This window comes from Phyllostomus hastatus, unplaced genomic scaffold (assembly GCF_019186645.2).
Source record: "Phyllostomus hastatus isolate PE091 unplaced genomic scaffold, TTU_PhHast_1.1 phas_contig_17, whole genome shotgun sequence".
Taxonomy (NCBI): domain Eukaryota; kingdom Metazoa; phylum Chordata; class Mammalia; order Chiroptera; family Phyllostomidae; genus Phyllostomus; species Phyllostomus hastatus.
In genome coordinates, this window is record NW_025333664.1 from 24896403 (window position 1) to 24968262 (window position 71860).

General features: G+C 46.2%; 1 protein-coding gene across 1 annotated transcript; it reads right to left on the reverse strand.

Annotated features, from left to right (window-relative positions):
- Positions 1 to 3412: 3412 nt before the first annotated feature.
- Positions 3413 to 24538, reverse strand: ADRA1D (adrenoceptor alpha 1D). Its single transcript, XM_045833128.1, has 2 exons — positions 22522 to 24538; positions 3413 to 5194 (listed from the first exon to the last, which is right to left on the reverse strand). The coding sequence occupies exons 1-2, from the start codon at positions 23630 to 23632 to the stop codon at positions 4593 to 4595; spliced, it is 1713 nt and encodes a 570-aa protein (XP_045689084.1). The 5' UTR covers positions 23633 to 24538; the 3' UTR covers positions 3413 to 4592.
- Between the last annotated feature and the right edge of the window lie 47322 nt (positions 24539 to 71860).

Below are 71860 nucleotides of genomic sequence, written 5' to 3' on the forward strand. Positions count from 1 at the left end.
CCTAACTCTTTCTTTCCTCACCTTCCACCTCTTCTCTCAGGGACATTACCTTTATGTTCCTTCTCCTGATCTCCAAGGACCCTTCTTTTGTAACTTGTTCCCTGAGTCCACACAGCCCAGCTGGCTCACTTCTTCTACTTCTGTGACTTTCTAAGTAAAGTTTCACTTGCATTTGAGTTCTTGGCTCTGAATTCTTTCTTAGCCCAACTCAAAGACTGAGGTCTAATTTTTACTCCACTGGTAACAGAAAGACTTCCACAAATGGCAGGGGGAGGTCCCTGGAGCTGCCTCCAGTGCACCCCTCTTCCTGGCTTTTGGCTCTGAAAGCTCAGCCTGTCACGGCCCCAGTGTCTAGATTTCTTCTTGATTCTAAGTTCTTCCTGCCATGTCTTATTCATTCTCCCCTGGACCAGAGCAATTTGAGAATGTAGGCCGAGGCCCCTGTTTCCTTGCTTCTGCCAAGGGGTCAGTGGGGAAAGGGAAGAAACGCCAGCCCAGACCAGCAGGAGAATGCAGCACTCCCTTCCCAAAGACCCCACTCCCAGTCCCAGCTGGGTCCATGAGGCTCCCCAGAGAGCTACTCTGAGTGCAGGACCGGTTTAGCCTTTATAAGCATCTGGTTTTGTGCTTCCCAAAGCCAAAGGAATAAAAAAAAAAAAAAAAAAGAAAGAAAAGGAAGGAAAGAGAAATTCTTTCCAAGTGGATGGTGAATATGTAACCCCTGGGGGGGAGCAATAGGATGGGAATAGAAACAGGGTCAGGAGGGCACTGAGGAGTCAGAGCTCTGATAGGTCACTGAGGGGACAGCCACCAAGGTCCCAACCTTTCCTCAGTGCCTGTCAGCACCTGGAGTAGGGGTGGTGGGGAGAGGCGTGCAGGGAGGTGGGGCTCCATGTGGGAGGTTTAGGTGGGCTGGAAGACGCATGGAGCAGGTGTTCCTGCAGAGGTCTAGGGTTCAACTGGCTCTCTGCTTGGGGGAAGACACAGGCTTTAGCTCCTTGAGGATTGACGGGATCAGATGGGGTGAGGGTCTCGCAAAAATCAGCTATCAGGTGCGCAGGGTCACAGGGAAGGGTCAGTGGATCCACAGATCCAACATTTAATGAGCACTCACACCAGTCCTGAGCAGCCCTGGGGACAGCCCACTCCTGAAGGACACAGACATGGATTCTAACATTGGACTGTAGGCCAGGGTGATTTTGGTGTGAGCTACCAGGAAGACTGAGGAATGAGTGCTCGGGGATTAGTTCTGGGCGGGGGATCTGGGAAGGAGATCTTGGGAAGATGATGAAGTGTGGAGAGGACGGTGGGGCAGGCTCAGGGCCACGGGGAGCAGGAAGCCCCAGCACCAGTGGCCTTGTCGTGGCTGCAAGGAATGGACGAGATAGCTTTGCAGAAAGTGAGTGGGCTTGCATTTAAGGTGTTTGGGCGTCATCCAGACACACATCTGAAGCTACAGTCAGACTCTTGGGAGCCATTTATATTTGAGACTGAGATGATTTGGAGTGGATGAGATTGTGTGGAGGGTTGAGAAAAGGAAGAAGAAAACCCTGGGGGGCATTTAAGGACAGAGAAAGGCGCCTGCGCAGGAGTTGGAGAGAGTGTGGTCAGGGGACCAGAAGAGATCCCAGGGGCGTGGCTCAGGCAGGAGGGGAACATTTCAGCAAGCAGGAGTGGCCACAAGTGTGGACTAGTAGAGACAGATTATGGGAGGAGATTAGGGAAATGAAAGGTCCCAGGTGACTTGCAAAAGTGGCTCTGTGGAATGCTGGGGACAGAGGTCCTGAAGAGTGTGGGAAGCCAGGCAAGATGGGTGGCAAGAACCCAGCTTGAGAGGGAGGGTGGACTGGAGCTAGAGGTTTTGGGTGGGAAGCAGGAACGAGGCTTAGTAAAGGGGTGGGGGGGGGCAGTTGGACAAATGCCAATGTCTTTGGAGACTTTCTTTTTTTCCCTGTCACATCTCACAGGCCTATGCCCTTCTCACTAACAAACTTCCCCATTTCTTGAGGATTGTGCAAAGAACTCCTATTCCCATTTTGATGGGTACTGAGTCTCCCCCATTTCCTTAATCACCTTGACATTTCATAGGGGCTGCCTGGAGACAAAGGCCCCATTTTTTAATATGCACTTTAGGGACAGTCTTTAATGAGTCACGTGGGCCAGGCTGGGAGGCCGGGGCACCCAAGTGCCTAGGAAATGGTGCAGTGAATGCACTTCTCCCAAATGCCCCAAATCACTTGCAAGAGGCTCCCTCCTCCAGAAGGGTTGTTGCTATGCTCTCCATTCTTCTTGGCCACTCTACAACTTTTTTGGCAGGTCCTGCAACCAAGCTTAACAGCTTATTGCTTGATTGATGCTTAGAGCTGGGCCCCTGAATGCTTCTGCTGTGGCGTGCCCTCTCTGGGCACTCTGTAGCCCTCTGCCATTTTCTGAAGGCTCGACACCTGGTGTGGGGGTACAGGAAGAGGTAGCTGTGTGCAGAGGGCCTCCGTGCCCAGGAGATGGGGGCTGAAGCTTGAACATCGGACATGTTTTGCTGATTGATCATCATGCCGACAGAAAGTACTGGCTAAACTTCGTGTACCGCCTGCCTCCATGCCTACTGTCATGGGGGCAAGGAGGTCTCCACCCCTACCTAAAAAATTCTCCTGAAGTCTTCCTCCCCACCTTGCTCCCTTGCTCCCACTGTTGACCTCCTCTGGACTCAACTTCCCTGGCATGGGGTCACTAATGTTCACCCTGCTCAGGGACCCTCCCCTGCCATTGACCCCTGCCCAGGAGTCCAATGTTCAGCCCTCTGATACTAGGGTCTGCTCCATTGTTGACCCCTGATTTGACCAACAACCCCACCTCTGGGAGACCACAGGGGCTGTCCCCCAGTGTCTCTGCCTTTAAGGTGGCCAATGTGCTGCATAGAAGGGCCCTCTTGGGGTATGCAACATGCTCCCAGTACCCACCTTAAACTCTCCTTCCTGTGCCTCTGGGGGGGGTGTGTGTGGGGTGGGGGGGGGGGTGGTGGCAATGCCAGGCTCGAAAGTCCAGAAGCTGCTGTTCCACAGGGTGAAATGTCAGTTCCTGAGCCGAGATATTGGTCATGGCTTGTAAATTGGAGTGAGGGGCCTGAAGTTGTGGTGACCTTTCAAACAGACTACCTTCCCGCTACAGAGTGGAAACTTTTGGCTTAAAATGTTGGCTCCAGCAGCTGGATCTTCCACTCTCAGAACACCCCAACTCCAGACTCCCTAGGGGATCATCTAACCAGCTCTTTTTTCAGGGGTCCACTGGACCAAGCCATTACTCCCATGCTGGCTGCGTGTATGTGGTCGATATTATCCAGCTGAAGACTGAATTACTTGCAACCTCTTGGGAATATGGTGTGTTGGACATTTTACTCAGAGCCAACAAGCACGGTTTCTAGGTAGGCGTTCTCTCGCTCACCAGGTACACCTGCCTACTTGGTTTTGCATATTTTTTCTTGTAATGTTTCTCCCGTTTAGCTGGTGGCTGCCTTCCTCACGGAGGCTCCCAGAGTGTCATAGATACATCTGGGGAGACTGACAAAGTGAAAATTTGTGCTTATGGTTACTGTTTGGGTCTAAGACTGATCACGAGAATTTTAAAAGTCAACAACCTCCCCCTCCAGAGTCCTTTGGTCAGACTACAAGTCCCAAAGGACAGTAGCCGTTGGCTTAAAGAGACAGTTAAGTAGAAACTAGAAAGGTGAACAAACCCCCACCTTATCCTGTCGTGGGCCTTTGGTACTTGAAAAATTTTAGAAAAAAAAAAAAAGGAAGTTCTTTATAGACTGTAAGCTAAAGAGGGACAGTTTGCACAGTTTGGACAAAATAGAAGTACTCTTACCAATAAATATGTCTCAAAATGACAAGTAAAGTTCTCCCCATTGGACGGCTCCGGATCCGGCGATAGGTGATGGGCACAGGCACGAGGAGCTATGTACAGAGTGTAAACAGTAAGGCCCTTGGGGGCAGTAGGCGGGGCAGGGCCAGGTGATGCGGGGTGGGGGGGGTGCACATAGAGTTCCGGTAGGGGAGAGTGCGTCCACCGGTAAATACAACAGGCCTGTAAAATGGTCGTCCAATCTGCCACCAAAGCTGTGGATGGCGGGGACAGGTTCTCAAGGTTCCTCCAGTCGGCAGTAAGGAGAAACGGTGTTCATTGAGAAGCCCTGGCCCCAATGACTTCTCTAGGGAGGCGGTGGAGCAGCCGTGCAGGGCCTCTCTGCCCCTTTCTCCCCAAGAGGAGGGGCAGGCCTGCCCGGCCATACTTGGGGCTGTCTACCCAGGGTTCCAGGCATGAACGGGGCAGTGTTTGTCAAAGAGATTGGGAGCAAATGGCTCTATGGACTCCGCAACCCTTCCCTCCGAAAGGAGGAGCTGGGGCAACTGTTCACGTGGGGGCCCATAAAATTCTACACTTCCAGTGCACCACCCCCGCCTCAGTTTCCAGTCCCTGGTCCGCATGGGTCACTTGAACAAAGCCAGACTCCCTCCCTACGCCCTCGTCCTCGCCCTACCTAATCCGCCTCCCCAGCACACCCTCATCCCCAGCCTAGCTGGGTGGGGGGCTGGTCCTTAGATATCAGTCTCCCGGAGGTTGCTGTCGTCTGCCAGTTCACAGGCCTGACAGGTGGCGCCCTCCGAGACATCGTGGGGGACGCCAAGGGACACAGCCTCCACCTCCGAGCGCAGGGCACACGCGGCCTCTGTGCGTTGCGCACTCCCGGAGCGGATCTTGTGCGACAGGCTGGACACCTTGGCACGCAGCTGGGTAGTGGGTCTCCGGAAAGGCCCAGGCAGCCTCCACTCGCGAAAAGCGCGGGGCGGCTTTCCGCAGCCGGTGGCGGCAGCCTGCACCTCAGGCGTGTCTGGGGAGCCCGAGGCTGAGAGCTCCGTGAGGGCCAGGGGCGCTCCGGGGAGCGCGGCACCCGGGCCAAGGGAGCAGTCGGGGCGTGGCCCGCTGGCGGAGGCCCGCCAGTGGTGACCGTAGACGCGCCAGAGGGGGCGCCGGCGCCGGCGACGCCGGCACTGGCAGCGCAGGAGACGGAGGAAGGCGCGCTTGAACTCGCGGCTGGAGCAAGGGTAGATGAGCGGGTTCACGCAGCTGTTGAAGTAGCCGAGCCAGAAGATTACCTTGAAGACGCCTTCCGAGGGCTTCAGCTGCGGGAACAGGGAACCTGCAGGGAGCAGAGACCCAGGCAGGTTAGAGAGATGCTCTGGGAGGAAGGAGGCTCAGGCAGCCCCTGGACGCCAAGGCGCGACCCTCCCCGACCTCCCGGGGCCCTGGCTAAGTGATCAACTAGGGGTTGTCAAGGTATCTCTCCCCAAGGGGTCCCTGATATAATTGGAGGGGGTCCATGAACTTGGATGGGGAAGAAGAGTCATCTTCAGTTTTTTACTCACAACCACCTGAAACTGAGTATTTCTTTCAATGAGGAGCATAGGCAACAAACCGAAGTAGAATTGGGTAAAACTATTTGAAATTACAGTTTTTGTAGCTCAAAACTGGTGCAACACCGGCAGTTTCCTAAGGCTCAATCTAATATTCGCTGGTCCTGCAGATATTTTTCTATCACATTCGGTTGTTGCAGTTGTTTTGAAATGTCAGCCGTGCTCCTCACCATTTGGAGAGGATGGTCATTGGGACGCACCTCTAGACCTTATTTCATGCCTTAACATAGAAGCGCATTGATGACTACTTCACAAATTTCATTTAAAAAATATTCTGGCAAGAGGTTCCATAAAATCAGTTTTACTTGCAGTCCTTTGGATTTTATTTAGTGCATTTGAAAGCGTGGCCCTGAGAAGGGCTGTCAAGTAGCCCCTAGCCCACAAAGGGTAAGAACCCCCGATCCATGCTGAGCCAGGCTTTGCCCCACGCCAGGCACTGCGCTGAGCTCACAGCAAATGTTGCCCTGCTCCCCGAGAGTAACGTGGATCCAATGTCATGGGCACTTAGGTGGGGTGATGGTGGTGCTCAGCCTGTGGGGTGGGGACCTCCCAGGGGTCTCAGAGAATGGCCAGGAGCTGGCCAGGACAGGTAGGTGGAGGGTGTAGGAGTGGAAAGGACAGATGGGCAAGAGAATAACAGGGCTGGGGCCTGGGAGTGTCACATAGGATATGTTCAGAAAACTTCATTGGGACAGAAGGGCTCTGGGAAGTTTAGCTTTTATTTTGTGGTCAGAAGCCCTGGATATTTTTAAGTAGGCGAGAGATAGGACTTAGAATTAAACCTCAGTAAACAATACCCGTGGCTGTGGGGATTCAGAACAGCAGGGCTGTCCCAGGGGGAGTGGTGAAGGAAGGCTTTTGGGGTGGCTTGAGGGAGCAGGGCCAAGTGGGAGGGGGTGAGGTGGGGGCACCCCAGTGCCTGAGCTGTACCAGGAAGACCTTCCTGTAAACCTCTCCCCTGGCATCTCCAGCATGGACCCGAAGGAGTCGTGTCTCCATAAAGTACCTGACAAAATGCAAAGGCATGATCCAGGAAGCGAAGGCCACTCTCTCAGCCTCACTGGTCAGCAGCAGCAGCAGAGGTAGAGGGTAGGTGGCAGGAATGTCCATTTCCGGGCAGAAGCTGCTGGTGCCCAAGAGGCTGAGCAGACCAGGGGTAGGGGTCCTTCACGAATCATGGGACCTGCTCTCTCTTTCCCTTCCCCTCAAAGAAAAGAGAGTAGGCTCCCTGACTGAGGGGGCAGAGGTACCATGCCCTGCTCTTGAACCTGGGGCCCTTGTATATCACCCACCTCTCACCATACAGAGAACTCCAGGTGCTAAGAGACCCCTGGAGGAAGAGAAAGGTCCTGCAGCATTGCATGACCATTGCAGCAAACCATGGTCATGGCACCCTGAGCAAGTTATTTGGCTAGCTAAGTCTCATCTTCGTTTTCCATGAAGTACAGACAATAATAGTTCTCTGGCAGGGATTTTGTGAAGATTCATAAATTTCAGGATCTAGAACTTAAGTTCTTAATAAATATTCCCCTTCTCCCTGTTTCTGTGGCTTTTGAGACAGGAGACCTCAGGCCTGGAAGGGACCCATTTCCCAGCTCTGGGGAGTGGCCAGAAGCAGAAGCCTGGACCCGATAGATTTGGGGGAGGCTGGGACATCAGTCAGGGTGTGTTGAGGAGACGATATCCCCTGGGAGAGGAGTCTGGTAGTTGTCCCTGGAATATGGGGCCCACCAGCATTCACCTCAGCCTCCAGGAAAGCAGCTCCCGAATAGCATCCCTCAGTGGTTGCAAAGTAAGACAGAGTGCTGAAAATAACTCTCTGACTCAGGCCGCAATTTTTTATATTTAGCCCAGGATGACAAATCAGTGGACTATGCTTTCAGCGACAAGCCTGACGCTGGCCAAAGGGCACTGATATTGGTGTGGTTTTGATTTGGATTGGTGGGTGACATGGCACACTGCGTGAGCTGGGCCTTGTTGTAACCATTAATACTCTAATATTCTCAACCAACCTGCGTGGAAGCCTACTGCCAGCTGGGGATTCCTTACACACAGGGAGTTGGGACTCAAACAGGCTTCCAGTCCCCCAGTTTTCCTACTGTGTCCTGCTGATGTTCTGTCTTACTTTGGGCTCCCCCAGAAGCAGATCCTGAGACAAGGATTCAAATGCAAGTTGTTAATTTGGGAGGTAAATGAATACCAGTAGTGGAGTGGGAAAAAAAGACAGGGAAGAGAAGAAAGCCAGTAAAAGGTGTTACGGAATTCCTGGGGCCTCTGGGAGACAATGGAGAACAGGAACCTTGGATTTATTCCCCCACCCCCTCCCACCAATGGGGTGAGGGATGTGGGGTATCTATGCACCCACTTGCAAAAGTCATTGGTTCATTTTCCACACCTCCTACCTGCTGTGTGTGTGGACAAGGAGGATTTTGGTGGGCAGAGAAAGCCCCTGGGCAGAGAGACAAAGGCAGGTGCTTGGACGGAAGTTAGCCCACTAGTGCACCAAAGGTCTGAGGGAGATGGGCGAGGCACCAATAGCATCTGCACAACTTTATTTGCTCTCTGCCCACTGTGCCCAGACATCTTGCCTGGAAAATACAGACATTTGTGCTTTGGGCTCCAGCTTCTACAAGCAGTAGTTCCCAAGGGACATTTCCTGTTCTCTTCATAGTTGGCAGTTCTGAGTCTCACAACTACGTCGGCTGAGAGTGCTACATGCAGTGTCCCCCTGTGCCTCCCTGCCTCTCTTTTTCTCAGTGTACAGCCTCTTGCAAGGATCTCTGGGTCAGAGAGGGCTGTGGGCAGGCACTTCCCTTCCCTTTGCATGTCACAGATGAGATGAGGAACTGTCCTGAGACCCCTGAGGATGGGCACTTGGCTCACAGGCATTGTCCCTGCAATGCTGCCCTGCTGTGGGAGCATCAGTGGACAAGCTCTTTCTTGGCCACTCTCAGCTTTTTCCTTCCCAGCCACTCTTGAGTTATGGCACTTGGGTTGACCAGCTGTCCCACGTATCTTGTCTCTGCATCCCTCTCCAGTTGCCTAGCACACACCTTTGCCAGCACCTGTAGCTCAGATACAGGAAAGCCTCAATCGGAAGCTGTGGGCTCTCTCTTCCAGTACCTGGCAGTCCCCCTTTCTGCCCTGAGTTGGCTCCCACTTTGCCCATATCCTTTTTTGAAAGCATGAAGCCCAATTGTGCTAAGTAATCTTGGCAGCTATTACTGGAACCAGAGGCTCTCATAGGACTCCAGCCCCCCAGTTTTCCTACTGTGTCCTGCTGATGTTCTGTCTTACTTTGGGCTCCCCCAGAAGCAGATCCTGAGACAAGGATTCAAATGCAAGTTGTTAATTTGGGAGGTAAATGAATACCAGTAGTGGAAGTGGGAAAAAAGACAGGGAAGAGAAGAAAGCCAATAAAAGGTGTTACAGAATTCCTGGGGACTCTGGGAGACAGTGGAGAATGGGAAGAATGGGAAGTCGTGTGAAGGCCCTAAGGCCTCTTTACCTGCCCACCTCTCTATCCCGGAGCCCAGAATCACCTCCTTGCTCTCCTTTCTCTTGTGGATCCTGCTTCTCTCTGCCATCTGACTTTTGTCCTTATGGGCATCAGATAAGTGGCCACACTGACTTCTCACTGTCTTCTGGCCACAGCAGGCTCCTTAGTCATGCCTTTTGCACATGCTCATTCTGGATGCCCTTCCACTTTCTTCACCTGGTAGTGCCAGCTTCATGGCACTTCCTCCTGGAAGCCTTCCTCACTCCATCCCTACCCAAGTGAGCAAAGTTAGTTGTACAATGCCCCCCACCACTGCCCTAGCATATCTACCCACTTCTCAGTTTTCTGTCTATCTTAACCTTAAATGGGAAGCTCTCACAGCATGTTTTCACATTATAGGTGCTGCGTACATTCTGACTCCTCTCTTTCTATTGCACCCTGCATCCCACCATCACCAACTCCTACTAGTCCCAGAATTCCCCCATTGTGCACCATCCCCTATTATCACCCTGGTCCCAGCTACCATTCATCCCAGCTCTCCCCTATGCCTGCACTGGCTCCTATACAAGCCTTGTGGCTGCCCCATCACCTTCTCCAGAGCACTTGACCTTACTTCTTGTTTCATGAAGAAAACAGAAGCCAAAGAAGTTGGAGGCTCACTCAAACCTTCCTCCCCAGTAAGAAAGGAGTCTCTGTTCCCCCTGCTCCCCACAAAGCCCATGCCCTACTTGTGTTGTGGTGCTCTTGAGCCATCAGCCACCTGTGAGCTTGCCTCTGTCACAGCTGCGCCCCCAGACTCTCCACCCTTTCCATCCACACCCGCTGTCTCCTCTTCCCTACCTGCTTTTCACTCCACTGCTTTGCCCCACAGCCCCAACCCACACAGGTCCCCAACCTGAAGACACTTTGCTGGTATATTCTGGACACTTGTCACCTCACCACAGCTTCCAGGGTGCCACTCTCTTGGATTTTTGACTCCTTGTCAATTTCCTTTGCTGCCTCTTCCTCACATTCCCACTGCTAGATGTAGGAATGCCCTTATAAGAAGAGTCTTGTGAAGGCAGTAAGGTCCCTCTGACTTCCCATTTAAAATTGCAATGTCCTTCCCCCACCTCCTGTGCCCCCATTCCTCTCAACTGGCTCTACTATTTTTGACAGCACTCATCACCTTCCCCTAAACTATTTGAGTTATTCTATACTGTGGCCATCATTTTCTCCCCACACTCCATGGGCCAGGACTTGCGTCTGTTTTCTTGGCATTGTCCTCCTATCACTTGGAAGACCTCATGGGCACACTGTGCATACAGTAGGTACTCAACATTTGCTGAGTTTGCTGAATGAACCCTTCTTCTCTGCCTTACATGTCCAACTTGTCACCATGTCCAGTGCATTCAACTTTGTCTCCAGTTAGGGTCCCTCTCTTCACATCATTCCTGAAGCCTTTGCTGAGTTTAGCATCTCATTTGGTTTCCAAGACTATGATAGCCCCCAGTGGTCCCCTGTCCTGTCCACTTTGCACACAGATGCTGGGTGCTTTTTCTAAAAGAAAAAAAGTCATAAGGTTTTTCTGTTTCCCCCCTCTGAAAACTGTGAGTGGCTTCCAGTGGCTCTGAGGAATAAGCCCAAACTTTCTTGTGTTGCATCCAAGGCTTTTTAGGACCCAGTGCTGATCTTAACTCTCTCCAAATTAGGCCACATGAAGCCACAAGCAGGTCTTCTCACAGGGTTGGGCCCCTTCGGACTTTCTGCTCAGTCTCTTCTGCTCCCACGGTGCTTTCTGCTTCCTCCCACCTACCCCTCCAGCTTTGGGTCACACATCCTCCTTGACCAAGCCTGGGTTAGGTGCCTTTTCACGAATGCCTCTACTTTAATTAATAAAGTATATGATTGCTCTATTCATTCCACTTGACTTGAGCTTTCTCGAAGGCAGGGATGCGATTAATTATTCCTTTCATCCCAGCCTGACCCAGAGCAGTTGCTGTAAAATATTTGTTGAATGAATGAATAAGTGGTGTTTGGTTAGGTGGCCTCTAAAGTGAGGAGGAAGGAAATGGGAGCTAATGCTTTTCTGAGGGTTCAGTACCTACTAGGCTCCGTGCTGGTCCCTGTAAATACTTCTCATTTCATTTTCATGGCACTGCCATCCTACTGTGCAGAAAGATTTAGTTATCTCCAGAGGGCAAGGGGCAGGGGCAGGTTTTGAACTTGTGTCAGTGTAGCCCTAAAGCCCTTGGCCTTCCTGTATTATCATGCAAAGATAGAAATAGAACTTCCCCTGGTCTTCCAGAGATCTTGGTGGTCAGATCACACACACTTGCTTTATTCCGCTGATAGGTGCCCCAGCCCCAGCTCTGGGCTTTCACATGCTGGCCAGGCCATGATGGCCCTCTTCTCTCCATAGTGGGTGTCTTCCCTGGCTTCAGACTTGGGCCTGGAACTACCTTCTCCAGGAGTGTTTCTGTGATTAACCTCACTCCCCTGGGCATCTGGGGAGGTGGTGGTAGTTTCTGGACTGTATATTCCTTGAGCAAATCTTACTTCTGCTTCCATCAGGCTAGGTGGCATTTGTTAGCCTCCTGTATGACCTCAAGGGTGCCTTGTAGTGCCTGCCACATCGGGTTTGGCTACTGCGTATGCATATCCATCCAGAACACCTACAAGAGCTGGGCTGTTGCCTGTTTGTAGGAGCCACTTCTCAGAAGACAGCATCAAACAGACCCCCACCTCCTAAGAGGAACACCAAGCTTCTTGGCTATGTCCTTCCCCCCTTTCAAGCCTTTGCTCAAAAGTCACCTCTAAGGTTCAAAGTAGATGCTGCTGGTGCCCTGCCTAGGAGTCCCAAGTCCTTAGCTGCTGTGAATGTTGGCTGTTAAGGCTCACAGTATCCTGTTTTCTGGAGAACTGCCCTCACTCAGTGGGAGCTGCTTCAACCGGGAGAAGGTACCTCAATGGGGAGATGGCACCTCCCCACCAAGGGGCAGCTCACAGCCAGGGACCGGCTGATGTGGGATAGAGAAGGCCAGCTTCCTTGCCTCCAGGTGGTACAATTCTGTGCTGCTGATCTTGCTCTGTGGCTCCAGTGGGACCAGATTGAGGCCAGAGTTTGAGACCATATCCTGGGTTAGCTCTTTCCTGCCCTAGCCCACTTCCTTCCCTTCCTCACAGGTGCCTCCTGAGAGCTCCCCTCAGTCCATCACTTGCATAAGGACCCCTGTTCTTATGTAGGCTCTGACTCTAGGCATGGAACCCAAGACACTCAAGGCCATGTTTTTAAGCCATTTTGCTTGCTTCCCAACCTACAATGGTGGGATTACACCTTCATCACTGTACCAATTCTTTCACCTACTGCTAGGAAACACAGGGCACAAGTGTGCACACCTGTGCCCACTTCTCTCTACTCAACAGGCATGTTGGAGCAGGGCAGTGGCTGCATTTACCTGCCAGTGAGGAGAGGTAGTAAGAATGCAGGAAAGAGATGGCTGCTTCAATCTGCTCCTATTCTCTCATGTGCGTTTCCATCAAGCTTGCTCCCACCCGCCTTCCCTATTCCCTATATTGGTATGCCTTTGTTAGGAGTCTAACCTAATGTGCGAGTTGGGCAGGCATTGTTGGTCAGAAGTGGCAGGGCTTCTCCTGTATTAGCAGGTGAGCCTGCTCTCTGGCATGTTGGCTGGGACAGTTTGGCCTACACATTGTTGGGGAAACTGAGGCAGAAGCCTGTGAGGTGGGGGGGGCGAGTATTTGCAGCCTGCTTCCCTTTCATAAGAAACAGGAATGGCCAGGCCTAGGTGGTGATGCTGAGATACCAGTAAGGCTTGTGGTTACCAATGTGGCCAAGTCTCATTGAGGACTGACAGCTCTGACACCAAGGGGTGGACTGTGTGATTAATAGTACTGTTTTGGCCTCACAAGAAGGGTACTTGTTCTTTCTTGGCAAAAGTCAGAATTCACAGCCAGTCTTACTCAAAACTTGCAGCAAACTATGAAATATCAGGCTGCACCAGCCCTCCTCTTCCCTACTCCCTCTGTCATTAGTTGGGGGTGAAGGGCTGGTCCTAGAGCCACAGAGGCTGACTGGTGAATCCCAAGGTAAGAAGATGAGTCTCAGAGTCCTGAGTCCTACTCTGGGTCCCACCCCCTTTCCTTCAGCTCTTTTCCTGCCCTTTCTCTCCCTCCCCACCTTTCCCTTTTCTCTTCCTTCTTTCTATTCATTGTTGTCACTTCTTAACTCATTATTTCCTGATCTGTGGCCTTGGAGTGGCCAAACTCCAAGCTCTGAGTGCCCAAGGCTGACCTCTGCCAAACGGCTCCTGTGCTCAGCTGAACTGGACCCTGATCAGAGCATGAGCCTCTCAGCTCTGGGGCTGCATGGACCAATGACTCATGGGTCTGAGCAGATCAGTGCTTATGCCAGAGGAGAGAAGGTCCCCAAACAGTGGTCACTCTGTCTGGAAGTCCCAGGACTCAGCTGCTAGGCATTGCCCACGAGGACTCAATACCAGCTCTCAGGGGCCCAGGAACCCTGTTGGGCTGGGTTACCACCTGCAAAAGGAGGTCAGACACATCCTCCAACATTGGCAGCAGAACTTTTGGGTGGGGCATGTAGCTCATGAGGCAGGATGAGGCAGGGCCCAGGTGGGGCCAGGCAGAGACTTTCCCTTGAGGGATGGGCTCAAGGGTCTCTGGGGGGTCTTTTGGGGTCTGTGAGAGGTCACACAGAAAGTGACTTTTTCCTATGGCAATGCTCAAGACCCCACTGTGGCCAGGGTCTGGGGCATAAGGGAGCATGAAACTGAGCCTGGTGGATGAGTGCAGGGGTTGAGGGGTTTGGTGAGATTTAAAGCTTAAAATATGGCTGCCAACTGACCTGAACCCTGGCCCAAGCCTGACCTCTGACCCTGGCAGGAGGTAAAAAGGACTCTGGAGCCAGAGGAATTTTATTCCAGTCCCAGTTCTGACATTTAGGATTAAGATTAATATAAAAATAGACTCTGGCCAGGTATCCCAGTTAGAGCATTGTCCTGGTGTGCCAAGGTTGCAGGTTCAATTCCTGGTCAGGGCACATACAAGAATCAACCAATGAATAAATAAGTGGTCCAACAAAAAACAATAAATTGAACATCAATAAATTTATGTTTCTCTCTCTCCCTCTAAAAATCAATAAATTAAAAAAGACTAATATAAAAATACTTTTAAAAGGAGTAAGTAGCACAGGATATTCTTGTAAATATGTAAAAAGGAGGAAAGATCATAGTGCGAAGATGGGGAGGGGTTGAGGGTGAGGGAACCACAGAGTTGAGGGCAAATCATTTTTTACGGGAAGCTTGGGACTCATCTACATGCTGTGTGTGTGGGCAGAGGAGAGGTCAAAAAGAGGGAGAGCTGAGCAGTAACAGATAGAGACCCCTTAGGACAGAAAGGGACTGAGAGAGATTCAGAGCCAAAACGGAACATGTAGGACCTCTGGGGACACCCCAAGGCTGCCCGGAGGAGAAAGTCTGCCTATGGAGAGTGTGATTTTGCTTTAGCAAGTGCTTAGCTAGACACTGGTTTGCACTGGCTCACAAGATCTGATTGTTAAATTTTTAGGACTTTGCAAGCCAGCTCAGGTCTCTTTGGTAGCTTGAAATTGATCACAGTGGGAATATTTTCACCATGGAAATGGGTGCTACAAATTAGCCTCCACTCCAGAGTCAATTGTTAAGTACTTACTAGCACACCAGTGTGTTCCACATGAGAGAATGGTCAGATTCGAGGTTTAGGGCTCACAGAAGTGGGTGGAGGTGAGGGAATTTAAGATGGCAAGAGATGATGAAGTGATGGGTCATGGCAGTAGCTGGGAAGGGAGGCCTAACTAACCATAGGGCAAGGTAAGGGCAGGGAGTTGAAGGTTTGGTCAAGGTTGAGGTTGATCAGCTTTTCCTGTACAGACTCTGTTTCAAGTAACTAAACAGGTAGTGGTGCATTCTTTTTAGAATTTTAGTGAACAAATGTACAAGGGATGGAAAAATTCAGATATCACCACTTTAAGTCCTAGTGATATAAAGAGAGCCATGGTTAATGGCTGCTAAAACCAGCAGGTGAAAGGTTGATGGGACACTTTATAATGGATGGATCAGGCTGGTGGCTCCTAAACCCTTGACCAATCTTAATATTATCCACCCCCCAAGAAAAAAAAAAGAACTTGCCCAAAACACTTAACCTGATTCTGATCAAACCAGTTTACAGGAAGTACAGGGAAAGGAGGGATGCATTAAATGGCACTATGGGGATGCAACCTGCAGACTGTGGGCTAAGGAGAATCTTATCAATTAAAGAGACAGAGGATGCAAATCAACCACATGCAATGGACATACCATTTTTGGACCCTAATTCAAACAAATTAAAAATTTGAGGCAATAGGCAACATTTGCACACCAGGTAGATATTTAACAATTATTTTTCTGTTATAATGGATCATGGTTATTTTTAAAAGTACTTATTTTATGAAATATATATTGAAGAATTTATGGATGAACTGATATGATGTTTGGATGTTCTTCAAGTCTGCGGTGGTGGGAAAATAGGTCAGGGTCAAGGTGAACCGAGACTGGCCTTGGGTTGATAGCTGTTGTAGTTAGGTCACAGGTCCCTGGGAATCATCTTACTGCCCTGTCTACTCAGTATGTGTTTGAAACTGTCCATGATTTAAAAAAAATGGGAAAAACCCTAACCCTAGATCATTTTGTATTCATAGTAACCACTCAGTAAATGTTAGCTGCTTTGTTTTAAAAAAATTTTTTTAGGTTACATAAATGGAGGGCCATCCCCAGTGTATCACTAATAAGGATGGTTGGCTTTACATAGAGAGCTGTTACCCTAAGGGGATTAAGCCAGTCACAGAGGGACTGCTTGGTTCTACTTATATGAGGTATCTAAGATACAGGCATACCTCGGAGACATTGCAGGTTTGGTTCCAGAACACTGCAATAAAGCGAGATGTGATCTTTTTGCTGGTGGAGGGTCTTGCCTTCAATTTGTAAAAGACACAACATCTGTGAAGCACAAAGGCGAAGCACAATAAAATGAGGTATGCCTGCAGTCAAATCATAGAATCTAAGAGGGGCTGGAGGGAGGGGGAAGAGGAGCATTGCTAATCAGCAAGCATAAAGTTTCACTTAAACAAGGACGTTCTAGAGATCCACTGTACAAAACTGTGCCTAGTTAATGCTACTGTGTTGGACACTTAATTTGTTAAGAGAGATGTCATGTATTCTTAACACAATAAAATAAAATAATAAAAAATAAAGAGGGCTGTCTTTGTCATCCAGATTCTTGTCACTGCAGGATGTGAAGAGGCCATGGGTCCTGTCATTTCCTCCCTCTAATGCACGTTGACCCAACACCTACTGCATGCCAGATGCCACAAAGGCACAGATAGCAGATGTAATGTCAACCCCTTTTTCAAGCTTTTGGGACAAGGGACAGAATAGAATAGACATTACTGAGGACCTGAAGCACCCCACATCTCTCCCCGTGTCTGTAGATCCCTATATGAGACCCCTGCATGACCGCAGGGAGCCTATGGAGATGGGTCCTTTGGCACTTGGCCAACACTCTGCAGATGCACGTGCTGAGTCTACCCTCCACAGCTGGCTGCCAAAGTGTGCTTTCCAGCATGGATGCCAGTTCCTCAGTGTGGCTCGAAGCCTCCTCTTGTCTGCTCCCACTTTCCTTCTCTTCATGAAGGCATAAGTTTATGAAGTGCATACATCTTAAGAGTATGGCTTGATGACTTTACATATGCATACAACAATGTGGTTACTGCCCAGATCAAGAGAGAATATTCCTGATCCTTGGAAGGTTTCTGTGCACTCTCTTCTGATTAATACTACCCACCTGGCTCTCTTACATATGTAACCACCATCCTGATTTTTATCACCACTGATTAGCTTTACCTGTTTTTGAATGTCACATACACAAAATCATATAATATGTTAGCTTTTAATTTCAGGTCTGGTTTATTTCACCCAGCATAGTGTCCATGAAGCTCATCCACGTTGCTGTGGGCACCAGGTTTGTTATTTTACTAGGTGCATAGCAGTCCAGTCAATGAATATACCTTGATTTATTTATCTATTGATCGATGACATCTTGCTTCACCTTGTGACCTGTCTTCTCATAGATTCTACATTCCAGGTGTCCCAAACCACAGGGTGACCCTCAAATACCTCCACTCCTCTATGCCTGCATATGCACCATTTTCTCTGCCCTCACACTTGGTGGTATGTGTAAGAACATTGACTACACACTGTGATAAAGGTATGGCAGAGTGTTTGGAACATGAGGGAGCACCTAACTAAATCTGGTGGTGGTCAGGGAGGCAGCAATACCACAGGACCTAGGCTGATCATACGGGAGGGAGCCCTTCGTATGGATCGCACATGGCTGGAGTCCCAGTGTGTCCTAGGACTTCCAATATCAGAGCCTCCCAGTAGTTGACATACCTGGGGGCATATCTGGGCGGGGCCATGGGCTCTGAGCCTCTGAGGCTGCTTTGGGTGACTGACATACTCTACACATTTGGAGGCCAACTAGGAGGCCAGTGAGGCTTGGAGATCTGCGCAACAAAAGGGAGCTGAGTGTGCAAGTTGGGCATCTGTCTGTGGTCACTAGGAATGACAGGGGGCAGGACTCTGTGTGTATGTGTGTAGACAGGTCCACCTCTGGGCATGGCTGCGGGTACTTGCCAGGCAGGCCAAAGCCAGACTCAGTGAGGTGCTGCCTCCATGAGACCATCAAGAGAGATGGGGCCTCTGGAGGTGCCTGGGAGAGGAAGGGAGCTCTCTGCAGATGGGTACTTTCCTGCCTGGGGCAGTGCTCCTACAGTCCCTCTGTCCCCCTCTTGCTTGCAGGGAGGGTGACTGGCATTTCTACACCAAAAGGCTGTGGGTGAGGGGACCCTTGTACTACGTGTCTGGGGCCGAGACTTCCATCAGGTGCACTTCCTGTGTGCCCCACCCCTGCCATGACCCCCTTTTGGGGGCTCCTCCATGGAAGTCTGCAGGCAGCAGGCCCTAACTGCTGCCTGTCCCCACACATGCTCTGCAAGTTTGGGCTCTTCTGGACATTGGGCTAAAGGATTCTCATAAGAAGGGACCTTTTCATAATGTTCTGTGATTTTCTCAGGTGCCCAGTCCTGTTCCAGCTTGCTGTGGCATGGGCAGGAGGCACGTATCTGTCATGGTCAGGGCTGCCAAGAGCCCTTCCCCCCAGGACTGGGGCCATGTACTCTGTCGTCCAGACTGGAACATCTTTGAGGGTGAAAGGGGGCACTACTAGCAGTCATGTGGGTCAACATGCATAACCAGGACTCTCCTGGGCAAACCGGGATGTGCAATCATTCTGCACGGAGCAGACAGCCATGCTGGCCATCAGTACTGACCACCAGGCAGGTGGGTGCCCTCTCATGGGGGTGAGTGGTATTTATCGTGTCCTTATACAGCTCCCCAGGTGTCCTGGAAAGGCAGGTGCTGCCCTCCTTGGGCTTGCTGCCCGAAATTGCAGGGTCAGACATGTGATGTCTCAAGTTCACTGAGCTGACCTTCTGCCTGCCTGTCACATGCCCTTCAGTTGCTCCTTATGGGGAAAGGAGGCAGCTGGAGGTGTGGGGATGACCCCTAGCCCCTCTTCAGGCCCCTCAGGATTTTAGGTGGCTAGTGTCTATGTTCCAGTCTCTCCTGGCCATTGACCTGAGCCCCCAGAGTCCCCATGGTTCAGGACACCCCATTAGTACCTCTCTCTGCTGCTGCTCTGGCCTGACACATAGTGTTTCAGGTTTATAGATGGCAGTCAACTGTCCCCTGTGCCAAGGTCCCTCTGGGACCTCCGGTTCCCTTCTTAAGGTCCTCAGTGACCTCTGGGCAGTTGGGGCCACTCACTGGCTATGTCACTACTGCAGCTGTGCCTGCAGCTTCCACTTGGCTTTAGGTCTGGAGGTTGGGGTAAGGAGCATCCTGGGTCTGTTTGACACCCCCTGGGTTTCGGTCCTACTGGGTGCCTTTGTTTCCATGGCCTATGGCCCTTGCTGGCAACCACTACTCTTTCTTAACCCCTTCATCTCTGCTGCTCTTCACACCTGGTGTCGGGACTGGTGCCCGGGAGCTGAAAGGTGTCACTCCTGGCTCCCTGCTTCTCTGCCTCCTCCTGACTTCTTCAAAGTATGAGCTCCCCCAGGCCCTGTCCCCAAACCTTGTCTTTTCCTTGCTCCCCCATTCTCTTTCTGGGAGACTGTACCCCACATTCCTGCTTCTGCAACCACTCCCATTTGGCCCCCTTACCTAAGTTTCCAATGCTTTCCACCCCCACCACATACTGGCACCTCCTACCACCTTGAATGCCACCCCCCAAAAAAAAGTTGCTGCTCAGAATGTTCCCTGTTCCTTCAGTGGTGCCTTCCTCCTCCCAGGCCTGGGTGCAGTGCTGGGGGTGTCAGGTACTCCCGGCCCCAGTCCCTCCTGCACAGCCCTCAGGCTGCTGTTTCCCCTAACTCAGGCTCTGTCCTGTTCTCTCTGTGATCTGCCCTCTGAGCCACATCATGGCAATTGGAATACTCAGTGTCCCTGCTTGGCCGCTGTCCTGTCTGTTTGCTATTGCCAGAATCCACTCAGCTCAGCTCCACCAGCAGCCACAGGCTCTGCTCTGGGACTCAGAGAGGTGCCCTGGGAGGCTGCGCAGGGCATGGACCAGTAGGAAGGAGGAGACAGGGACACCCGCCCCACCCCCCTGGGGTCCCCAGGCCAGGTCTGAGGAGCAGCCGAGAAAGAGCAGTGTGTACCAGCCGGCGGCAAAGGCCATGGAAATTTAGGAATGACTTGCTGGAAGAGGGGACACGTGATCTAGACCTGAGAAAACAGTAGCCTTTTGCAGTGTTGATTGTGACAGTGAGAAATTAGAGACAGGGAACGCTCGGCGGGAGACGGCGTCAACACGCTGCGGAGGGCTCTCAGACAGCACCGTGCTGCTGCTCACGCGAGCCGGCATGGGTGTGGGCAAAGCTCAGCGGCACAACGTGGGTGAAAAAGACAAACTGAAGATGGATACACAAGGCATGGTGCGATTTACACACACCCTAAAGACACACAAAACAATATATTATTATTATGGTGGGCACTGGTATTTGTGGGAAGAACGTAAACGTGTGGGAGTGATAAATACCAGATTTACCTTTGGGGAGGGAGGGAGTGAAAAAGTAAGGAGAAAGGAACCTAGTGGTGGCCGTGCTCTATTTCTTTGAAAAGAGAGAGAAAAAGGGATCTGAGGAAAATATGGCAAAATGCGAACATCTGTTCTGTATGGGTGATTACAGGTACAAGGGCATTTGCTGTGTTCTTTTCTTGTTATCTCTGTATTATTCTGTAACTAAAAATTTTAAAAGAAGCTAAAAGACCATAAAGGGAGGTGGCATTCTACACACAGGTTGTTTATTTCCTACAGGGGGCTGGCCTGAACCAAGGGGCGGGAGGAGGATGAGGGGACCTGGGATGACAGGGCACAGCTGGGCGAGGCCAGAGCAGGAGCTGGCTGGCAGGGAAAGGAGCCCAGGTACTGGGCCTGGGGGGTTCTAAATACTGAGTAGTGGGAGGTTTCTAAAGGGGGCCACACGGACTTTCTCCTGCCCCTATTTGCCTCCCCCTACTCCCTTCCCTCTCTCTCTCTGCCCCTACAACAGTTCCTGGCTGGGTGATTTTCAAGCCAGTGATTTATCCATTTCTTATCTTGTACTGAGCATATACTAGAAAAGCAATGGCCCACATGGCACTCACCACGTGCCACAGTTACGGTCACACATGATATCTCACTGAAATCTTGTAACCCCCCTGTAAGTCATCATTATAACCATCACCACCACCCCTACTTTATAGATGAGGAAAGAGAGGCACAGAGAAGTTCAGGGGTTTGCTGGAAGTTACACAGCTAGTCAGAAGTGGAGCTGGGATTCGAGCCCAGGCTATCTGGAGCCAGAGCCTGTGGTCCTTGCTACTGGGGTCTATTGCTCTTCATATGCCAGGCACTGTGCTGGGTGCTGTGGATTGGTGACAACAGAGCCAGCATAACCCTGCTCTTGCAGAGCTTCTGAGCCAGTGGGAGAAGTCAGACACCAAACCAAGCGACACACAAATGTGATTACTGAAAAGGGGACATTCATGCCAAGACCTGAAGGATGGGGAGTTAGCCAGGAGGGGTTGAGGAGACCAGGCCAGACAGAGGGAAGAGCAAATGCAAGAGCATGAGGGGTGTGGGCAAAGAGGGGGACCACTCGTCCGGGTTTGTCCCCCCTGTCCTGGTTCATGCCTGTGGTTCAAACACAAATATTCCTAGTGTTTCATTTTGGTTTGGACAATAATAAGTTTGAAGGTCACCCTCTCATAGGCCATGGTAGAGAGTCTGGATTTTTTTCCCCCAGGGCAGTGGGGAAAGCATTGAGGGGTTTTTGTAGATGGTGACACTAATTTATAATTTATAAAGGTCACTCTGTGTGGAGAGAGCCTGCAAGGGAGCAGGAGGGACACCATTGTCCCTTTGCCGACTCAGCTGCACAGTGTGGAAGCAGCAGGACTGGGGAAGGCAGGGGAGGGCCCATCTTGGGCCTGCTGAGGCTGCAGCCAGGGGTGAAATGACTCAGGGCAAATTCGTCTGCGGAAATGCTGTCCTTCTCTTCCCTGTGCTGACCCAGCCTCAAGGCTTCCAGGAAGGCCCTCAGCTGTGAGAGGAAACCCCTGAGAACAGCTGCCCACCTCCCAGAACTGCAGAGACCCTTGTGGAGGGCATAGGAGAGTTTTCCAGAGGAGCTGAAGGACTCAGTAAATGTAAGAGATGACAGTAGAACAACATTAACCTTCCATTTGCTAATTTGCCCCTTTCCCATTTCTTCTTACCCACACACAATTCTAAGAGGAGCCTGCAGCAGTTAGAAGCCCAGGGCATTCACAGACACCGGCTGGGGAGGGTCTCGGCATGGGGCCAGCTTCCACACTGAATGAGTGCTGGGAGAAAGCAGGTGGCTTCTGTGCTGATGCCTGCTGATGTACATGTTGACTGGCCTGGGCTTGCTGCCCATGAATGAGTGTAGGTCCACCCTCTCTGTGAGCCCACCTCTGAGAGTTGACAGATATCTGGGAGTGTGTGTGTGTTAATCTGTGGATAGGCACATACACTATTGATCACATACTATGGGCAAACGCTGGCACAGGTTTCCACTACCTTTTTATATTTAGTGGGGTCCACAGTGTAAAACGAGCCCAGGCTTGTAATGGTTGATGAAGAGGGGTAAGGACAGAAAAGTTAGAAACCCGTAATACAAATCCTATAAGCACGAAGAACCTCTTGTTTGTCCCCCACAAAGGGTAGCCACGCATCTGTCTGAAGACCAGGGAGGTGCTAAGTCCACCTTCCATGTTCAGGTGGAGAGCCACTTGCCACCCCGGGGAGCGCTATCCAAGCCTGGGTGCCAAGAAGGCACAGCCACAGGCTCAGGGAGAAAGGGAACAGGCTGGTGGGAGAGGTGTCACTCACCAAGTGGCAGGACGAAGAAGAACGGGAACCAGCAGAGCACGAAGACTCCCACGACGATGGCCAGCGTCTTGGCCGCCTTCTTCTCGCGGGAGAACTTGAGCAGGCGCACCGACAGCGAGCTGCGAAAGGTGTGGCCCTTGGCGCTGCGCATCCCCCGGCGTGCCCCGTCTGTACCTGAGGTGGCGCCACGACAGTGGATGCGCAGCACCACCTCGGAGGCCTTGCCGCGCTCGCGCTTGACGCCTGCCTCGAGGCTGCGCGTGGTGCTGCGCGCTACGATGTACACGCGGCAGTACATGACTATGATAACGGCCATCGGCAGGTAGAAGGAGCACACAGAGGAGAAGACGGCGTAGCCCACTTCCTCGGTGATGCTGCAGAAGCGCTCATCAGGGGGCACCGGCTCTTTCCAGCCCAGCAGAGGCCCCACGGACACCACGAGAGCTACGGCCCAGAGCATCGCCAGGATGACGGCCGCCTTGCGCTCCGTCATGATGGCGGGGTACTTGAGCGAGTGGCGCACGCCCACGTACCGGTCCACTGAGATGGTGCAGAGGCTGAGGATGGAGGCGGTGCAGCACAGCACGTCCACGGCGGCCCACACGTCGCAGAAGGCCCGGCCGAAGGCCCAGAAGCCTAGAACCTCCATTGTGGCCGAGAAGGGCAGCACTGTGGTGCTCAGCAGCAGGTCGGCCACGGCCAGGTTCACAATGAAATAGTTGGTGACCGTCTGCAGGTGGCGGTTGCAGGCCACCGAGAGGATGACAAGCAGGTTGCCCACCACGGCCAGGAGGATGAAGGCGGCCAGGAAGACGCCCACACCCACGCCCTGAGCGCTCACCACCAGACCCCCGACGGCCGCCGTGCCGTTCACCTCGCCGCCCGCGCCCGCGGCCCCCGGCTCCCCCGCGGAGCTCCGGTTGTCCTCGCCACTGCCCGCGCCTACCACGCCGCCGCCGCCCGCAGCCCCAGGCACGCTGCCCACCGCCGGGCCCTCCGAGGCGGCCGGGCCTCCCGCACCACCCCCGCTGCCGCCCGCGCTGGAACCCGCGGCGCTGCTGTCCGGGCGGGGTCCCTCAAAACTGACGCCCAGGAGATCGCGGAAAGTCATCTCAACGCGCGGCCGTCGGGGGCCGGGCCCCGACGCAGGACAAGTGACTGTCAGGGAGGGGGGTGCCGGGCATAGCCGCAGGGCTCTGGTCCAGTCCGGCGCGCCGGTACCGTCGGAGTCCTGCCCAAGTTCCCTGGACTCCGAGCGCTGCTGGTCGAGAGCGGAGCGAAGCGGCAGGGGCAGCGGCCGGGGCTCTCCGAGGCCGGCGTGGAGTCGGATGGAAGAGCCGGGTCGCCGGTGCGCTTCGCTTTCTGAGTGTGCCTAGGCGAGTGGGAGAAGCGGCGGCTCCCCGCCCGGGTGGTGCAGGCGGCGGCCACTGCAGCGCTCGCTCCTGGGCGCTGGGGGCGGGACGGAGGAGGGGCAGCGCGGGGAAGGAGAGGGGGCGGCCTGCGTCGGGGGTAGGTGACGCCACACTCACCAGGGACAGGGGCTTTGCGCTCTCAGCAAGCAGGCTTTTGGGGGTCCGGAGAATGTGGGGTGCTGCCGCGTACCCCAGCACCGCGGCAGCTACCCCAGCCTCGCCGCGGGTGCCCACGTCCACCCTCTCTGCTTGTGGTCCGCTCTGCGATTCCTCCCGCGCTCCTTCCCCTCAGCTGCGTCCCCCATCCTCCCACCCTTTCCTCAGCCTCTCTGTCACTTGCTGGTGCCCTTGGGTGCTTGCAGTGTGGAAGGCGCGATTCCCGGGTCCCCGGGCTCCCGGCTCCGGCCGCCAGAGAGCAGCAAGCGCCCGGGATCTGCGGACTGCGGACTGGACCGCGCAATGGCATTGCGAGTCGCCTCCTGGGACTGCCTGGATGGATCTGTCGCACCTCCTTCCTTCTCTCAGGCTACTGGCCAGGGGAGGGCCTTAATAGCCTCTGTCCAGTGCGGTGGCCAGGAGAAAGCCCCGGAAGGGGTCAAATGCCTGTCCTGGCTTGGGATGGGCGAAGAAACGAGAGAGTATATGGAGACAGACCTTGGACCCTGGTCACGATACATGGGTTTGCATGTACTAACTTCCGCACTGTTACTTGACTCCATATCAGATGATGGAATAAAACTTTCTCGCCACACTAAATAAGTGGCCTCCTTCCGGGCAGCGAGGGTTTAAGTGCTGGAGGATGGGAAAGGACACTTGGCAGGGTGGTTAAGGGGGAGGGTCAGACAGTCTGGCTCCAAATCTAGGCTCCACCCTGTATTAGCTGTTTGACTTCTTTGTGCCTCAGTTCCTCATTTGTACCATGAGGGTAAGAGTAGTGTCTACTTTACCCGTCAAGGTTAAATGAGTTAATGTGTGTAAGTCTCCAGAGCAGTGTCTGTGTTTGTCAGCTGAATGGGGGGCTTGCTTGGTAGGGCACGATTTGAACAGGGAGGACGGAGGGCACAAGGGGTGTGGGGATGGTATGAACCACTGACCCAGGTTCAGGGGAGAGTTTGAGGAGCCTCTTGTGGACTGGGTAGGACTGGATAAGGAGAGACAAAGAGAAAATGCTATCCAGGCTGCTGTCATGTCGGCACCGAGCTGGGCACTCTGGGTGGCAGGGAAAGGAGGAATTGCAGGGGGGATGGCACCATTGTACGCATGGGGGACGAGGAAGGCTTGTGCCATGCCAGGGAGATTAGAGCCTGTTGGAGAGGTGTCTGGGGGGAAGTGGAGAGAACTCACAGCCTTGGTACCCACTGGCTGTGGATGACTTAGGCAGGATATCTTCCAGTCCTAGATGAGAAAGTGCTTTGGAGGAAAAGCACAAAATGTTGAGAGATGGGTAACCCCCTGGCCCCTGTACCCTCTTCCCTAGTCCAGGAAGCCAAAGCTGTTAGAATTGTGGTTTAGAAAAAGCTCTGCCCAGGCTCTCCACAAGTTTCCCCATTGCCTCTTTTGTCTTTACTTGGGTCCTACATAATTTCCCAGAGAGGGAATAAAAGCAAGATGAGCCCTGGAGACCCTGCTGGCCCTTGGGTTCTTTGTGATCCAGTGGTATAGCTTCCGTTTAAGATGAAAAACTAAACACCTGTGCTTATCCCCTCTCCCTCCTTTAGGTTTAGAATTTAGGGTCCTCCTTTAGGATTAGAATAAAGAAAATGAAAGGTTCATCCCACAACTGAGTTAGTGCCTGGTCTGATAAACCTGAATTCCAGCCCCTAAGGAGGAGGTTTGAAGGGACACTACGAGAGGTCCTGCAGGGACTCAGGAGATCTGGGCCTGCTCCTCTCTGGTGAAGATGGAGCAGGTGGCTGCCACTTTCAGAGTCAGAATGCCGTAGGAGAAAGAACGCTGAGAAGGTGTTCTTGATAATCCTGTCTGTGGGGCGAGCCAGTCGACCCCCAGTTCCCTTCCACACTACCAAGCCCGGGCACCTTGATTATTCATTCGACACAAGTTAACTAAACAACAGCTTATGCCAGGAACTGCTCCTGGCACTGGGGATATGATGTTGAGTAAGGCAAAGACCCTGCCATCCCCAGGCTCACATTCAGGTGGCAGGAGTGCTACCAAGAAGAGTTAGGAGGAGAGCTTTTCCTTTGCTGTGGACAACAGTTTTCTCTGCGTTTGATGCCTGGGTCCTGGAGATTATCTTCAGTTAAATCTTCAAAGAAAACCCAAATCTGATCTCTTCCAGTACCTCCCCATCTCTGAATAGCAGCGGAGCCCGAATGCGTACAAAATCATGCATGTCACTGGCAAACATGGCCAAAGCTGCCCCTTTCTGGGGTCAGTCTTTATGAAGAACATGGACTTTCATTCTATTCTTCCATTGCAAAGGGATCTGGAGCCCTAGTCTGACCTGTAAACTAAACTCACTGGGGTGACCCTACCCCTAGCTACAACCTGACCTACAACCGAAGCCTTGCTGATCCCCCTAATTGTGTCATTTACACCAGATTCATACTGCAGTCAGCAGGGGCACTGGATGAAGGGCTGAGGGCTCGGTGCTACCCTGTCTCACCATCAGGACCACAGAGTGGTGCTCAGGGTTGGCCACCTCTCAGGAAAGAACCTTGTCTCTGCAAGAAGGAGATTCTTCACAGTCTCTCCTCCCAGCCCCACCCCTGTGTCAGAGAGGCTGCAGGGGACTTGAGTCCAATTTATGATTTGATTATTTACCCGAATTTTTGCCTAAAATTAATGCAGTTAGAAGTTATTGACTATATTTCTCATCATAGAAACAGAAAAGCTGGGGATAGGCGTCAGTGGAATGATATTCCTACCCAGAGCCTGGCAGGTGGCCCACTGCTCGGGGGACCCTTGGGTGACTGTTTGCTTTGCAACTGTTTGCTTCTGCTCCTAAGAGATATTATTTATTTTTTCTTCAGGAGAGGAAATAAGCTGGGAAGCAGGACATTGAACAAATCTGGAAGACCCATTAGGGTGGAAAACTCTCAGAGTACGGTAGAGATTAGTTACAGTACGTTAAAAACTATACTACCCTCCCCCCACACTTCCAATTTCCGTGGTTTAGATCCATGAAACTCTATTTCTCGTTTATTCAACATCCAATTTGAATGTACGTGGTTGGGCAGCTCTCATGGATGGAGCTCCATGGGGCAAGGACAACTCAGAGATCTACACTCCTTCTAATGTGTGGCTTTACTGTTTCTCAGAGCCTAGGAATTATCCAGGGCCCTAGAATCCTCCTCTAGCTTGTCTACATTCAAAGGCCCAAAGAACAAAGGGGGCGTGTATAGTATTACAGAAACATTTTAGGAGGCAAGTACAACACATCTGTCCACGTCCTGCCCCCACTTAGATTCAAGGGGGAAACATGGTTCAGTCAAGTGCCCAGTAAAAAAGGGGAATGCATTTGATGGTCATCCAGCCTCTGCATACTGCAGGAGAGCAAGAGTCCCAGGAAGACTCAACTTGGGCATGAGTTAGGCAATGCCTGATGGATGGATTGTGAAAAGAACATATAGATTGGCTGCTCTGAACTCCCAGCTAACACTCTAACCAGGCCTGGTGGGCACCTTTTAGACCAGAATCAACATGCATATTTCCAGCTGGTACAATAACAATTCCAACTCACTTGTCTCTGGAATGCAAAAGGAGAATTAAGGTGGGCAGAGACTCAGCTAGCATTGCTTTAATCTTCATGGAGAGTAAGCAATCCCTCTCTAGTATAATCCACCCAGTGCCAATGGGAGTCTTTCACCTTCCTTTACTAGTGCCTGAAACTCCCTTCTTATAATCTGGGTGCTTTAACTCCAAGAACCAGTGTTTGTTTTTTCTTTTTAAAAATGTTTTATTTATTAATTTTTAGAGAGAGGGGAAGGGAGGGAGAGAAACATCAATGTGTGGCTGCCTCTTGCACACCCCCAACAGGGGACCTTGCCTGCAACCCAGGCATGTGCCCTGACTGGGAATTGAACCAGCAACTCTTTGGCTTCACAGGCTGGCACTCAATCCACTGAGCCATACCAGCCAGGGCTAGTGTTTTTCATTATATCACAAATTCCTTTACCTCCTAAGTAGAGGTGATATACAAGGTTGCTTTTTCCTCCAGCCCTTGAGAACTCGTTATTGTGGAACAGGGAACTGGGATGAGTGGGGGAGATGTTCCATGGGGATATTCTGTGGTAATGAAAATAAAGATAAGAAAGTTCTAGGGGTAAACTTTGCTAACCTGACAAATTCTCTGACCCCCAAATGGAGCAGCAAATGCTAATGAGGGAGATTTCCTAACACGGAATTAAAATAAGTCAGTCAACTCAGAGGAAGTGACCTATAATCAACTTGAGAGGCCAGGAAGGGTTGTATGACTCCAATCCCAATTAGGGAGGCTGAGACAGCTCCTGCTGGGATGTCCGCCTTCCAGCTCACAAATGAGATGGCCCAAAGCCATTTTCCATTTCCTTTCTCCTGGGCCAAGATTCAGTCTCTGGAGAAGACAGTGAAGAAAGGAGGGTTTACTTAGAATGATTCCCTAGAGGAATGGAAAGATGGAGGAAGCAAAAAATTCCAAGTGTCCCAGGAAAAAAATTAGGAGGTGAGGCTGGCCTTCCTGACTCCAGTGTTCTTCATGCTTTATGCATGAGATCCTACCAGTTCTCCTTTCCTCTCCCTTCTGCAAGTTCATCACTTAGTCTGCAGAAATCCTATTTACTTCCTTGTTGGGGTCCCTTATCTTTGATTTATTCCTCTGTAGAGTCGTATTTTGTAATTCTATTGTTTACCTGTGGTACCTGGAGATAGTAACTTTCTTGGGCTTTCCAGTGACTGTGGCATTTTGTCTTTTTGTCTCAGTGGCTAGTTCTGTGCTGGTTTCTTGAAGTTACTCAGTGAATGTTTGTTGAGTCAGTGGATAGAAGTATGAATCAACAAATGAAGAAGTGAATGAATGAATGAATGAATGAAAGCATGAAGGACTGTGTACCTCTCAGTGTCACTGAGGGTTAGAATCTATATCTCTGTCCCAGAGCATCAGCCTTTTGCAAGAGATGACTGGGGATGGCTTTTATACATTCTAGGGAACTTGGTCTGGCTATGGTAGAAGTGGGTACCTTTCTCCTAGGAATGCTTCTGAGAGGCACCAACAGGGAGAAAGATTTAGGGTCGCATGCCCTGGCTCACAAAGAGGGAATAAGAGAACCCCAATGTCAGAATGTGCCTAACCTGTGCTTATAGATCTCGGCTTGGGTTGTTGTCCAGGGCCTCGGGCCTTGAAGGAAGGTGGCTGTGGACACTGCAGGATCCTCTGCGTGCTCTGACCTGGGAAGAAGTCTGCTCCGGGTCTCTCCATCTGTATTGGAGGAGCAGTGATGACTCACTCAGCTAATAGCCTTTGAAATCATCTGGTTTCACCAACTGGCCACCTTGAGAACGATAGAGATTATGTGAGTAAACATCACAACCAGATTTTTTCCCATTTTCTATTTTCAAAACCAGAGGCTAAATTTTCGTATTACCATGGCTTCTTTGAATCCCTCCAGAGATTTGTTCTCTGGTGGTTTAGTTAGGATTATGACCTTGTGTTGTAGGTTAATGGTCATTCCCCAAAGGGTATGTCCATGTGCTCATCCCTGGAACCTGTGAATGTTACATTATTTAGAAAAAGAGCCTCTGCAGATGTAATTTAATTAAGGATCTAGAGATGAGGAGACGATCCTGGATTATCCAGCTGGACCCTGAATTCCTTGGTAAGTACTTTTATGAGTTAGCTGGAGGGAGATGAGACACAGACACACAGAGGAGAAAGTGACAGGAAGACAGAGACAGAGACTGAAGTGCTGTGACTACAAGCCAAAGAATGCCAAAAATGGCCAGCAGCCACCAGAAGCCGGAAGAGGCAGGGAGTGGGTTCTCCCCTCAAGCCTTTGGGGGGAATGTGGTCCTGCTGTCACCTTGACTTTTGGACTTCTGGACTTAGAATTGTGAGAGAATAAATTTCTGTTATTTAAAGCCACTAGTTAGTGTTAATTTGTTACAGCACCAACAGGAAACTAATACACCTTAATTGAGATTGCATAGTTGACACAATGATCTGTCACAGCATTTCCTTCAGAGTGGTGTAAACAGTGTCAAGATCTTTTTCTGGTGTATACATCAAATATCATGGAGAAGGTAAAGGTACATCACAGCAGACACAACTTGATTATGATAGAAAAGTCCTTTGGAACCTGAGTAAATAGACTCCCTGGTGTATATTCAAATGACAGTAGTCTCCTCGTCCCTTATCCACAGAGGAAATGTCCCAAGCCCTCCCATGGATGCCTAAAGTTGTGGCAGCAGTTTCTTTATTGGGAGATGCAGCCTCTCCAATAATTTTTATATTTTTCAGCCCCAACCTGTTCCTGAATCTGTGTAGCTGTCCCTCACTTGCAGTAAATTGCTTGGTGTTACTCATTTCAGGGGATCCTTTGCTGAAGTTTTTATTTAGTCTCCATGCTTTCTGGCAGAACATGCTGCCGTCATTTGGAAGATGGTTTTTGTTCATGTCTTCCACCCACACCTTAAATGCCTTTTCCACCTTAACTAAGCACTTGTCATGCACTGTGGCCGTAACTTTTACAGTGTGAGGTGCGACAACAAAACCAGCACAGTTTTCTTGCTCCTTCTTCTCAATTTCACAGCTTGTTCTTACCTTATGTAGATCTTAGCAACCTTAGCATCTGATGTTTTTTAAAAGTCAAGAACTTGCACCTTTTCACTTAAAGGAAGCACTTTATGGCTTCTCATTGGCACATCCAAATTGCCAGCCTCATGACTCTTGCACCTAGGGGCCATTATTAAGTAGAATAAAGGTTGCTGGGACACAAGCATGGTGACACTGGACATGATCCGGTAAGCCAGTCAGCGACCAAGTGATTAATGACAGGCAGGGAGACTCTGGACAAAGGGATGATTCATGTCCTGGGCTGGTCACCTTGCCCCTCAGAGTGGTGCACAATTTAAAACTTATGAATTGTTTATTTCTGGAACTTTTCATTTCATATTTTTGGACCACAGTTGACCACAGGTCGTTGAAACCTTGGCTGAGGGATGGCTACTATACGTTTGCAAAGCAACTCCTTTCATATTAAATTTGCAAGGGGGATATCACAGAACTGGAAGGAAAAATTTTCAGTCATAGGTGCAAGGGTTACAGGTATGAGCTGGGAGACAGGGCAATTCTGTGAGCTATTGAAATATCTGCCACTTGTGTTGTATGTTTACTCTGAGGAAGAAGTTGAACAAAGTGGAGTTTATTGTAGAAATAGCAGCACCCATATCTACCAGAAATTGGTAGAGTGACCAATTGATGAGAGTGACCACTTATTTTTATAGTTAATTCACTTTCTATGTTTATGGGTAAGGCAGGATGTTGAGTGCTTTTTCCTTCTTTGAAGCACCCTCACTGACCTAAATTGAGGGACCTATTTTTGTCTTGGTTTTTCTTTGTAAAATAAAATGATTTTTTTTACCAGTGTGCTTTTTGTTCAATAATATCTACACTTGTCCTTGTTAATAAAGGTAGTTCACTGGGAAGTGGGCCATCTAGCTGTTTGATCTGCTGGGCTGTTCAAGAGGTTATCCAGAGAAACAGATCCAACTGGAGATATGTGTATGTATGTACATGTATATGTGTGTGTATATATATATATATATATATATAGATGTGTGTATATATATATATATATGTTTTACATTTAAATTTAAATTTTAAAAAATTGGCTAACTCAACTGTGTGGGATGGCAACTCCAAAATCCAGGATAGGCTGGAAATTCAGGTAAAAATTGAAGTATTGAGTCTGAAATCTCTGGGGCAGGCCAGTAAGCTGGACACTTGGGCAGGATTTTTATGTTAACAGTCTCAAAGTAGAATTCCTTCTTGTCTGGGAAACTTCAGTTTGTGTTCCTAAGGTCTTCAACTGATTGGATAAAACCCATTCACTTTATCGAGGGCAATTTTCTTTATCTAATTACATTGACAAAGACCTTCACAGCCACATGTAGATGAGTGTTTGGCTAAGCAATGGGGTACCATAGCTTAGCTTTTCTTTTGCAGAATTGAATTATGACCCATTAGATTTTTATTAGAAACGTTTTTGGGAGGCCATTGGGAGATTTTGTCCTACTTTTGGGCCTGTTTTGATCTTCAGGTTTATGGTGGAAAGAGGAACCCAGGTCAGTTCAATTGGCTTTTGTCATCTAGGAGTTAGTGTCTGAGGTTCTGAGCAGCATATGTAAAATTGATATAGGTCAGGTGACCCTGGATCATATGTACTCAACAGAATTCTAAATTCCTCTATGAATAATTGCTGGCTTTGTCTGGGTTTAAGGAAATCCTTAATTATAGTTGTTAATCCAGCTCTGGTCCAAGGTTTGCATTCTACAGTTTTCTGCATATCTGTCTCATGGCAGGGACGTATCATTAGAGGCAACTGGCATTTAAGTATCTTATGAGTTGTTGGGACAGGGGAAGAGGGAGGTGGTGTCAATGTGGGGTATGGAGGGAAAATAGTTGGAAGGATAAGGGGGAAGAGGCAGGGTTGGGTCTTGGGGAGCATATTTGCCTATCTTTGGATGTCCCTGAGTTGGAAGCAGGTACAAAAAATAAAGAAAATGGAGGTCTTAGACTAATTCCTGACCATTCTGGGCTCATTGCTGTAGGTGTTTGGCTTTCTGGGCTGATGGCTACAGTTCGTGAGACATAGTTTTATTGTCATATATGGTCTGGCCATTCTATGTTTGTATATTCAGTCTCTGAGGATTTATTGGTGTCTTGCCCCAGAAAGTTCACAATCTGGATTAGGAAATAAGATGTACATTCAAGGACAAGACTGTTTGTGCCAGAGATTAAGGGCTCCATCTGGGGCCAGGCTGAGAGATCAGGCCATGGATAGAGTAAGGGTAAGGTTATCGGCAGGGTGAGGGCCAGACTGTGGTGGAGTGTACTCAGGCAGGGAGTGTACTCACGTGATGGGGTTGGGCTGTGGGCAGGTGACTGGTCACGGCAAGGAGGGAAGGGGGTTGACCAGAAGCTTTTCTCTGAGGGTAGGGTGCCAATAAAGGGCTGATTCAGTGACGTTGACCCCATTTCTGATTTAAGCTCTCCCTACTTTCTTAACCTCTCCTTTGGCATTAAGAAAGCTTCCTCAGCTGTACCTGGTACCTTTGGGGGAGTAATTTTGGGTATATTCTAAGGTTGGGAGAAGGTGACATGGCTTTGATAATAGGGGGTTAGGGAGAAATTACAGCCTGCAGCCTCTCCCTGCTGTGTGAGAAAAGCGTCATCACACTTGCACACAAAGATGCTTTGACAGTCACATCCTCTGACAAGGCAGAACTGCCCCTGTGCCATTGTGTTAAGAATGAACATGCTGTGACACCACAGCATCTCCAAGGCTGGTAGGGGTGAGGAGATGGCAGGAATGATAGGGGCATTGTTCCTTTCACTGTGCTGTTGGGTGCATTTCCTTCTGCTTAAAAGATTGGCTTTAGAAGTAACTATAATTCCAAGTCTCCAGTTATTGCTTATCTAGGGTGATTTTATGGGGGCCACAAGATTCTGCCAACGAAACCTCACCTACTGTCTGGCTACAGTGCTGCACTCATGGGTTGAGTACTGCCTTTCATTTCTTCATTTCTTCATGTCACACATATGTATTACACATATACATTATTTATTGATCACATCATTGGTCATGGGGAGTAAAATATTGAGTAGGATATGGCCGTGACTTTCATGGATCTTATAGTCCATCATATAGATGATAAAAAATAAGTGCAATGAATCTAGTGCAATGAAGAACACACATGGGCACTGTGATAGGATCATAGAGGGGGCAGGGCAATGTAGGTGGAGTGGTGAGGACAGGCCTCTCCAAGTGGGTGCCATTTCAACTGAGACTGGGTTTTTAGAAATACCAGGTCCACGAGGAGCAGACAAACTCACCTCAGGCAGAAGAAGAGCATGTAGGAAAGTCTCAGGCCAGGAAAGTCTTGGCATTCCTAGCACCAAACGAAGGCCAGTGAGGTTAGGGCATAGGGAATGAGGACTGAGGGCATGAGCTGCAGCTAGAGAGGGAGCTGGGGGCCACAGATAGATGCAGAAAGGTATCTGTGTCTCATTTCAAATATTCCACACAGTGAGATATTTTCAAGTAAACTTTTTAGTAAAGTATAGTGTATACAGAGAAAACTGCACAGATCATAGATAAATAGCTTCCTGAATTTTCATAAACTCACCTGTGTAACCATCACCTAGATTAAGAAACAGAATCGCTCCACTTCTGTCCCATTGGAGACTCCCAGTGGGCATCTGGACCTGCTTCACTGCCTAGTCCTAGGCAAGGGGAGTATCCTCCATGATCCAAGTGTGTCCGGTGTAATCACAAACGTCCTTGGATGGGGACGAGGAAGGCAGAAGAGTTAGAACCAGGATGATGGCAGGAAGATTAGAATGACCACTGCAAGTTTCGAAGACGGAAGGAGTCCACAAGCCAAGGAATACAGGCCGCCTCTAGAAGCTGGAAAAGGCCAGAAAACAGATTCTTTCCCAGGGTATTCAGCAGTGAACACAGCCCATCCCTGCTGACACCCTGATTTTAACCCAGTGAGGCCAATTTCAGATTTCTGACTTGCAGCAGTATAAGATTATAGATTTGTGTTGTTTTAAATCACTGAACTTATGGTTATTTGTTATAGCAGTAATATAAAACAAATATATGAACTGCAATGTCAACGACAAGACTACTTTGTACAATTGAAGGTTTCTTTTTGGTTCATTTTCTCCTTAAATAAATCACTAGGGATACATGGTTAAAATACTGTTTCCAAGTCATTTGAAATTATTATTCTTTGTATGGTTATTCCACCAACTTTATTCCACTGACTTATTTGTTTCAGCTTTTTTGTTTTTACTTTTAGAGATGCTTTGTATTAACTTATTTAAAAAATTATATGAAATACATGATTCCAAAAATCCATTCCATCTCCCAAGTTCTCTCTTTCCCCTTATGGTTAACCATTTAAAAAATTAGCTTTTGGCTTACCTTGCTGCTAAGGTCAAAATGTTTGGTTACTCTTCAATTTATATGTTGAAACTCTAATCCCCAATATGATAGTATTTGGAGATGGGGCTCTGGGGAGGGAACTAGTTCATGAGGCAAGGCCCTGAGGGTGGGATGCTGCCCTTATAAGAAGAGATATGGGAGAGTTTGCTGCTTCTCTCTCTGTCAGCCATGCGAGGACACTGCCAGAAAGCAGTTGTCTACAAGCCAGAAGTGGGCCCTCACCAGACACTGCTTCTGCCAGTGCCTTGATCTTGTTTGGGCTTTCTGCCTCCAGAACTGTGAGAAAGAAACCCTTGTTGCTTAACAAAGAATACTCTTCTTATTTGAAGGCCAGCTGATTAGCAAACTTAAGGATCATAGATTGTAACAGTATTGAGAGAAAAATGGGTTCCCAGCCAGGGCCACTGTCTGTGTGGAGTGTGCCCCTTGTCTCCACGTCTGGGTGGTTTCTCTCTGTGTACTCTTGTTTCCTCATCCATCCCTATAATGTGCATTTTAGGTGAACTGGCATGTCCACATTGTCCCAGTCTGAGTGAGAACCTGACTTTCCAATGGAGCCTGTTGAAGATTTCATATTATTTTATTATTACTTCTGAGAGAAGTAGTTCAGTCTGGATGAATTTCTCCCTGTCAAAGAAAGTGGTGTAAATGCTACTGTGTCATTTCTCAAGCAGGTGTATGTCTCTTATCATCTTGGGAGGCTGTGAGGGACATGCTCTGAAAGATAGATGCTTGCCTGCAAAGTGCTATAAACTATACACTTCCTTTTCAAGTTTACAAAGCCCACTACTTTAGTAAAAAATAAATGGTTTCTTTGTTTACCCATATTTTCCAATAACAAATATTATGCCTTTATTAATATCCATAGATAATTCCCACTACTTTGGGAATTATTACTGTGACTCAAGAATTCTTGGCTGTACTACGTTGTTGTTCATATGTAAAGGTAACAGGATTATATTATTTGTAGCTAAATACGAAGTCTTAGGAAATGTATGATTTTATACCCCTCTTGCAAGGATACTGCCATGTGAACTTCAGGGCCACATTATTGTGCAGAGTTAGCTTCCTTGGAGATAGGATGACCAGAGACAGTGATATGTGGTGGAGAGAGTATTAGATCAAGAGTCAGAAAATAGGAGGTTAAACACAACCCAGGGTTTGCCAGTTACTCGTTATGTGACTTGCAGCTGGTTATCTGAACTTTCAGGGTCTCTGTTTCATCATCTGAACAATGAGAACAATTCCTATGTCTTTAGGCTGCTGGATGATTAAATAGGATAAAAATATGGAATTAAAATTGAAAGGATGATAAGAATATACATACAATTTCAGTTAGGGTACCTCAAGAAGTAGACTCTGAAAGAAGGATTCAAGTGCAAGTAGTTTATTTGGGAGGTGATCCCAGGAAACACCTGTTGAAGAGTGGGGAAGTGAGACAGAGAAGGGAAGATGAGTTATCAAAGCAGTTACTACTGTGGGCAACTGGGGCTTAATCCCCCAGGGAGCTCTGCGAGACTGTGGAAGAACAGGAACCCGAGTTATCCCACAGTTGGGTGAGGGGGTGGGGTATCTATACTCTCATTCCCATCAGTTATCAGTATTACTGCTAGGGTGGACATTAACTCCTTCTCACTGTAGCCTGTTCCCTACTTGTGCAGGAAGAGCTTCAGAAGCCCAAAGGAGCCCCTAAGAAAAGAGTTGCAGGTGCTGGCAGGTGGAGGTTGTGAAATAGGTGGTCTTAAGTGCATACAAGTGGAACACTGACAGTATCTCCTACATTAATCATCTTTCCAGTCCCATTTCAAACAATATGCTAATACTCATCAGGATATATATTTAGATAGAGTCACTTTACTATTTCCCCAAATGTCTTTCCAGATATTATGTCAAGACCTATTTTGTCCATGGGGACAGCTCCAGCCCACACTTGGCTCTCAGCTGCTACCACCCTGTGGCAGGGACCTTGTTCAGCTCTTCTCATACTTGCTCCTCCTTCACTCTCCCCATCCCTGCCCCTCCCTCACTTTCCACCTGCCTCTAGCACAAGATTGGGAAATGCATGGGAACTCAGGAAGGACTTATTAACTGATAGAATTACATTCAGAATGTGACTTCATTTATCGCTCAAATATTCTCATTTCTATCCAGAAACTTCATTTTAGAGGCAGATACCTCCTGATGAGAATGGTGCACTGGAGAGGCCTGCATAAATAACACTCATGGATGATAGCCAAGCCTCATCTTAGAAACTAGATTTCATCTTTCCCCCCGCACAGTGCTTAGTGGAATTGCTCACATGGAGCAAAACAAATGGGCTTGGGTTATTTGCCCCTCTAAAGCAACCCTTTTGGGACGTTTATGTTTTACAAACATGTTCTTATCTCAGAATCTTCTCTCCTCCAGATGCCAAGCCCTCCCACCCTTGGTCTCTATCTCTTGGGTGCCAGCCCCTGTGGTCAGAGCCAGGCTCCTTTAGCCTTTGTTGGTTTGGCTGACTGTCCAGGTATCTCCTTCTTCCTTTCTAAGCCATGTGGGGACCTTCCGAAGTTGCTTCTTCGGTGGAGAAGTTGACCTTGCCAACAGCACACACCCACTGGCCTAAGACTTGCTATGAGCAAGGGGGGTCAGGAGTGACAAAAGATGGCTCTCCCCTGCCAGAATTTCTGTCTCTCCTTCCTCCCCATATGGCCTGGCATCTTGAGGCCATACGCACTCCCGGGAAATAATTGAGGGGCTTAATTTTTTCCATTGTTATTTTTATTTTGGTTCATAGAAGGTGAAAGCCCTAGAAAAACTAAAAACAAGCCTAGCACAACCCACTGCATGTTCTCAAAAGCACCAGTGATATGCTGGTGGCTTTATTTTTTGATAGCATACAATAGCACTGCCTGCATTTTTTCCCACTCAATTGAGTGACTTTTTGATGGATTTGACTGGTTGTTTTGGCATCGTGTAGGCACAAACTTGAGCTGGGCTCCACAGAGGCGGCAAAATCAGACATGAATAATAATCATAATAAACTTTCACAACACTTGAAAGTTTCCAAAGAGCTTTTATATGCATTTACCTCTTTCCATCCTAAAGCACCAAGTGACATAGGCATGGCTGGTTTATGACCCTCATTTTCCTCATGGAGGACACAGAGGCCCAGAGGTGGCATGTCCTCAGCCTTGATTAGACCTGGATTTCTTGTCCTGGGCTCTTTCGATATTGCAGGATGGGAGAGAGAGTGAGAGAGAGAGAGAGAGCAAGCATGATGCCTGGTAGGGCCTACATGGCAAGAGGGTGGGGCAGAGGTGTCCAACCTGTGGCCCTCAGGCCACATGCGGCCCAGAGCATCTGTGAACGTGGCCCAACACAAAACTGTAAATTTACTTAAAACCTTTTTTTTGCTCATCAGTTTTCATTAGTGTTTGTATATTTAATGTGTAGGCCTGGTGCCAGGCACAGCTGTGAGGTGGGCACACTTTGTCTTCAGGGTCCCTTCTGGTTCCCTGCTCTGCCATTCCAACCTTTCAAACAGTCCTCATTGATCTCTGGGCACATTTCTGCTCTTCCTTGGCCCCCAGCTCACTTGTCTTGGCTTCAGTTTGCTGGCCTCTCCCTCCCCTTGGTTCACCATTTCCATCCTCCTTATCCCCAGGGGAATTCCTTGTTCCCCTGACCCCACTCTCCCCCACCATCCCCTTCCTGGGACCCAGCTCTCTTTGCTCATAGATGTCACAAACTGTTGGCCAAAGAACCTTCCTGGGCCTCTCTCGTCTCAGGTGAAATGTGTTGGTTTTTACTGGAGTCTTCTTGGAATGGCACTTCCTCTTGCCTTGGCCCAAGCTGTCAACCTGAGATGTTTTCCATTGACCTTCCCTTGGAGAATGCTTCAAATCTTGTGTCCTTCAGGATGGCTTTCTGGTTTGTCCTGGTCCACCCTGATCCTGGGCTTCTATAACCTCCTGGAAGGTCAGGTTGATTGGGCTCTGGCCCCAGCTTTTCCTTTCTGCTCTTTGGAGCTTTCCGTCCTCCACCTTTTCTCCTTCTACCCTCCCTCCTTCCCTTTCCCCCTCCTCCTGCCAGTTATCACACACAGACAGTGGATTTCCAGTGGCCTCCTTATCACTCCCTACTCTTCTCACCAAAACCTTTTAGAGAACTGATAAGCCCCTCCCCCTGGGTTTTCAGACCTCAAGTTGGGGAAATGGAGTTCTCATGGTGAGGCTCTGGGCCTCAGTTGGTGTAGGTTTGGGTGAGGTGGTGAGTTTATTTGGGAGCTCCTGAAATTTACAGGAGGGAGTGGTTCCGAGTTTGTGACACGTACTGAATTGACTACTTTTTATCATTTTGACATCTCTTGTCTCTAACTCTCATCTCCCAGTGGACTGGGAGCCTCTTCCTTGTATGGAGGGACTCCACACAATGATTTAAATGGGCTGCCGTTGAGTGTGGAATGAGATGGGAGAAGGGCGCTGGTGCGGGCAGAACAGAGGTTGCTGCTCCAGTCCCTGCAGCTTGCATTGACCTTGGGTGCCCCCTCTGCTTGGGAGATGGAAGTTCCCTCCTGGCTTCCTCTGCTTTATGAACCCTGAGATTCCAGGCTGCAGGGCCCCCACTCCCCACCCTCCACACTTAGGGTACAGGCAACTGGTGTGAGGTCAGCACTGGATGCCCAGCCGGAAAGTGAGGGCATATGGTACTGGCCACTGTGGCCTGACACAGTGCACAAACTCCAGGGTCCCCCTGGGGATGTGTCATTGTCCCCCTGGGGATCATGGGGATTCTGGGTGCTCTCCATCCCACCCCAATTTTTTGAAGGCCCTTACAAAGGCAAGGTCCCTCTCCCCTGCCTGCTGTGCCAAATGTGAATCATATTTCATTTATGGCACTTTATTTCAGTGAAAAACACATAGTTTGACCAATTAAAGCCTCTTTTGGATGAAGCCCCTGACAGAATTGGAGAGGCAACAGAAAAGGACGTCCTGTTCCTATGGTTTTCGTCTCTCTCCTGTTTTTCTTTTTCTTTTTTTTTCCTCTTAGTCACAGTTCAGATTTGGAGGGAAGCAGAGATGGGAATAAACTGTGTGCATTCTGGCCTCTTGGTGGCTGTAGGGACCTAGTTCCCAGCTGTGCAGTCAGGTCCCCAGCAGCTGAGGCCAGGCCTGAGAGGCAGAAATGGACACAGGGAGGTCTGGGTGATGAAGGAGGGAAAGGGGTGCCTGGAGCCCATGGGCTGCTCCTGCTCGGGGTGGGTACAGGGCTGTAAGGGGGCCTCACAGTGGGTGTGAGAGCATGAGGTCTGATCAGGGGAGCAGAAGACAGGAAGGAGAGGGCAGGTGGTCTGGGGTACCTACCCCTCACTGGCTGAGCCTGGTGGAGAGAGGGGCTGTGAGCAGAAGCTAAGGAGCATTGAGGTAGCACCTTGGGCAGGATCACCTGTGCCGTGCTGTGCTGTGAGCTTGGACAGTGACTCTGTGGGCCCTGGAGGCGGGGCTGGGACAAAGGAGGATACACATGGCAGATGAGATATGGTGAAGATAGCTAAGGGAAGAGACCCTCTGAGGACTTTTGGGGTCACTGAGCAAGCAAGGTGGGTGGGGGTGTCCTTTAGAATCGGATGGGACCAAGTACCAGCAGCATAAGCATCCTTCCTGTCGAGGGGACCCACTTGTAACCAAGGGCTGGAAAGACTGGGGGAAACTGAGTCACAGGAGAGTGGAAGGAAGGAATGAAAGTTAAGTTGTTGAGTAACTTGTTGGGTAGATATCATGTGCCTGGCATGGTATCAGGTGATTCACACATGCCTCGTTTTGTTCCAGCAAGAACTCATTCATTCGTTCGATCATTCAACAAACATTTACTGAAAGCCTTCCATGTGTTAGGTGCTTTTCCAGACACCAGAGATATAAGTCAAATGAGACATGACTCCTCCCCCCAAGAGGAATCCCAGTCCCAAGGTGGAGATACTAACCATTTGTCAGGCTGGATGTCATGGATGGCTTCCTGGAGGAGGTGACCTTTGAGCAAAGTTTCAAGGGTATAATGAAAAGGAAAATGAAAGGATGGTGTTGGGAAGTTGTGGCAGTGTTCCATGTGCAGAAAGAATGTGTGCACAGATGATAAGAACTGACATTTAAAAAAAGTATTTTATTATTAGAATTGACTTTTTTGGGAAATATAATGTGACTGAGTCCAAGGCTCTGAGACAGGCACAGAGGTGTGAGGCAGGGGTGGAGGGTGCTTTTTGGAGGCCCAAGGCCTGTGATAAGTTTGAATACAACATAAACCTTTATGATACTTATTTATTATTATTATTATTAATTTGGTGGATGATATGACAAGATTACCTTTTTACATATTCCATTCTCACATCAGTGTCAGAGGGGCCAAATTGGACTTAGGAAGTCCTGTTAAGGACTGTGGCTATGATTTGGGGATGAAGTGACAAGGCCTGGCTCAGGACAGTGGCTTTGGAGATGAAGAGAAGCGGAGAGTTTTGGGGTTAGTGGGGAAGTTGAGTGGATGGGACAGGATTGGATGTGGACGGTGAGATGACGGCCATATCTTTTAGCTGGTGCAACTGGTGAGTGACCCCTGCTTTCAGACCCTGCCAGCAGCTGGAGGAATCTAGCAGAGAAAGACATAGATGTGGGAATTCCAGTCTAAAAGGGAAGCCAGTGAACAAGAAGGGATGGGAGTGGTGCACGCTGCAGAGGGGTGAGGGAGGGGCCCGCTAATATGGGTTTGGGCATCTCGCAGTGCTCGTGGACAATTCCGACTAGTGCAGGATCTCTAGGGAGACCAAGGAAACCAGATGGAGGGGGGTGGGTTGAGACGGAGGGCAGAAAGCAGGACTTAGTGGGATTCCTCCTTTCAGACGGCAAGGCCACTGAGTGGGCATCTCTGGCTGAAGACCGGAGCACTTTACTGAGGCTGCAGCTCGAGGAGCAGGGTTGCAGGTTTGGACACACTGAATGTGGGTGCCTGTGGGACTCCATGGGGTGACGTCTGGAGGATGGTTGGACAGATAACTGTGGCACTCATTATTAGCTCAGGGCTCATGACTGAGTTTTCAGGTCTGGGCCCATTAACATATATGTGGCAGGTGAGGCCATGGGGTGGGGTCTTTCAGTGAAAAGAACAAAGGGAAAAGAATGTCACAGAAATCGTTGACTTTCCCTTTTCTCTTCTCTCTCTTTTTGATAAAGCAGTACAATGCTAATTGCCTTTTTGGGAAGATAAAATATGGTGACCATTCAAACATTACCAGAGGGTATATGATGAATGGTGAGTCCTCTCTCATTCCTGATTCCTAGCGAACCCTATCCCCAGAGGCATACCAGTTTCTTATGCATTCTGGAAATGTTCTAAGCCTATAAAGAAAGCAATTTTATGTAAGTGTTAGCACATTATGTTTACCTTTCTACATTTTTCTTTCAAAATATAACTAAATGTCTTGGTGATTATTCCCTTTAGTACTCAAAATTTCTCATTCTTTTATATGGTTTCATAGTATATCATCATATGCATGTCCCATAATTTAATTAACCACTTCCTGGCAAGTGGGAATTCAGTATGTTTCTAGGCTTTTGTTATATAAACAGTACTACCAAAATATCTTTGTATGTACAAACATCATTTAGGGATTGATTTTGGCTATATGTAAGAGAAAACTTACACAACAGAGATTGAAACAATAGAGATTTATTTTTTCTGATGTCCTGAGAAATCTGTGGTAGGCAAATGCTGGCATTAGTTTAGTGGCTCAATGATACCACAGCAAAGTCCCCACAATCTTGTTCTTATGGTTACAAGATGGCCACTGCAAATCCAGCCATCACACGCACATTCCAGGCAGGAGGCAGCGGGGAAGACAACAACAGGGGAAAAGTGGGTATCATCAGCTGAGTCTCTTATTCTTTTAAGGGGATTTCTTGTAAGTCTTAGCATTTTTTTCTTATATCTCATTAGTCAGAGTTTTGTCAAGCAACCATCCATCCCTATCTCCTGGGCAGCGGGGGTTGGGGGGGTTGGGGTGGGGGCTGGGGGCTGGGAAATGTCTTTTACTTTGGCTCATCGCACTGCCAGCAAAATCAGGTTCTACTGTCAAGGAGAGAAGGGACATTTGGTATATGTCTAGTAGTTTTATCTCTAGTACCAGTTCTTATAAATGGAATTGCTGGATTAAATACTCTTATACATTGAACATTTTGATTGTGCCAAACTGCCCTCCGAAGGGGTTTGACCACTTGCACTTCTACAATGCATGAGAGGGCCTGCCTCCCCACCGCATCGCCCACAGACTGTGCCAGACTCCTAATGTTTTGTTAAGTTGATGGGTGAAACATGATCTCTCTTTGTTTTAATTGCATTCCTTTTATTGTGAGTGGAGTTCAACATCTTTTATGTGCTTAAAACATTGGAATTTAAAAGGTGATAGAAAAAAAATGCCAGAAAGGAGAATGAGAAACAGTGATTTCAGATGGAGGAGAAAAGGAGGAGAGGCTGGGGTCAGAGAAGGGGTGGGAGGAGCTTCAAGGAGGAGAGGAAGGCATAAGGGGCGGTGTCAGATGAGAAGGACAAAACCGTGCCTACTGGGTTTGCTAACACGGAGGCTACTTGGGACCCCAGAGAGTGTAGTTTGAGCTAGAGTAGAAACCAGGTGAGCCACTTTGCTGTGGTATCATTAAGCCACTAAACTAATGCCAGCATTTGCCTACCACAGATTTCTCAGGACATCAGAAAAAATAAATCTCTATTGTTTGAATCTCTGTTGTGTGAGTTTTCTCTTACATGTAGCCACTCCTCACCTGCGGAGTATCACTTTTTCCATGTTATTTAGATGAATAAATGAATTGCCGGGGGCTAAATAACTTGTTCAAGGCTATAGAGCTGGGGGAGCTGGGATTTGAATCCAGGTGTGTTGGACTTGCAGAATCTCTGAGTGAATTTCGCACAGGCTCTGGCAGAGGGAGAACTTTTGTTTAGAACTGCTGCCTTCAGACCTAGAAGGGGCCTTGGATGGTATGGATCCACTTGCCCCATTTGACATATGAGGGAACTGGGTACCTTAAAGTGAAGAGACTCACTAGAAAGCATGAGGGCTTTACGCGAACCCAGATCCTCGGATTCAGGGCATTTTGTGAGATCACTTCTTTCTTCAGCAGGTGGCATTAGTCAGTAGCTTGGAGTTAGTAGACTTCAGCTGTGGCAGCATCTTGGACAAAGCAACCTATGGGGGCCCTGGCCCCTGCGAGGAGCCCCTAGCCCCCTGAAGGAGACACGGATCCAATTTCTGTCCTCAAAAAAGATCAGGCTATTGTTAAATTTTGGGTCCCATCAGTATCCCCATGGAAGAGATCTGAGAACTTAAGCAGACCCTGTGCTCTTCTGGGAATTGCTGTTTGATCTGTCATGGCAGATCCTCCAAATTGCCCCCAACTGGAGTCACTAACATGGTTATCACCTATCCTTGGCTCTCAATAAAGCCAGCCTGATGGCTGTGCTTCTAGCCTATCTGATGGTCTATTCACCTATTCATTTTAAAGATTTTTACAATTAGGCTTAAAATAACTGATTGTTATTATAATAAAATATGGATTATCACCCAGATAATCCCTGTTGAGGAGTTTGTTTAGGATGGCGATGTGCCCAGCCTCTGAAGGCAAATCATGGTTGGCTAAGTCAATCATGGTAATATGTTCCTTTTTTTTTTTTTGCTAGATACTCACCTTCCCAGAGACCCTTGCAACTGGATGGGGTGGGTGGGTCATGTGATTATAAGAGACAGATGTGAGAAGATAATACACTGGCATTAAATCTTCTACTTTCTTCTTGCCTTTAATGTGGATATGGTGCCCAGAGCAGAGGTGGCCACCTGGTAACAGAAAGTGACGATAAGATATCAAGCAACCTGGGGATGGGGGATAAATGGGACAGGTCCTTGATGACTTTGTTACTAACCCTGGGCTCCCCATTTTCAGGTTGCCTGTTATATTAAATAATTAAACGTCTTTGTTGTTTAAGCCACTGTTACACTTTTCTGAGTACTTGTAGTTCTCAAGTTTTTAATTTACACTCTCAAGTTTTTTAATTTATAAAAAGGCTCACTTATTATTTAGTGAATTGCATTCTTAATATATCTTGGAGACTTATTTCTATTATTACATACAGGTCTGCCTTATTCTTCTTACAGGTATGGAGCATTCCATTACAACACATATACTACAATTTATTGCTCATTTCTCTACCGGTTGAAATTTAGCTTGCCTTCAGTTTTTTTTTTCCCTACTACAAAGCAGAGCTGTAATGAACATCTTAAACATATATACTGGCCACTTTCATCACTATATTTGATCTGAAGGTTAATTTGCTAACAGTGGAACTCTGGACCAGATGCTACATGGGTATAAAACTTGGTGGAGCTGCCAAATTGCCCTACAGAAGGGCTCTGTCAATACACACAGCCACTCGCTAGCAGTGCACATGCATGCTTGTTTCCCTGAAACCTCATCAAATGTCTCCTGTTAAAAGTTTGCATTCCCGACATACAGTCATTTAAAAAAGATATCTTATTTTAATTTGCATTTCCTTATTGATGTTTAAGGTAAAGCATTTTTCTTATATGTAATATATTGGACACCTGCATTTCTTTTTTGTCACCTCCCATTTTTAAACTTTCCTCCATTTTCCTAGAGGATTGTTATGCCCCTTCTGTTTTGTACAACTTTTTGTTTTTCATGAATTTAGAAAGTCAGCCCTCTGACAAATGTGCTGGAAATTTTACCCCTAGTTTGCTGTTTATCTTTTGATTTTCTTCATGGTGTTTTCATCCTCAAACTGTTTTTAATTCCTAAGGCCCTGGCTCATGTGGTTCAGAGGATTGAGTGCCGGCCTGTAAAGCAAGGGGTCGCTGGTTTGATTCCCGGTCAGGGCACATGCCTGGGTTGTGGGCCAGGCCCCCAGTGGGGGGTGCATGACAGGCAACTACACATTGATGTTTCTCTCCCTCTCTTTCTCCCTCCCTTCTCCTCTAAAAATAAATAAATAAAAATATTTTTTAAAACTTAATTTTTAGATTGTTGAATGTATCAATCACTTATTGTATGGCTTCTGGGTTTTTACTTCGCACTCCAGGATTATAAATACATTTCTCAATTATTTCCTTCTAATACTTCCGTGGCTTCTTTTTATACTTAAAAATTTGCTTCAACTGGATTTTATTTTGGTCTAAGGAATAAGATAATGATTTGCTTCATGTTTTTCCACACGGGTTCCTGTGCTGCTGGTTCTGAGGAGCCAGACTTGCATCTGGGGATCTGGATAAGCCAGGGTTATGACTTATCATCCTGTTCCCTTCAGGTCCAGACAGTCTTTGCACATTTGAAGGCACCAGGAAAGACAATGTTGTAACCCAGGGGGATGATGCTCTGTGGAAATTTCCAGGTCTGAGGGTAGGTGGGGTGGGAGAGGAAACTGAGGAGTGGAGGGTCTATCCTGAATCCATGACCTTCAGGGTGATGACTGTGTTTGGAAGGGTCTGCTCTGAGATGCTCCTGGCAGGGCCTGGTTGTGAGGGACTCTGAGGATTTCCTTCTCAGAAGGCTGGCCGGAACTATCAGCAGGGAAACATCAGACAATATTGTCTATTGATAACAGAATGAATCATTAAATTGTGCTAGTTACACAGTGGAATACAATTCAGTAATTAAAAATAAAGAACAAACCTAATTGCAGCATTATTCATGATGGCCAAGAAATGGAAACAACCAAATTTCCTTTGATAGAGGACTGGGTAAAGAAGATGTGGTACACATATACAATGGAATACTACTCAGCCATAGGAAAAGATGAAATACTACCATTTGCAACAACATGGGTGGATCTTGAGAATATCATGCTAAGTGAAAATAACTCAGAAAAAGTCAAGAACCATATGATCTCACTCATGTGTGGGATATAGAACTAAAGGCAACAAATAAACAAGACAACAGACAGACAAAAACTCATGGACACAATAGTATGGCAGTTACCAATGGTAAAGGGGAGGTTTGGAGAAAGGTAGTAAAGGGTAAAGGGAGGTTAAATATATGATGATGGAAGGAGATTTGACTTTGGGTGGTGAATACACAATGCAATGTACAGATGATGTATTATATAATTGTATACTTGAAACCTATGTAATTTTATTAACTAATGTCACGCCAATAAATTTAATAAAAAACAAAACAAAAACCAAATCAGTATTGTGTGTATTACGGGCTGAATTGTCTCCCCCTCCCTGAATTTATATGTTGAAGTCCTAGCCCCAGTACTTTATGTGATTGTATTTGAAGATAGGATCTTTAAAGAGGCAATCAAGTTAAAATGTAGTCATTGGCTGGCCTCTAATCCAATGTGACTGATGTTCTTATAAGAGGAGATTAGGACATAGACACGCACCATGGGAGGACTCAGGGAGAAGACAGCCACCTACAAGCCAAGGAGAGAGACCTCAGAAGAAACCAGCCCTGCTGACACCTTGATCTCATTGGATTTGCAGCCTGTAGAACTGTGAGAAAATAAATTTCTGTTGTTTAAGCCACCCAATCTGTGAAATTTTGTTGTGGCAGCCCTAGCAAACTAATACAATGTGTGACCACATGAATGAATCTCACAGACATTATGTTGAACGAATGAAAAAAGATGTCAAGCATACATACTGTATGATTCCAATTGTATGGAATTTAAGAACGAGCAAAACTAATTGGTTAGTTTCATAGGTATTACTGGGAAGGGGCACGAGGGAGCCTTCCGGGGTATTGGATATGTTTTATATCTTTATCTGGGGGTTAGTTATATGGTTATATACATCTGTAAAAATTTCATGAAGCTGTATCCATAAAGTTATTAAGATTTGTGCACTTTATTATTTGTAGGCTATAGGTACTAAAAAAAAGGACAAATTCTTGAGAAGATGCATGAGCATTTTGGGGTTGGCCTCACCTCTGCGTGGCCCGTTCCATTCTCTTTCACCAGCAGAATGTTGGGAAAGCAAGCCTAGTGAGCACTGTTCAAGTCAGCGCCTTCTGACTCTGAGACAAAAATAACCACCTCTCAAGCATGTTCTTTCCTTTTTTTCCAAATGGGAAAGGCTCAGGCTTTTTTCACATCCCCAGCCAGAGGGAATCTTTCTCAAACTTTCCATAGAGATTCTCCTTTGGGCAGACACCAAACATGGACATTTTCCACCAGGGAAAAACTGCTAGGGAGCTCCAGGCTTCTGAAGAGAGCCAGTTGGGAAGGAAATGATGGCTGAGTGCCCCTCCCCCACCAGGCCTCTCTGCAGTCCTCTGGGAGCCTTGCTAGAGTGGCTGTGACTTGTCACCACGAGGCCTTTGATCCAAAAGACTGTGGTGCTGCTTCTGCTGTTTCTGGAGGACTGGGGTGGGAGAGTGACTGGGTCAGATAGTGGCCAGGCTCCAGCCCCTCTGAGCACCTGGCCTTGTGGAAGTGAAGGTTTTGATTCTCCACCCCCACTTTCCCCCCAAATGGAAGGAAGTCATAGATATTTAAAAAAACAGAGTGTAATGCAATATACAAAATATGGACTGTGGACAGAATGTCCTATTTCTGCCTGGCTCTGTTCATCTGTCAGATGTGGAGAGGATGGAGCCTCGTTTCCGGCCTGCACCTCCTCCTCCTTCCCCTCCTGGGACTCCTCCCTCCCACTGCCACCCCCTCTTTGTCCAGCCTCTTGGGTTTCCAGTGTCCTCCTCACTACCGGAAGTGCTCCGAGGTGGGGACAAGTCTTTGGGAATCACCTGTGTAGAGCAGGCACTGTGATGACTGTGCCAGGAAGGAGTTATTTTTTGGATGATGACTCTGTAGGACGTCATGATCTCTAGCCTGCAATCATGCACCTAAGAGTCATCAGAAACAGGATTTGAATCCAGGCTGGTGGGGCACAGCGCTTGGGCTCTCTCCATGGGGTTCAGCTGCCTCAGGTCTCCTTTGAAGGATGTAGCTGGACTGTTATATTCTATTCTGTCTCTCAAGATAAGTAACATTTTAATGAAATATTTTTTTAAATGATGAATAAAATACAAAAATTTAAGTAAATACAGGATCAGTATTACTGATTTTCTCTTTTGCTTCATGCTCTAATATGGCACAGTTAGGTCAACTCATTCCTGGGGTCCTCCATCCCCTGTCCTGCTCCAATATACCATAGCACTTCAAAGGCTCAGTCTGGGGCCTGCTACTTTCTTTAGCCCACTTACTCTCTTGTCCTTGGAAGTCAAATGGATAATATTGTATGCTTTCAATTTTCATTTCAGGGTAGGTGAGATCAACTTCTACATGCCTAGCTCTGGGCAAACCACTTCTCTTGGGTTCATCATGTCATGAATTCCTACTGGCCTGTTGGAAATCTCCCCCTGACCACTGCTGACCTCCTAATGTCAACTTGTGCTCAACTGAACTCACCCCTACCCCTGTCTTGTCCTCAGGTCTCCTTTGACTCTCCTGTCAGTGTCAGCAGCAGCCTTGGGGTCACCTAGCTTCCTCCTCATCTCTATTTCTTATAACCAGTCTGCTATCAAGCCTTGCTGGTGTTTATTCTCAAATACCTTCTACAGTTGCTCTTTCTTTTCTAATAACCAGACAGACTGTACATTAAACCGGCCACTTGCTGGGAGTGGGAAGGTACGGAAAAGAACACATAAGCACTGTCATTTGTCTTCAGAGAGCGGATATAGTAGGGAGGTGGGGGGGAATGTCGAGAGAAAGGGATGCATTCATTTAGAGCTGAGTAGACAGAGCACGTGGAAGTTGAAGGCAGAAAAAACTCCGTGTTGTTGAAACGACTTCTTGGCATTTTCTTGTATAAGTGAATTTGAAAACCTGCTATATTCTAGGCATTTGCTGGATGCTGGGGAGACAAAGACTGAAAATCAGTTCAGTGCCTGAGAAGCTTACAGTCTATTGAGAAGACAGGCCCATGGATAAACCCCACAGAAGCATGCCATTCTGGGGCATGGAGGAAGGAGCACCAGCTGTACCTGAAAAGATAGGCTGGAAAAGTTGCCCAGACAAGGAGATGTTGAGCTGCACTTGAATGTTGGGTGGAATGGGGGAGATGACTGATGTCATTGGTGATGATGTTGGTCATTAGGAAAGGGATGAAGATGACAAAACTCACCAAGTTGATAATGATATGCAGGAGACTCCATTAGGATGGAGGTGGTGGGTCTGAGGAGGATACTGCACCTTGGTATCTCTGATGAAAATAGATTGGACAGTAATATCAGCATTTCAAACTAGTCCAAGGAGCATCATTGCCTGATTTCACGTGTCCTCTCACAGCCATGGCTTATGATTCAAAGTATAGCTTATTTGTGCCTTTTTTCGTCTTGAATAAAGAAGCATTCAGAACCCAGACATTCATTTGGCTTGCAAGCAGAACGTGCAAGTAAATTTTTTTCTGGATATTTACTTAGAAGGACTTGCCCACTCTGGGATCACAAAGAAATATTCTTGCAACTGGTCTTGACTTGATTTTAATCTGAATAAAAAGTCACGAAGAACTGAGGAAAGTAAATTGTCACACTGATTACTAGTTAATCAGCTGGCACGGATGTCTGACATCTGGTCCCCATTCTGCCTTCCCTACTACAGAGTCCTCTGACTCAGCATCCACAGCCTGATGGGCCTGGGTCCCAGGGGAGCATCTGCTTTGTGTCTGGAGAGCTTGTGGAAGATTAAAAAGGGAGTTGTACTTCCTATACTCTTCCAGTTCTAGCACCACTAGCTCTGGTGACTGATAACCCCAGAGGGGCATCCTCACCCAAACCATCTCTCCTATTGGCCTGTCACATGCTCAAACTTTTGCAGTGAACACAATTTCCTTGGCTTAGGTCTTGCATCTCCAGGCAAGGTTGGAAGGAGGAACATATAAAGACACTGTTACTCCCAAACATTTCAGTGTAACAGAGTTTACAGCTCATGATGTTTTGGGCCATTGTGTTTTCATGGTGGGGCAGGGGGAGAAAAGACCTGCTTAGAGGCCAGACCAATTATCAATGAACAGGATTGGGTGAGGAGATGTTGCAAAAGGCATGGCAGGTTTGGGACCCCTGAGGACTGAGGATGGGATCTGCAGGGGATGGGAGGAGGGAAAAAGCCCTAAAGGTGGATCAGAACCTTTGGTTGAGCAAGGATTAGAGGTGAACAAAAGGGGTCCCAGTTTGCTTGAAGGCATAAGTTGGGGAATTCTGCAGGGGGAAAGATCAGAGACCCCATGGACATGCTGGAGTCCCTGCCTCTCACCTGTGCCCTGCTGCTACTCTCCACAGCTAACTCTTTGAAAGGTAGGACCTAACCCCATGATGTGATTCATGGCAGATATGGCCTGCCAGGAGTGACCAGTATAGCAGGTGAGCAAGGCCTCTTGTGTCTGATCGTTGTAGGGACTCGAACCAGCCCTGGGTTTGCCCAGGCTCTTCTGGCTCCCCACCTCCCACCCTAGCTCTTATTGCCCCAGAAAGCTGTCAGTGTGGAGACATTGGGATGCTTTGGAGATTGATTTTTGAAAAACTGAGAGGAAACTCAGACATTTCTTTGGTTTTAACAATTTTTAGAAAAGCCTTTTCAAAACCTACTTTTCTGCCATCATAGAGGCAGTCTTGTGTTTTCTTCATAATTACCAACGTATCCTAACTGTGTGAAACACTGTGTCCTCATCTCCTTTCCAGTGGCAAGAAGCCAGGCCTTGGGGACTTCAGAGAACTGAAAATCCAAGGCTGGAAGTTCCCTTGAGCACACCACCTGGCTGAGCAACTGTCTTGTTGTGGAGGGTGACATCTACCTTGGAACCTCATAATCATATGCAATCAGGTTCTAATTTTAGGAAATTCTGAGAACTCATTGGGTAACTCTGAGTGTCTTTTAAAAGCACGATATAGAAATTGGGAACCAGACTTTAAGCATTATGACTCTAAGACTGAGTCTCCTAAGTCACCAGGCATGCCTGTCATTGGTTTGCTCCTGTACCAAATTCATGCCCTTCTCCCTGATCTTCTCTAAATTGTAGAGAACTACATTTCCCAGGCTCCCTTGTGCACAAATCCACTTTGTGTTCAGAGCATTAACTTGGGATCTTACACCTTGGGGGCTGCTCTAACTAAAGACGGACAGGTGTGAAGGTATCAATATGCCAGCTGTTCTGTCCCTGATTTGGATGACTCTGGGATGTAACCCTCTGAAGTACTGATCCAAAGTTACTCTTCTGACACTTTGGTTGATATTACACCCTGTCTGACTATCTTCTCTTTCAACTACCACTTCCTCATCTTCTATCAATATTAGTCCACTCAACTCCCACCAAGAACATGGCTAATAAACTACATTTATAAAAATTCTCATCTGAGGGAATGATAGGCAGTGGTTCTGGTTCATTCTCTTCTCTTTTCTCACTTCCTCCAGTCTGAACCAACTGGGTACCAAGTGGACATATCGTTGTTTGGGCCATGTCTGAAAGCCTTGCCTTCCTGATTTTAGTGTGAGTCCCCAGAAGGGATCTTATACTCCCTTGTCTTCCTGAGATGCCCCACAGGCACTGGGACATCCCTAACATTACTCCTTGTCAAAGGTGGGAGGCTGTGGAGGTCACTGAGACCTGATGAGAAAACAGAGGCCCAGAAAAGCTAAGGGACATGTTGGCTAAACGTTACTTTCTTTTGTTCTCCTGACTGAGATGTGCAGAGAGACATTGTGTCCTCATGATAGTCAATTTGGTTTATTGATATTTTATTACTATTAATCCTCTTGCTATGTGGTATCCTGAGGGGTCCCAGGCCTTTGGCACATGCAGTTGGAAACCTTGAAATCTTTCTGAGTGAGAGACCCTATGTCCTGTGTTTCAGGCAAGCTCAGTTCTTGGTTTAGGATTTTGAGTAGGGTGGGGAAGTGAAGGGTGGGTGGCTAAGTAAGTGGAGAGTGACAGCAGGGTTTGGGGCACATGTGTGGGATTCAGTGGGGCCCTGAGCATTTTAGCCCAGCCTTGTGTTTGGTGTGGGACGGAGAATGCTTCCATGATCAGCTGAAGCCTGAGCTGAAAGTTGAAGGCAAATAGGAGCTCCCAGGGTAAAAAAGTAGGAAAAGGTAATTTCCTCCAAATTCAGTATACCACCAACATTGAATATAAAGATGATGATTTTTCATTTAGAAAGACAGTTTTGCATACGGGTATGAGAACAGAGTTTGCAGTCAAATGGGATTTAAGTCCCAGCTCCTCACTCTCTTAGTAACCTTGAGCTCTCTGAACATCAGTATCTTCATCTGTGAATTGAGATAATAAATCCTACCTCCCTGGATGGCCACCCAGCTCAAATGAGATGAAGAAATTCCTGACTTGCCCAGAGCATTTGTAAAACAGTAGCTGTTATGTTCCCATATTGAGCTTTTATCTTTCACCATCATCATTGAATATTAATTGTTCTACTGTGTTCAAGTGTTGAATGAGCCTCATCTTGTCTAATGCACCCTCATTTGAGAGGACAGGAGGTATCATACCCTGGACTAGTGATTCTGAGAGGAGAGGAAACCTAATCACTCTTATCATAGGTTGGGTTCCCCAAGAAGCTTCCCTTAGGTGAGGATGTGAGTGTAAGTACTTTCCTTAGAGAGGTGATCCTAGGAAACACTGGCTGGAGAGCAGGAAGTAAGACAGGGAAGGGAAGTCAGCCCATACAGGGGTGTTTTCAATCCACTTAACTACTGGGACAGCTGGGGCTCTGTCTCACCAGGGAACCCTGGGGGCTGTGTAGAGCACATGCCTCATGATGGTCCTCATCTGAGGGAGAGGAAGCTGATATTCATCCACCAGCTTGACTGTCATTGTTGAAGCTGATCCCAGGGGCCTTTGGCATTGCCAGGCTGTGTTGCAAGCAGCAAAGTAGACTGGTGGCCCGAGAGCAGGTGCTGGCTCCTGGGTGTGGGATGCTGCAGTGGTAAGGATGGGGTTGTGAATGGGGCACTGTCAGTGTTTCCTTCCATGTCTCCTTCCATGTCTTGCAGCTAGTAGGTCAGACCTAGATGTCCTGGCTTCCAGATCTTCTCCAATGAGAGCACTGAGTGTGGGTCTCCCAGGAGGGAGTGGTGGGTGTTGGTGGACTGTGGGGCAGAGAGAAGCATGGCTATAGAGAGAGTACAAGGAAACTGAGCAGACTGCCAAAATTGGGATGGGTGAAGGGGGTGGGTGATGGGGGTGGGGATAGGATGGAGTCTGAGGAGAGACAGAAACAAGGCAGGTGCTACATCTCTGCCTGGCAATTTATGCTTTACCTCAAAGTACACTCTGACTTGGTGGTGCCCAGGACAAGTTCTATTTAAGACACTCTTCCTTTAGCGCAGCAATTTATGAATAGGTTTGAGTTGTTCTTACCATCAAAAAAAAACGAAAGAAAAAAGAAAAGAAAACATTTGACAATCCCTCTTTGTGTTCTCTGCCTTCAGCCCCCATTAACCTGCTCTTAAATTCTACCAGTCTAGAAGAGAAATTATGAAATAGCTCTACTCCTAGGAATTTCTCATCTTTGAGCTTCATGCACCATATGTAGTAACCTGACCCTGAGACAATAATTTAGATTCAAGGGGTTTATTTGGGAGGTAATCCCAGGAGTCACTATGCTGAAGTGGGGAAATGACATCGGGAAGGAAGGAAACATCAATGAAGAGTGCTTTAATGGGCAGGCGGGCAACTGGGGCTTCCTCCTGCTGGGGCCCTTTGACCAAAGGTATGGACCAGGCCTCAGGACTGTTCCCCTGAAGAGTGGGGAAATTGGGGCTTTCCCAGCAGCTCCTGCCCTCACTGGGCACTTTCAGCCTGCCCTGTGCTCAGGGGCACCCTCCCCTGGTCAGAGACTGCCCTCAAGCAGATATGCAAGGATGTGCTATAGGAACCAGCTGTGGATGCTCACTGGAGGAAGAAAGGAGATGATCTACCAGGAATAATAAGGCACTAGAGGAATTAAACAGGATTTTGAAAGAACTCAGCAAGACCAGCCAAACGCTCAAAGAACATTTGGCCGAAGGAAATTCTGGAAGAGAAAGAGCTAGTGAAAAAAGAGTCTGAAATCTAGCAGCCACCTCCCACCCAGAGCAGGGAGGGCAGAACAGGCTTACAGGAATGATTCAGGTCAGAATGGGAAGCTGCCTTAGCAAACTGGTCAGGAGGGGACTCTAGTCTAACAGACCACAACATAAGAGGTATTAAACTTCGGTTGGCACAAGTGAAAGGAGATCCTGAAACTGTGCTGAGCAATTTGTTTGGTGGCAAACCCTGTGATTGAGAGATAAAAGCCTTGGTTTTATTGATTCCAGTTCATTCATTCATGGGATGGATTTTTTGTCTTTCATTAAAATAAAAAATTGAACTATATTATACTTTCCAAAAAAGTGGATAAAATGTACTTCTTGGTGAATTTTCATAAACTGACTCACCCATGTAACTATCACCTAGTTAGAGAAACAGAATACGATTAGCACTTCAAAAGCCCCCTACCCTGTCCTGTGCTCTCTTTCCAGACACTGCATTCTCAAGGGTTATTACTGTCCTGACTTCTAATAACTTAGATTCACTTTGTAGGCTCTTGAAATTTATGTAAATGAAATCACTAGGTGCATGTTCTTCATATGTTTGACAGCTTTCAATCAATATTAGGTGTAAGATCTACTCATGTTGTATGTAGCAACAGGTCATTGTCATTGCTGTTCCACTTTATGACCATACCATGGTTTATTTACTTATTCTGCTTTTGATGGACATGTAAATTGTTTCCAGTCTTTGGCTGTTGTGAATAAAACTCCTTTGATGTTCTTGTGCATATCTTGATGGATATGTGTTTGCCTTTCTATTGCTCAAACACCAAAAACTGGGCTTGCTGGGCCACAAGGTAGGCATCTTTTTTGTATTTTCAGATACTACCAAGTGGTTTTCTAAAATGTTTCTATCAACCTCACTCTTACCAGCAATGTATGAGACTTCTAATTGTTCCTTATTCTTCCCAATACTTGGTGCTTTTTGTTTTTTTTCACTTAGCCATGTTGATGGTTATATAATAATATTATATTGTGTTTTTAAAAAATTATTTTAATTATAGTTGACATACAACACTACATTAGTTTCAGGTGTATAACATACTCATTGAACATTTATATACTTTACAATGTGGCCACCATAATAAATCTAATAACCATCTGTCACTGTATATAGGTATTACAATATTATTGACTCTATTCCCTATCCTGTACATTATATCCCTGTGACTTATTTTAAAACTGGAAGTTTGTACTTCTTAGTCCCTCCCCCCACCAACACTGTAGTTTTAATTTGTTAATTTTCTTATGACTAATGATGTTGGGTACCTTTTCATGTGTTTATTGACCATTTAGATGTCCTATTTAGTGAAGTGTTTATTCAAAACTTTTCCCATTTTTCTGTTGGTTTGTCTGTTGTTTTCTTATTGATTGTACATAAGGGCTGTGTGAGTTTGAGCAAATCTCTATCCCTTTATAGACCTTCGATTTCTCACCTTGTCTATGTTATTGTGGAGTTAACTCCAACTTCCAAATCTCTGGGGTGGGCACTTAACTCTAGGCTTTCAAACCAGTTTACTTGATCTCCATGGCTCCTATTAGGCATGGGCAAATAACTCAGGCTGGTCTGAGATATTTGTTGAAGCTTTTGGGAAGGTACAGCTTTTCTTCTGGGATTTCTGGTGTGAAGATGATGTAAGATGATGTAAGGCTGAAGTTGCACTGGTGACCTTACTGTCATTGACCCATGAAGACATGAAGATCTGCTCAGGGACAAGCCAACATTAAGTAGGCAGCAGAGGGGAGAGAGAGGGAGAGAGAGAGAACTGATATAGGTATTCCTTTCAGTTAGTCTGTGAGCCATCATTTTCTTCATCACTTAAAAACAAAAGGAAATGGTGATGGAAGGAGACTTGTTTTGGGGTGCTGAACACATGATACAGTGTACAGATGATGTGTGGAATTGGGCATCTGAATCATGTATAATTTTGTTAATCAGTGTCACCCCAATAACTTCAATGAAAAGGAAAAAAATTAGTTTAGCAGTGGCTCTTATTGTTTCTCCTATCTGGAAAAAATATCTCCTCTTTTTCTGAAAGCAGGCTTTCTTACCCTACTTCCTTCCAGGAGCGCTCTCCTTTCCTGCTATTTTGAATCCTGACCCAGTGTAAGGAATCAATGGCACAATGACTGAAGGTGGGAGCTCAGGAATCATCCCTGAGTCTGAATCTCAGTTTTACCTCTTGTGAGTTGTGTGGCCTTGAGCAAGTCATTTTGTCTCTTCAGGTTTCAGTTGCCTTATCTGTAAAATGGGAATAATTGTACCTGCCTCTCACTATCATGAGGAATAAATGACTGAGTGCTCAACATGTTTGCTGAGTGAATAAATGTACAAAAAAATGCTCTAGTTAGTGGATTGGACTTTGCCACTTTACTTGTGAGTATTGTAATGTTAAGATAAACACTGAGTAGACTGAGTGGTCTCTCTTACTACCTTTAAGTAAAAACCCATAATTGTCTATCATTGTTTTTCCCTCTACTGTGGGTTGGTTTTATCTTCTTAGCAGATAGTTAGTTCTCCAAGAGTGTGGACTGGATCTCCTCATTTCTCTCCCTCAGCTTGACAGATGCTCAGTAAATGGTCACTAATCATTGTGTCCTATTTGGCCAAAATGACTCCTGAATGCTGGCTTGGAAAGAACAAAGTTCAGGCCTGAGATGAGCCCTTGGAAGTTGGATTGTAGGAGCAGCTTCTGCCCTCCCCAGCCATCTGGAAAGCTCACTCCTGTGTCCTTGATATGGAAGCAGTGTATGGTGGCTGAGACATTTACCTACATGTGGGGTGAAGGCAGGACAGCCCAGGGACTGGCTCTTAGAATCAAACACACGGGACTCAGAGAAAAATGCCAGGGGAAAGAAAGTAGGTGAAAAGTTTATATCTTGTAAGTAAGAAGTTTATATCTTCTTAATAGAGGGAAATAATTAGGGCAATCAGACAATCTCCTTATGGAATTTTACCAAAAAGTTATGGAAAGAACCAGTCAATTTGTATTGGAGGAAAATCATATAAAAAGAAGTGGAGACCATACAGGTGGCTGAGATGCATTAAAGGTGGAAAACAAAAATGGTAGCCAGGGAAGAGCACCAAACAACTCAGTCATTGCAGTTGCCTCAGTGCCTCAGCACCCTTGAATGGAGTTACCTGGATGGGTATCTGTTCCTTTGCTATGATTGAAAGGCTTTGCTCTGCAGACAGAATTTATCAAAGTGGGAGCTTTAGCCAAGTCAAGCGGTAAGGACATCCTGAAGCCAGTGCTGCTCAGACTTTAATGTGCATCTTGTTAAAATGCACATTCCCACTTAGTAAATTGGCATGGGGTCTAAGGTCCAGATGAGGCTGATGCTCATCTCCCATGCCCAGCTTGGGCTGGGGGACCACACTTTGAGGAATAAGGGCTTATGCAAACAACACACACATGTGCATGTATATACACCATCCTTCCCCAATTTAAAGATTTTACACAGAAGTTGAGATTCCATGGATAACCAATAGTTGGTTGGCTAAACTTGTTACTTTTTCCTTAGCTCTACTCTAGAGCTGAAAACAGAAATGATGACTCTAAAAAGCCAAATGCTTCTGGACTTCTGGCCAAGATGGAGACATAGGTGGATACACTGTGCCTCCTTGCACAACCAAAAGAAGGACAACAACAAATTAAAAAAAAACAACCAAAACTGCCAGAAAATTGAACTGCATGGAAGTCTGACAACCATGGAGTTAAAGAAGAAACATTCAACCAGACTGGTAGGAGGGGTGGAGAAGGTCAGGTAGGATGGAGAGTACTTGGGGCAAGGTGGTGGCTGGCAGAATGAGTGGTCCCATATTTGCATGTGGATAAAACAGGAGGAACAACTAGAGACTGAGACAGTTCGCACAACCCACAGTTCCAGTGTGAGGAAACAAAGCCTCAAAACCTCTGACAGAAAAATCCTGTGGGGGTTGAGGTGGTGGGAGAAACTCCAAGCCTCACAGGAGAGTTTGTTGGAGAGACCTGGAGAGACCCACAGAGTTCTAGAATGTATGCAAAACCACCCACCTGGAAATCAGCACCAGAAGGGCCCAATTTGCTTGTGGGTAGTGGTGGAGGGGAAGCCAGCAGAGAGTTGATTGGCCTCATTGTTCCCTCTTGGACCACCCCCCCCCCCACACAGTGCCACAGTGCAGTGATGTAGGTTGCTCCACCTTGGCAAATACTAAGGCTCCACCCCTTACTACATAACAGGCACACTGAGACAAAAAAAAAATATGGCCCAAATGAAAGAACAAATCAAAGCTCCAGAAAAAATACAACTAAGCAACAAAATGATAGCCAACCTATCAGATACACAGTTCAAAACATTGGTAATCAGGATGCTCACAGAATTGGTTGAGTATGGTTGCAAAATAGAGGAAAAAGTGAAGGCTATGAAAAGTGAAATAAAAGAAAATGTATAGGGAACCAACAGTGATGGGAAGGAAATCAGGATTCAAATAAATAGTTTGGAGCAGAAGGAAGAAATAAACATCCAACCAGAACAGAATGAAGAAACAAGAATTCAAAAAAAAGTGAGGGGAGGCTTGGGAACCTCCAGGACAACTTTAAATGTTTCAGCATCCAAATCATAGGGGTGCCAGAGGGAGAAGAGGAAGAGCAAGAAATAAAAAACTTACTTGAACAAATAATGAAGGAGATCTTCCCCAACATGGCAAAGGAAATAGACTTCTAGGAAGTCCAGGAAGCTCTGAGAGTCCCAAAGAAGTTGGACCCAAGGAAGCACACACAAAGGCACATTATAATCACGTTACCTAAGATTAAATCTGAAAAGCAACAGAGAAAAGGAGTTCCCATAAGACTGTCAGTTGATTTCTCAAAAGAAACCTTGCAGGCAAGAAGGAGGTGGAAAGAAGTATTGCAAGTCATGAAAGGCAAGGGCCTACATCCAAGATTACTCTATCTAGCAAACCTATCATTTAGAATGGAAGGGCAGATAATGTGCTTCCCAGATAAGGTCAAGTTAAAGGAGTTCATCATCAGCAAGCCCTTATTATATAAAATGTTAAAGGGACTTATCTAAGAAAAAGAAGAAGATCAAAACTATGAACAGTATAATGACAATGAAATCATAACTATCAACAACTGAACCTAAAAAAACAAAAACGAACTAAGCAAACAACTACAACAGGAACAGTACCACAGAAATGGGGATCACATGCAAGGTTATCAGTGGGGAAGGGGAGGGGGGAATGGGGAAAAAGGTACAGAGAATAAGTAGCATAAATGGTAGGTACAAAATAGACAGGGGGAAGTTAAGAATATTATAGGAAATGTAGAAGCCAAAGAACTTATATGTATGACCCGTGGACATGAACTAAAGTGGGGGAGTGATGGTGGGAGGGGTGTGCAGGACAGAGGGGAATATGGGGGTGGTGGTGGAAATGGGACAACTGTAATAGCATAATCAATAAAATACATTAAAAAACCCAAACACTTCTAATTTATTTTTGACATGGAAACCCAGGGTATATTAAAAATTAATGGTAAATATACTTAACTTAGCAAAGATTTCTTTTGTATTTTAGGCTAAGAAAATACAGTTAAAAAAAACTGCAAGAGTTTATTTAGCCTCCTGAAATTGTACCTTTAAATGTCTCCCTGGGGTGGACTCACAGAACAGTAGGGAAGAAATGGATTATTCATTAAATGGTGCTGGAATAATAGTTTAGCAACTTGAACAAAAAATCAATTTAGAGTCTCATCTTACTGTATACTAAAATAAATTTAAATGGATCAAAGAATCAAATATAATATAAAAAGAGTATAAAAGCAGAAATAATCTCTAGATGGGGAATACTTAATAAGGTTAAAAGAGTTGGAAGAAATCATAAAAGTTAAAAATTTTTATTAGGTAACATTTAAAGTTTCTGTCTGTAGTCCATCCTGCTCCCATCCCACCATAATTAAACAAGAATCAAATACTTACAGAAGAGTGTAAACATCACCACAATGAAGAGACAGGGGAATTTTATTAACTCTACATTTGTTGAAACTTGTAGAATTGTATCCCAACAGAGCAAATCTTACCTTTTTTAAATTGCTGTTCAAGTAGTTGTCTCCATTATCCCACCAGCACTTTCCCCTGCCACATCCCCCACCACCTCCGACCCTCAATCCTACCCCGCTTTGGTTTTGTCCATGAGTCCTTTATACATTTTGCTTGACTGGACCCTTCACCTTCTTTCCCACTTTATACACCTTCCCTGCCTCTGGTTACTGTCAGTTTGTTCTTTATTTCAATACCTCTGGCTGTATTTTGCTTGCTTGTTTGTTTTGTTGATTAGGTTCCACTTATAGGTGAGATAATATGGTATTTCTCTTTCACCACCTGGCTTATTTCACTTAATATAATGCTCTCCAGATCCATCCATGCTGTCATGAAGGGTAGGAGCTCTTTCTTTCTTTTTGCTGTGCTGTTGTAGTATTCCATTGTGTAAATGTACCATAGTTTAAAAAATTTTTTTATTTATTTTTAGAGATGGGAAAGGAGGGAGAAAGAGAGGAAAATGTCAATGTGTGGATGCCTTTCACACACCCGCTACTGGGGACCTGGCCTGTAACCCAGGCATGTGCCCCTGACTGGGAATTGAACTGGTAACCCTTCGGTTTGCAGGCCAAACCTCAATCCACTGAGCCACACCAGCCAGGGTGGTTGTACTATAGTTTTTGATCCACTCATTCACTGATGGACACTTAGGTTGCTTCAGACAGTTGGCTATTATAAATTGTGCTGCTATGAACATTGGGATGCATAGGTTCTTTTGAATTGGTATTTCAGGATTCTTAGGGTATAATCCCAGAAGTGGAAGTGCCAGGTCAAAAGGTAGTTCCATTCCTAGTTTTCTGAGGAAATTCCATACTCTTTTCCACAGTGGCTGCACCAGTCTGCATTCCCACCAACAGTGTACTAGGATTCCCTTTTCACCAGAAACTGGTCAGCACCTGTTTGTTAATTTGTTTATGATGGCCATTCTGACCAGTGTGAAGTGGTATCTCATTGTGGTTTTAACTTGTGTCTCTCTGATGGCTAGTGATGTTGAGTATCCTTTCCTGTGTCTCTGGGCCCTCTGGATGTTCTTCTTGGAGAAGTGTCTGTTTGGGTCCTTTGCCCATTTTTTAATTGGGTTGTTTGTTCTCCTGGAGTGGGGTCATGTGAGTTATTTATATGTTTTGGAGATCAAACCCTTGTCCAAGGTATCATTGGCAAATATATTTTCCCATACAGTTGGTTCCCTTTTCATTTTGCTGATGTTTTCTTTAGCTGTGTGGAAGCTTTTTATTTTGATGAGATCCCATTTGTTAATTCTTTTCTTTGTGCCCCTTGCTTTAGGGGACATATCAGTGACAATATTGCTGCATGGAATATCTGAAATTTTCCTGACTATGTTTTCCTCTAGGACTTTTATGGTGTCATGACTTATATTTAGCCTTTTATCCATCTTGAGTTTATTTTTGTGTGTGGTGTAAGTTGGTGGTCAAGTTTCATTTTTTTTTTTGCATGTAGTTGTCCAGATCTCCCAACACTATTTATTGAAGAGGCTATTTTTACACCATTTTATGCTTCTCTCCCTTTTGTCAAATATTAATTGACCATACAGACATAGGTTTATTTCTGGGCTCTCTACTCTGTTCTTCTGATCTATGTGTCTGTTCTTATGCCAGTACCAGACTGCTTTGATTACAGTGGCCTTATAATATAGTTTGATGTCAGGTATTGTGATCCCTCCTATTTTGTTCTTCTGCCTCAAAATTGCTGCAGCTATTCAGGGTCGTTTATAGTTCCATATAAATTTTTGAAATGTTTATTCTATGTCTGTGAAATATGTCATTGGTATTTTATTAGGAGTTGCACCGAATCTATAAATTGCTTTGGGTAGTATGGACATTTTGATAATGTTAATTCTTCCAATCCATGAATATGGTGTATGCTTCCATTTATTTCTGTCTTCCTTAATTTCTTTCTTCATTGTTGTGTAGTTTTCTGCACACAGGTCTTTTACCTCCTTGGTTAGTTTTATTTCTAGGTATTTTATTTTTCTTGTTGCTTTAGCAAGTGGGTTCTTATTCCTGATTTCTGTTCCTGCTGTTTCATTGTTGGTGTACAAAAATGCCTTAGATTTCTGAATATTGACTTTGTATCCTGCTGCCTTGCCAAATTCACTTACTAGGTTGAGCAGTTTTCTTGTGGAATCTATAGGGTTTTCTATGTACACTACCATGTCATCTGCAAACAATGACAGTTTTACTTCCTCCTTTCCAATTTAGATGCCTTTGATTTCTTTTCCTTTTCTGATTGCTGTGGCTAGGACTTCCAATACTATGTTGAATAAAAGTGGTGAAAGTGGACATCCTTGGTTTGTTCCTGATCTTAGTGGGAAAGCACTTAGTTTTTGCCCATTAGTATGATGATGGCCGTAGGTTTTTCACATATGGCCTTTATTATGTTGAGGTATGCTGCCTCTACTCCCACTTTACTGAGTGTTTTTATCATAAGTGGGTGCTGTACCTTATAAAATGCTTTTTCCACATCTATTGATATGATCATGGGATTTTTGTGTTTTGTTTTGTTTATGTGGTGTATTATGTTTATCAATTTGTGAATACTGTACCATCCTTGCATCCCTGGGATGAATCCTACTTGATCATGTTGTATTATCTTTTTAACATATTGCTGGATGCGGTTTGCCAGTATTTTATTGAGGATTTTAGCATCTATGTTCATCAGTGACATTGGCCTGAGGTTTTCTTTCTTTGTTATGTCTTTATCTGGTTTTGGGATTAGGATGATGCTGGCTTCATAAAAAGAGTTTGGGAGTCTTCCATTTTCTTGAATTTTTTGAAATAATTTGTGGAGAATGGGGGTTAGCTTGCCCTTAAATGCTTTGTAGAATTCTCCTGTGAAACCATCTGGTCCAGGGCTTTTGTGTGTAGGAAACCTTTTGATTACTGTTTCAATTTCATCAGCTGTTATTGGTCTGTTCAGGCTTTCTGCTTCTTTATTGTTTTGGAATATTATATTTTTCTAGAAATTTGTCCATTTCACCTAGGTTTTCAAATTTCTTGGCATATAGTTGTTCATAGTAATTTCTTACAATCCTTTGTGTTTCTGTAATTTCTCCTCTTTCATTTCTGAGTTTATTTATTTGAGTCCTCTCCCTTTTTTTCTTGATGAGTCTGTTTAGAAGCTTGTTAATTTTGTTTATCTTCTCAAAGAAATAGCTCCTGGATTTATTGATCCATTTAATTGTTCTTTTAGTCTCTATGCCATTTAATTCTGCTCTGATCTTGATTATTTCCTTCCTTCTACGTGTTCTGGGCTTGTTTGTTGTTGTTCCTCCAGTTCTTATAGATGTGGGGTTAGGCTGTTTATTTGAAATGTTTCTATCTTGTTTAGGTAGGCCTGTATGGCTATGAACTCCCCTCTCAGGACTGCTTTTGCTGTGTCCCATAGGTTTTGGACTGTTGCGTGTTCATTTTCATGTTTCCAGAAACTTTTTGGTTTCTTTCTTGATCTCATTTTTAACCCATTCATTGTTTAATAGCATGCTATTCAGTCTCCATGAGTTTGAATGGTTTTGAGGTTTTTCCTTGAGTTGGTTTCTAGTTTCAAACTCCTGTAGTCTGAGAAAATGCTTGATATGATTTCAATTTTCTTGAATTTGTTGAGGGTTGTTTTGTATCCTATCATGTGGTCTATCTTTGAAAATATTCCATGTGGATTTGAAAAGAATGTATATTTTGTTTCTTAGGGATGAAAGGTTCTATATATCAGTTAAGTCCATTTGATCTAATGCATCATTCAGTATCACAATGTCCTTGATGGTATTTTGTTTGGAAGATCTATCCGTTGTTGACAGTGGGGTGTTAAAATTTGCTACTATAATTGTATCACTGTCTATATTTTTCTTGAAGTCTTCCAATATTTTTCTTATATATTTGGGTGCTCCAATGTTGGGTGCCTATATGTTTACAATATTTATGTCTTCTTGGTGAATTCTTGCCTTGAGTATTATGAAGTGCCCTTCTGTGTCTGTTTTTATGGCCTTTGTTTTGAAGTATATTTTGTCTGGTATAAATGTCGATACCATGGCTTTTTTTCCCTGTTTGCTTGGAATATTTTTTTCCAAACCTTCCTTTCAGTCTCTATAGGTCTCTTGTTCTAAGGTGGGTCTCATGTAGGCAGCATCTGTGGGGGTCACGTTTTCTTATCCATTCAGCTACCCTCTGTCTTTTGATTGGAGCATTTAATCCATTTACATTTAAGGTTATTATTGATATACATTTATCCATTTCCATTTTACCAGCTTTGTACCCGTGTTCCTCTCCCTCTCTCTCTCTCTCTCTCACACACACACACACACACTCTCTCTCTCTCTCTCTCTCTTTTCTTAAAATGGACCCTTTAGGAACCCTTGCAGTGCTGGTTTGGTGGAGGTGTATTCTTTTTTTCTTTCTTTTTAAAAAATTTTATTTTAATTATTGTTCAAGTACAATTTTCTATCTTTTACTCCCACCCCTCCCAATTGGTGGAGGTGTATTCTTTGAGGCCTCTTTTGTCTGGGAAATTCCTTGTTTCAGCTTCCATTTTAATTGAGAGTTTTGCTGGGTAGTCTTGTTTGCAGGCCTTTGCTTTTCATTACTTGGAATATTTATTGCCATTCCCTTCTGGCTTATAGTGTTTCCATTGAGAAGCCAGCTGCTAGTCTTATCGGGGCTCCCTTGTATGTTACTTCCTGTTTCTCCCTTGCTGCCTTTACAATTCTCTTTGTTTTGGAATTTTGCCATTTTAATTATGATGTGTCTTGCAGTGGGCCTCTTTGGGTTCCTCTTGATTGGGACCTTTTCTGCTTCCTGGACTTATGTGATCTTTTCTCTCATCAAATTGGGGAAGTTTTCCATTATTACTTTTTCAAACAGGTTCTTCTTCTCCTTCTGATATCTCTGTAACATGGATATTATTATGTTTCATGCTGTCTTGCAGTTCCCTTAACCCCATTTCACTCTTTTGAGTCTTTTTTTTCTTTTCTTGCTCTTTTTGGGAGTTTTTTTTTTCTACCTTCTCCTCTATCTCACTGATTTGATCCTCTGCTTCATCTAGCCTGCTTTTGATTGTTTCTACTGTGTTCTTGAATTCAGAAATTGTATTCTTTATTTCCCCCGGCTCTTATTGATTGTTTCTATGTCCTTTTCCATGCTGATATAGTTTGCAGTAAGTTCTTTGTAGCTTCCCTGTAGTTTTTGGTAATTCTCACTGAGCTCATTGAGCTTCTTTATAACCATTATTTTGAACTCAATATCTGATAGTTGACTTGCCTCTATTTCATTCAGCACTCTTTCTGAGGACACCTCTATTTCATTCAGCACTCTTTTTTGATTGGGGAGTTGTTTCTTTGTCTTCCCATTATTTGTGAGACTCTGCTTGTTTGCTTCTGCTTCTTAAAATGATCTGTTTTGACTCCCTGATGTTGTGGTGTGATCTTCTAGGGTAAGAGACCTGTGAGATTCAGTGGTGCAGTCTCCTTGATCTCCTGAACTAGATGCTCTTGGGATGCCCTTTATGCCATTTATGTTGGCTTTCTGGATAAAATTAGGTTTGGATGTTAGGTCGTTCTTGATGAGTCCTTCCCTCTAGCTGGTTGACTGAGGGTTACTCCACCCACCACATCTTGTGTGCTGTTGTGCAGGTGATGCCAGAACAAAACCACAACCTGGAAACAAACCCACACCTGCAAAAATAACTCCCCCTCTGCAATCCCACTATCAACAGCAAATAACCAATATTAATAAGGGTGTAAAGAGATTAAGACTATTATAAGAAAGGAGAGTAAATATGAGATGACCTACTAAAAGAAAAATGATTTTGAGAGAGTAGAGGGAGGAGCACTAATAAGAGTTGGGAGTCAGAGCAATGTGAAGAGAGAAAGTAAAATTTACAACATGAATAAAAAAGGGAATAAAGAAGGTGGAATATTCACAAACTTGATGGACAAGAAATGAATGTTAAAAAGCTATGTAGGAAAAAACATATTGCAAATCATGGAGAAGACCACAGTGGATTTTATCTTGGTAGCCTCTAGTATTTATCACTGTTATTTCTTTTTGGATCTGTCTCTGGTGATGTCAGATGTTGTCCCCATCTGACCTTAGGCAGCCTGTTCGAGACTTCCAAGGATCTACTGTCTGTGGCTGCCTCTTTCAGTTGTTAATCTAGTGGCTCTGCACTCAGCAGTCAGGCTTAAGCACCATAGGATGGGGCAGAATCCCTCCTGGAGTCAGGACTATTGTTTCCCCTCAGGCTGCTGCTACTCAGAGGGAAGTGGTTTGCCTGAGCAGGATGACTGCTGTCATACAAGAGATGACTCAGCACTAGGATCCTGATGCTTACTCTTTCAGTTCTCTCCTCAAAGCCTCTGTCCCCAGTCTCTCCTCGGGCGTCTCTAGCCCACTCTGTTCTCTGTCTTTGCTGGAGCCCATGGTAAGTGGCTGTAAATGAAAATTTGTGCATTGGCCCTTTAAAGGGCTTTTTGCATCTGCAGTGGTTTGTCTCTGGCAAAGAACAACCTTGCCACTTTTTGCTGCTGGTTGTTGTCTGTGTACTTTTTGGGTTCTGGTGTTCTAGGCTGGGGATCCAGGCTTAGGGTTTAGACCCTACTCTTCTCAGAGGGAAGCTTAATTATCCCTCTGGTGCTGCTGCCTGTGGGCACCCAGACAGCCTTCTTGATCTCCACTGCACTCCTTACCAGTCAGATTGTGCTGAAGCTGATTCTTCTGTCTGTCTGAGGTTATAAGGCTTCTCTCTTACTATTGTTCAGTTGTTTGTTCCAGGCGATTTCTCCACAATTTAGTTGTAATTTCAGATTGGTCCTGGGAGGAGGTTAGTGTGACTTCCATTCACTCCTCTGCCATCTTGCTGAAGCCCCATATATCTTACTCTTATGTACATTAAAACATAGATTGAAAAAGAGGTATAAAAGAAAAAAATACTTGCTGAAAACACACAAACATGGGACTTCCAGCCAGCATGGAGGCATAGGCAGACACACTGTGCTTCCTTGCACAACCAAGATAGGGACAACAACAATTTAGAAACAGAATAACAACCCAAACTGACAGAAAATTGAACTGTGTGGAAGTCGGACAACCAAGGAGTTAAAATAGACATGTTCATCCAGACTGGTAGGAGGGGCGGAGTCGGGCAGCTGGGCATGGGTCATGGTGCAGAGAGCAGAGAGTGCTGGGTCTGGGCGCGTAAGGCATCTGGGGCGTGCAAGCGGCAGCTGGCAGACCTAGCGAGGCAGTGATTGTGAAGCAAGGCACTGTACACAACCCAGGATCCCAATGCTGGGAAATAGAGCCTTGGAGCACTGATTGAAAGCACCTGTGGAGGTTGAGGTGCAGAGAGAGACTCCCAGCCTCACAGGAGAGGTTGTTGGAAAGTCCCACAGGGTGCACAAGCCCACCCACATGGGAATTGGCACCAGAGGGGCCCAGTTTGCTCAGGGGAAGCAGTGGAAGGGACTGAGGTCTGTTGGAGAATGGAGCAAGTGACATTGTTCCCTCTTGGACCCCACTCCCACATACAGCGTCACAACCCAGCATCTGGGGTGCCCCACCCTGGTGAACACCTAAGGCTCCGCCCCTCATATGTAACAGGTGTGACCAGATCAAAGGAAATAAAGAAAAGATGGCTTAAACAGAAGAACAAATGAAAGCCCCACAACAAGTACTTTTAAGCGACCAAGAGATAGCCAACCTATCAGATGCACAGTTCAAAGCACTGGTGATCAGGATGCTCACAGAATTGGTTAATTTTGGTTGCAAATTAGAGGAAAAAATGAAGGCTACACTAAGCGAAATGAAGAAAAATGCACAGGGAACCAATAGTGATGGAATGAAAGCTGGGCCTCACATCAATGGAGTGGACCAGAAGGAAGAAAAAAACCATACAATCAGAAAAGAATGAAGAAACAAGAATTCAAAAATATGAGAGGCTTAGGAACCTCCAGGACATCTTTAAATGTTCCAACATCTGAATTATAGGGGTACCAGAAGGAGAAGAGGAAAAGCAACAAGTAGAAAACTTATTTGAACAAATAATAAAGGAGAACTTCCCCATTCTGTCAAAAGAAATAGACTTCCAGGAAGTCCAGAAATCTCAGAGAGTCCCAAAGAAGTTGGGCCCAAGAAGGAACACACCAAGGAACATCATAATTACATTAGCCAAGGTAAAAATAAAGGAGAGAATCCTAGAAGCAGCAAGAGAAAAGGAGATAGTCACCTACAAAGGAGTTCCCATCAGACTGTCAGCTGATTTCTCAAAAGAGACCTTATAGGCAAGAAGGGGCTGGAAAGAAGTCTTTTAGGTCATAAAAGGCAAGGATCTACATCCCAGATTGCTCTATCCAGCAAAGCTTTCATTTAGAATGGAAGGGCAGATAAAGTGCTTCTCAGATAAGGTAAAGTTGAAGGAGTTCATCATCACCAAGCCCTTATTTTTAAAGGGACTTATTTAAGAAAAAGAAGATAAAAAATATGTATAGTAAAATGACAGAAAACTCACAATTATTAACAACCACACCTAAAACAAAAACAAAAACAAGCTAAGCAAACAACTAGAACAGGAATAGATCCACAGAAATGGAGATCACATGGAAAATTAGCAACAGGGGAGTGAGGAAGAGAGAGGGGGGAAAAGGTACAGAGAATAAGTAGCATAGATGGTAGGTAGAAACTAGACAGGGAGGGCAAGAATAGTATGGGAAATGTAGAAGCTAAAGAACTTATGACCCATGGAAATGAACTAAAGGCAGGGAATGTGGGTGGGAGAGGGTGTGCAGGGTGGAGGGGAATGAAGGAGGGAATGGGACAACTGTAATAGCATAATCAGTAAAATATATTTAAAAAAGAAAATATATAAAAAACACACAAACATGAAAATAACCAACAAATCAACTGGGAGGGAAAAACTTGTAATGTGCACCACAAATTAAAGGTTGATGTTTTTACTATATAAAAAGCATTTTAACTTTGGTACAGATAATATTAATATCCCAGTAGACATATGGGCAAGAAGACAAGTCATTAAAGAGAAAATTTAAGTGGCAAAAATAATAAAATGAAAATTATTTGTCATTGATATTTTAATGTCTCACCCATCAAATTTGTCCAAAATAAAGGAAAACTAGGAATACCTGATGTTGAAAATGATGTATGTGGTGTAGTAGTCTCAATAATGGCCTCCAAAGATATCCATGTTTTAATCCCTGGAACCTTTGAATGTTACCTTATAGCACAAAAGGGATGCCACAGATGTGATTCAGTTAAGGATTCTGAGATTATTCTAGATTATCTAGGTGGGTCTTAAATATAATTACAAGTGTCCTTATAAGGGAGATGTGTCTGCAGAAGAGTAGTAGGAGATGTGATGAGGGAAGCAAGAGATTGCAGTAATTTGAAAAAGGGGTCACAATTCAAAAATGTAAGTGGCCTCTAAAAGCTAGAGAAGACAAAGAATGAATTTCCCCCTAGAGCTTCCAGAAAGTACCAGCCCTGCTGACACTTTGACTTTATCCCACTGAGACGGATTTTGGTCTTCTGGCCTCCAGAACCATAACAGAATAAATCTATGTTGCTTGAAGCCTGCAAATTTATGGTAATTTGTTACAGCAGCAATAAGAAGCTGATGCATGCAGTTAAACAGCCTTTCTAATAAACTGCAAATGAGAATTTCAATAGTGTAGCTTATTTTGCAACACTTTCACAATATATAGGAAAAGCTATAAAAATGTTATATCTAGTGATTTAATAATTCTATACTGGGGATTTATTTTGATGAGACAATTTTGATAATGAAAAAGGCTGTTGCATGAAAATGTTTATCAGCATCATAACAACAACAAACTGGAAACAAATTAAATGTTCAAGAGAAAGGGAAAGATCAAATAAACTATAGGCTGAGGGTAGATTATCATTAAGCTATAAAGTATTGGGTTTGCCAAAAATTTGCATGTTTTTTTTCTATAAAATAAAAGACAGATTTTTTTCATTTTTACCAATAACTTTATTGGTTTGGATATTTTGAATTTAGCTATCTCCCACGTGGTATAACATTGGTTGTTCTCAAGTAATGTCTCAATTTGGTCACTATCAACTTCAACTGGTCTATCTGACCATGGAGCATCATCACCCAGTGAGAAATCTCCAGCACAAAACTTTGCAAACCACTTTTGACATGTTTGATCAGTCACAGCACCTTCTCCATACATGGCACAAATCATTTTTGTGTGTGTGTTTCAGTTGCATTTTTACCTTTCTTGAAATAATAAAGCATAATATGCCAAAAATGTTGCATATTTTATTAAAATGGCTACATAAAAGTTCACCAATTTTGACCTTTTTTCAAAAAGATTTTATTTGTTTATTTATTTTCAGAGTGAGGGGAGGGGAAGGAGAAAGAGAATGAGAGAAACATCAATGTGTGGTTGCCTCTCACACGCCAACACTGAGGACCTGGTCCACAACCCAGGCATGTGCCTTGACTGGGAACTGAACTGGTGACCCTTTGGTTTGCAGGCCTGTGCTCAATCCATTGAGC

Bases quoted from the DNA above. Each gene is read 5' to 3' on its own strand.
- ADRA1D (XM_045833128.1), bottom strand. From the start codon at position 23,632: ATGACTTTCCGCGATCTCCTGGGCGTCAGTTTTGAGGGACCCCGCCCG. The intron at 5,195-22,521 runs GTGAGTGACACC...TGCTCCCTGCAG, and splicing joins CTTCTTCGTCCTGCCACTTG to GTTCCCTGTTCCCGCAGCTG.